This window comes from Excalfactoria chinensis, chromosome 3 (genome assembly GCF_039878825.1).
Source record: "Excalfactoria chinensis isolate bCotChi1 chromosome 3, bCotChi1.hap2, whole genome shotgun sequence".
Classification (NCBI taxonomy): Eukaryota; Metazoa; Chordata; class Aves; order Galliformes; family Phasianidae; genus Excalfactoria; species Excalfactoria chinensis.
Genome location: NC_092827.1, coordinates 42096850 through 42161262, shown reverse-complemented (window position 1 = coordinate 42161262; position 64413 = coordinate 42096850). Strand labels below are relative to the sequence as shown.

The window sequence follows — 64413 nt, the reverse complement described above, 5'->3', positions numbered from 1 at the left end:
GTGAGATCGGGGCTATCAGCGGGGCTCTCTGAAATCCATGTCTGCAGAAGCAGGTGGTTGTCTGGAGGCTGACTGCCTGAGTCTCTGATTTCGTATTCTTGCTATTTTTCAGTCTTGCCTCAAGCAGGCTGTCGTGCTGCCTCTCGGATGCAGATGAAGCATCACCATCTACTGGCGGCTGAAAGGATAACAGCAGAAAAATGCGGCAGGTAATGAAATGAACGGTCTGTGCTTTTGCTAGATACCGGCGTGAGCTACTGCAGGGGGAGGGGGGGATGAAAGGTGCTCAGAGCTCTGCTTTTGCACCACCTCACCATGCAGTTCCCCTCTCCTGAAGCCTTCTCGTCCACTCTGGATCAGCACGTGCCTGGCGGTGGCTGTCTGTCTGCCAGTGTCCCTCTTGCTGTACCTGCCCTTTGGTCTCATGTGCAGAAGCAAGTGACAGTCCACACACTGTTTGCCCAGGGTCTGTGTGCTGTGCTGGGTGATGCCCTTCCATCTCTGCAGTGTCTCCAGCCAGCTGGGATGCTTCCCTGCTGTTTCAGCCAGGTGTCAGTGCAGGAAATATGCTGTTTCTGCAAAGCCCTTTGCAGCAAGGCAACTAGTAGTTCCTCAGCGCAGGGGTGTGTGTGAACATAGAAAGATGCTCTATTCCCTGCCAGAGAAGCTGCAGGTGCCCCATCCCTGAGGCACTGAAGGCCAGGTTGGTAGGGGCTGTGGGCAGCCTGAGCTGGTGGGTGGCAGCCCTGCACAAAGCAGGGGGTTGGGACTGGGTGGGCTTTGAGCTCCTTTCCAAGCCATACCATTGTATGATTCAATTTGTTGCCCCCCATTCGCATGCATTGCTGGCTTGCTGCAGTCCAGTGGGGATGTGACAAGTCATAGTGACATGAAAGAGATGGGAATCCTCTCCTGATATTAAGGGGATGCTCCAAAGTCCACAACTTTGCTGCTGTCCTTACTTGAAAAGTGGAGCTGAGCATGGCTATGGCTTTTCCAGCTCTTTATAGAAGCTCCCCTGGAAGAAGTGTGGGGTCCCAAAACCCATGCACAAACCTCAATGTGGGAAGACATGACTGATAGTGAGGGAGGGAACTCACTTCCAACAGCGGCTCTTGCCCTGTTTCCCCATGATGCTTGTGGCATTTGGCCCTGCAGTAGAACTTTGCCTTTGGTTTATGTGCAGAGCTTACGGAGGTGTCACCCCTTCTTGCTGCATGTGTTCTGAAGCTTGTGCCAGTCTTCATATTGCTGCTACAAGGCTGTTGCCAGCAGTGCTCAGTGTGAGCAGGCACACTGCACGGCTGTTACTGTCAGGTGCACAGGAGAAGTATTTCTCCTTCCCAAGGTTCTGGACCTGTTGTACTGAACACTTCTAAGAGGAACTGATAGGAACATCAGTGCCCAACAGATGGGTCATGTTGTCTCATAGGATAGACCCCACCTTGGCTTTGCTTTTGACTGCCATTTGAAAGGATCTGTTCTAAACTCTCTCTTGATATTCTTCCAAGAGTCTGTAAAGAAGCTGCAAACACAGAGGGCAGAGGGACAAAGCCACCCATCCTTATGTTGTTTTTCTTACTGGGGACGTTATGACCACCGACCACCGTTTCCCTCTGCCAACTCTCAGCAGTTAGTTAGAGGAACAACAGTTGAGCCAGGAGGAAGCAGCTTATGCTGGGGGCTCCTCACATTACGCTTTAATGTTTGGGGTTTCAATGATCCACAAAGCAGTGTATCAACTCTTGTGTGAATGAAACATCCTCACACCCTTGGGAATGGCAGTGAGTCCTCGGCTTGGAACTGCAGACCTGTCAGTGAGTGCCGTGAGGTGCATATCTCCTTGTGGAGTAACCATGGAGCTGTGCTGTGTATCTGTGTAGGACACGTGGGCTCTGCTGGAGCCTCGTCAAAGCCACAACCTTCCCACAAAATATTTCAACATCACCAGATTGGAAAATTCTAACAAAGAAAATATTTCAGCTGATTTTTACCCCCACCCATCTTTTGTGGGTAGCACATGTCACAAAGAGAAGAGGATGTTAAAACTGCAAAGAAAAAAAATCCATTTTTAACTGTAAAAGGTGAATCACACACCCTGTGCATTATGATACGGCATTGAACTGTATGAGTCTCTGCTGCACAGCCATTTCCCAGCACAAATGTATAAAGGAGTGGAAGCAGGGATGCAGGGAAGGTTTTACTTCTTGTTTCTCGTAGTTTTCTGGCTCTCAGCTTTGCCAAAAAACATGTATCCCTTTTTAACATAGTGGTTTGACACACCCGTGTCCCATCTTAAAAGCAGAGTGGTTTGTGGGACGAAGCCAGCACAAGAGGACAGCAGCCCAGATACGAAGCAGTTGTCTGTGTTGGACAGCAGAAAAGCACCTTTTGGGAAATAGGGCCACCCCGTAGGCTGGAAAGTGCAGCGGTGCTTTTCCTACCCTGGAGCAAAAGCAGCTGCTCTGCCAGGAGCACAGGAGGGCAGAAGTGGGTTTTCTCACTGCTGCTGTAATCATTAAGATTTTTGCTGCTTTCACATTGTTTTGCTTTGACTCATTTTCATCACGAAGATGATGAAAACTGCCAATGTCTGATGTCTGATCTCAGGGCTACGGCTGAATTTCTTCACTATTTTTTCCCTGTTTCATTGTGGGATATAAGGAGACGTAGGTACAGCTTTGCTGTCCTTATGCACTGAACAAGTATCCCAAGGGCTGCACAGGGGATGCTTCTGGGACTTCTGCAATATGCCCACAGACCTGCTTTTTTTCTTTTTCCTGTTATTATTTCCAGTACAAGTACGGTTTGTGCTTTACTTTCACTGCTCCTTTAAAGAAAAAGAAGATACTCTTTCATGGGGGTATCAGCAAAACAGGCATCATTTTATGCATACGTGTTATCCCACTCTTCTCTAAGGAGTTCTACAATGTAAACGTCTAAGAACAGCATTGTGAAAATACCCAACAACTGGTAAAAAAAGATAAAAGTGTTTTTAACATTAAAGTTTGTACCTCAGCCGTTTTTCACTGTTTTCTTGGCAATAGCTGATGTTGGATCAGAGGGGAAATATGTTCCAAAATATATTTCACAGTGGCTATTTTGGATTCAATTGCCCATTTGCTTGTGCCAAGCAGGTCAACATTCAAAACATCTTATTAATAAAACTTTCTTCCACTCCTTTGCAGAAGCAAAATACAAGACCACAAGTGCAGAGAGAGACATGTATAAAAAAATACCCTATGCCTCAAGTCACATATCCTGAAAGCACAGCTATTCAGGTAAGATGTTGGCTCTTTCTATGCAGGCAACTCTACTTTTTTATTCCACATTATTTTCCAATATTGGCCTGCTGAAACCAGGTATGAACTTCTCTGGGTCTCCCCTGTTGTTTTTTTTGTCTCTTTCTCTTCTTGGGTCTGAGTCCCCTCTGACACAGGTTGGAAAGCTTAAGTTTTACTTGGCAAGGAATGCTGGGCTTACCAATGTGAGTTAAGATGCTCTTTTACAATTACCTGGGAGCAGGATGCACGTTCCTTGATGCCTCTTTTAACTCAGCAAAAATCTGCTGGGATCACCTGGCTGGAGAGAGAGCAGGTGTCTTCAGGCTTTGTTCCTGCTCTATTTTTCCCCCCTTCAGTCAGGATTCAACTTTGGGGGGATTTTCTCCAACGTGTTTTTATAGCACATCCCTCTTCTCACTGCAAAGCAGAGGTGCTGTGTTCAGTGAGGTTTGTGTCAGCACACAGGGGCTTTCTATTCCTGCCTCTTCCCAGGCAAAGAGCACCACTGTATTCATTCAGAGTGCACACACAGGGATAAGCTGCAGGATCAAGGCCTTGCTCTGGATGCTGATATATTTGGAGGCTGATAAAAAAAAAACAACAAAAACAAACAATATTCATTGTTGTCTTTGAAGAGAACAGTTAAAGAAAGTTGAAGTCTAGAAATCATTTGGAAACTAAGTTTTTCACATATATGCTTATGGGGGAAGTGCCAACCATGCTCTGCTGCCCAGGCTCTTGTTCTAAAGAGAGGATCTGACCAGTGCTGTAGAATCACAGAATTATATAATGGCTTGGGTTGGAATGTATCTTAAAGATCACCTAGCTCTAACCTCAACATAGGGCATGGCCACTTGATTAATGCTTACTTTGAAAATACGCTCCATGGCTTGTATGTAAGCCTTCTCATAATGCAGTAGTTAACGTTAAAACAGTTTCATATGCCACTTGAGATTTTTTTTATTCCTAATTTCATCTTCTTTATTTATTCAGTTGATCCAAAATGCAGAGAAGAAGTTTACTCTGAAGTCTGCTGTTGGGATGGATGTCTTTCTTTGGGAATGAGAACATGTTTCATGTGACATCCTAATGCTGAGCTTGTCCGCAATGAGTAACTTTCTGGCAATGAGCTCATCTATCCATCTAAGGTTGGTGTTACCGTGACTTGTTCCTTTTAACCAAATTATTGTTTTCACTGTGAATTAATGTCTCCACACGTGGCTTTACCCAGGTAGACAGTCATAGAACAAGGGAGAATGGTTTGAAATAAAGGAGGGAAGATTTAGATTGGATGCCAGAGATAAATTTTTCACTCATTGAATGTTGAGGTGCTGGAACGGGCTGCTCAGAGAGACTGTGGGTGCCCCATCCCCAGAGGTGTTTGAGACCAGTTTGGATAGGGCAGCGTGGTCTAGCACTTGATATGGCAGTTGGCAACCCCGCCTGTGGAAGGAGATTGGAACTTAACAGTCCTTGACGTCCCTCTCAACTCAAGCCATTCTATGAATCTGTGGCTGTTTGCAAGACCTGGGAAAGCTTTCAAGCCCCAAGAACATTTTGGATGTTTTGGAGATGTGGAGCCATCTCACTCTGTGCATGAAAGATCCAGGAAAAAAGCTGCTTTTTGGCAGCTCTAAAATGCCTTAGGAACCAGAGCCCCAGTTGTGATGAATGATGTCAGCATTCCAAGACAGAGAAGTTCCATTAAATGTTGATGCTTTTCAAAACACTGATAAGCTTCTGGAACCTGCCCTGGAGTGCATTTTTGCTGAGTCAGTGGTGAAATCAAGATGCAAATGGCGCTCTGACAGAAGTATTTCAGGATTTAAGGATTTCATCTGATATTTTAAAAAAATTACATCTGTTTCTAGACGTGACACAGTATTGTTACAATAATCCTTGAATAAATATTTAGCTACTTGAAATAGGCAAGATGTAACAGCTGCATAATTGTGAATACAAGTATGTTTGAAAAGATGGCTCACGTTAACAATAGCATCAGGCCCAGCTCCAACGTCACTGAACTAGTTATGAATGAGCCCAATAGAAATGAATCTCTGACTTGTTTTCAGGTGCAACGTTATAAATCATAGAATGGCTTAGGTTGGAAGGGACCTTAAAGCCTGCACTGTTCCATCTACCTGTTCTAGGCAGGGCTGCCACCCCCCAGCTCAGCTGCCCAGGCCCCCATCCAACTTGGTCTTGAGAGCCTTCAGGGATGGGGCACCCACTGCCCTCCGAGTAAAGAATTTCCTCCTACTATCTAAGCTAAATCACCCCTCCATTAATTTAAGATCATTCCCCTTATCCTATCACTATTAGACTGTGTGAAGTTGGTTTTCCTTCTGATTATAAGCTCCCCACAAGTGCTGGAAGGCTGCAGTGGGGTCTCCCCCAACCCTTCTCTTCTCCAAGCTGAACAAGCCCAGCTTCCTCAGCCTTTCTTTGCAGGAGGGGTGCTCCAGACAATTTCCCTGTCAGAGGAATTATTCCCTGTTAATGCCCTAGTAACATCTATATAAGTAGCAATGATATCATTATATCAAGTAACTAGGATTAACAGTGTGCCTCCTACGGTTTAGGTTATAATTATGGACTTTATTTCTGAAGTGACAACTAATTCCATACAGTGTAATTAGGAAGAATAAGAGGATCTGAGTTATCTTACCTATTGCTTCCTTGCAGAGTTTCAGACACTTGTTCTTCCCTTTAAATGACTTACAGGGATTTTCTCAAGAGCTTGGAGACAGTTGGAAAGGGCCGTTAACTTTCTTACATACAGAAAAATAACCTGTGTTATACAATTTTAGCAAGTAAATGGATTACTGAAAATTTTCAGCACCCGCTGGCTCTTTTTATCATCTTCTCTGCATCTGGGAAAACTGGTTAGCTCAGCCACCAGCTGTGTTTCCTATCAGATGCCCCCAGCATTCCCTATAAAACAACTGCATTTGAAAAGATAGCCAAGAACTGTGGATAAGCACATTAACCCTATCTTCCTATGAGGTAAATTTTGTCAGCAAAAGCAAACATCGCTTCTGTTATTTTGAGAGATCTTTCGTACATGTTAGTAAAGTCTGATGAGGATGTTGTTTCAAGCAACGTATGGGAATTCTGTTACTTAGTTGCCTACAAAACATTATAAAGCACTATAAAGATCAAGAAATTCATAACCCTAATAGTGATTAAAATGGACTAAATTTGCTTTCCAAACAGAGGAGATATTTTTTTCTGTCCAGATTATTTTCCATCACTCTAACATCTCGATATTACAAAAGTGAAGGAGTTCCCTTGCAGACATTTCTCCTTGTGTGGTCTGACAAGCCATGCTCTGCACCCTATGCTTAAACAATTTGCTTTAGTATTAATCCAGTACTTCCAAGCTCCTTAAATGATTTCTCTTTCCCACTTGAAGTGAAATAACCAATAGTTTCTCATCCTGCTTTAAACATTCAGACACTTGCCTTGAGCGCATCTATTTGTGGCACTGGAGGACATGGATTAGTGGACATGCTGGTGATGGGCTGATGGTTGGACTAGATAATCTTAACAGTCTTTTCCAACCTTAATGATTCTGTGTTCTATGAACTGAATGACACCATTCACCTATCCTGTAGTTTGAGAATCTGAGGCCTTAGAAACAATGCAGAGATTCACATGTTGGACTGCGAAGAAATGCTGTCAGGAAGGAGAGGCACCACCTCCCTCAAGTCTCAAGACTCATGTCCTTCATGCTCCAGTGCCTGCAGGGTCCCAGACTACACATGCTCAAGCTGGAAGGCTTTGTGGATTGCCACCAGAGTAGGAAGGCTTTTTAAATTCCAGAATCTAATTCCAAATGTATCACAAAAGTCTCTGACAAAGCGCTTTGGCTCAGCGCAGCAGCGTAGGAAGGAAAAGAAGAGGGAAGTGCTAAAAGGCATATTGGGAAGGAAGAGAGTATTTGGATGCTTTTTCTTAGCCATCTCTCCTAATGGTAACAGGTAGCCTAATTCTTTTAAAAAGCATGAAGTAGTTTGTAGCCTAACCTGGTATTTTAGAGTAAGAAAACCTGGTCAACCTTTGGGGAATCTCACAGAAGCACTAGGAGTCCAGCAAGAGCGTGTTGTGCCGTTAAAGTGTGTAGGAGAAAGTTGGAACTACCCCTGCTTCTGCTGCTCAAGCTTTTGCTCACCTTCATGCCCAGTTACTGGCCTTCAATTCAGACTGTCCTGATGCATTTACAGCCAGATGATACAAATCCTTCCATGCTAGCTCAGTCCTGCACTTTGTCTTGATTTTCATTTTCGTATGAATTGTTTTTGCTGTGCTCTTGCATATTCAGGAAATTATACGGACACACAAAAGGAAAGAGAAGAAGAGGGCACTTTGCCAGAGAAGGGGTAGTAGGCTGGAACAAGCACATTGGTAATGCACCAGAGCCAAAATGAGCGAGGTTTGTTCCCTTTTTTTATGTGCAATTGAAATTGATAGTTAATTTGATATTTCTAAAAACAACAACAACAAAAGAAGGGAGAAAGCAAATTTAGAACCTCATTATTTTACTTATTTCACAACAGTGCTGCCTATTTTCTCTATCTGAATTGAAGAAGCAATAGGGAGTAGGGAAGCTGATTTTCATTTTACCCAAATTTATGTCAGCAGTAAATGCCCCACGGTGATTTGTGTTTGCACTGGGAAATCTCAGAGAAGCCTGAGATGTGCAGTAAGTGCACAAAATCATTGTTCTTGTTTCCTGACTTGCTTGTGTTACGGATGTCAAAATACCAGGTGGTTTGGTTTAGTTCTGTAATCAAATGCTTCTGTTAAAACTTGTGTGTTTTGATGGTGTGCTTTGGAAAATTCAGTTGTGTACCTTCCATCATTTGTTCTCAATAGAAACAACATCGAGCACCTTCAAATAATTGTCTTGGGAGGACTGGAATTCCCTGAGCGTGGGCAGACCTACTTCAGTCCCTCTCCATCAGCCAAACAAATTCAGAAGTAACAGTGGCAGCATGCTAAGTAATTCCTGCTTTCTGCTTGAAATCTCACATAGGCCAGCATGACGGGCTGTAGGAGGAATACTAAATAAACTGTTAATCCTAAAGGCTTGGCAAGAGCTCTCTGAGCCTACCTGCCTCACTGTGGTCTTGCAGCTTATTACAGGCATCAGCACAGCCAATGAAAGACAAACTGGGTCAACTGGGAGAAAAGCAACTGCAAAAGAAATCAGTGTAAGCCAGGTCATTTCCACTGCGAGATTTAAGAGGCAGGCATATCAAAGGGAGAGTGAAATACTCTCATAGAGACAGAAGAAATGCTGAAAGGATACTAGCCTTGCTAGTGTGTTGTCAAAGTTCATGTAGTATTTTAACAGCATTTGTGCAAAGACCAACAGGACTCCACAGACATTGAAGAATCACACATACTCATCTCAAAAGAGAAAGGAGGGACAGCTTCAGCTGCTGCTGTGTTAAACCAGTGCTGGTTATTGATATCTTGCCCAAGTGAAAGCAGACACTGCAAACATGTACTTTTTTCAGCACAGGGTGTGTGCTCCAGAATGCAAAAAGCTCTCTGTTGTGAGATTCTCTGTGCAGACAGAGATTACCTTGTACAGGAAACTGAAGTGTTACAGTCGAGTGCACAGTACCCCAATTACTGGTGAACTGTGCCAGAATGTGTCAGTTTTCCTGCATCTGCTTCCCCTGAAAGTCCTCGTTGTGGTGCTGCATGGGTTTGGAATTGCCTTCACTTGCTCCTTCTTCCCTCGCACCACTTCTGTGTGGGAAACTCCTCCAGAGTATTGCTTGATGAGAGTGGCTGGACTCTGTATGACTTTGCAGGACTTCGTAAGAGGTTTTCTACAGGGCTGTAGAATTTAGAATTTGGTTTTGTTTTCTATCTGTTTGTGGATTTTACCTGGCTCAGTTTTGCAGCAGTCTTTAAAGATTTAAAGTGTTTACATGGGCAACACCAGCCTAAGGTTGGATTTTCAGGCATGAAGAATGCCTGGATGTGTCTTTTGACATCCACCTGAACAAGCGTCTTTTTCCTTTGGCTCTTCATAGCAATCTGAATGCAGTCAGTGCAATGAATACAAACTTGCCAGTGGCATTTTGTACCCTGAATTAGTGTGCAGTGTGGGAATGATTGCATAATTGCTAGAAACTACATCTTTTGAGCCTGCTGCTGAAGTTACCTAACATTTCTGCCTCTGCATGAGAATTCTTGATGAGAGCACCTAACGTTACCTGGATGCATATCTTATTTTTCTCAAACACAAACAAAATATGCTTCTCATTTTTTGTACATTTCTTCTAGGAAGGAAGGATTTTTCTCAAATTATTACACTTCACTGCTCTTCATGTTCGGATAATCTTACATTAGGATATAAATGGCTTTTACTGATACACGGCTTGTAGTTTCTGCTTGTATTAGGCTGGGTGCTGTTTCTCAGCATGCAGTACATACAGTATGTATGCCAGATCCTTGAGGTGCTTGTGCTTGGCGGCCTTCCTGCTCTGAAATGCATTCTGCCACATCCTCAGTGCTGCAGACCATCAACACACAGGATCTGAGAGTCCAAAATGCAGTCATTTAAGAAATTACTGGCACTCAGGTCCAACCCACCTTTCTGCCAGCATGGACAGGCCAGCTAATAGGAGCTCTGTACCTCAGCCAGCCTGTTTCACAGGCCATATATTCACTGAGGCATCAAGCAGGGGGCTGTGAAGCAGACAGCTGGCATTGGTGTCATCTTCAGTCACTTCGTCTAAATCTGTCAGATTGCTCCTGACCGAGTCCTTGGTTGTTCATACTAAATAGTTGAAGCTAACATGATATGCTGCCATGTCTGTTCTGCACCGTCAAGAAACCACAGTGCTTGCTTGTGAGGTCTCAGAGAAACTCCATGTTTCAGAGAAAGCTCCATATATTGACATTGCAGCAGCAGAAGCAGGAATTCCGTCATTGCCAACAAGGTTTAACTAATTAGCTACAACAAAGAATTTCTCTCATCAGTTTTCTCACTGCAGACGTTTTTAAGCTAGGAAGCTCTATTTGCACACCTGTGAAGGATACAGACTTTCAACTTGTTTTAGTATTAACTCCTTTCACAAATCTCTGTGTAAGAGAATATCCGTATGTAAGAGAAGATGTACGAATATGAGAATGACCGTCTCTATCTACCAAAATACCTCATTTGATGATGTTTGATAGATAATGTGAAGGGGTGGAGAATCCAAACATTACCTTGGTTCATGGCTCTAATAATTGCTTACACTTCCTGTCATGGACATGGGCCTTTTTTCTCTTTCAATTATCTGACTTTAGGTTTCAACATTTGGCTCATATTATCTCTGTCCTTGACATCACTTGATATCTGCATATATTTGTATGCTTTCCTTACTCAGGTTTAAAGCAGCATAAATTCTGCTCACTTCTTAACTGAACCTCTAACGAGATTACAGAATTAAGCTGTTAGTCCCCTTCCCCTCTTTGATTCATTATTCTCTCAGTATCATTTGTTTCTGTTCTTCTGCAGTACAGAAAACTGTGAGAACAAACCATCAAAATATAGCTAGTACAGAGAGCAAGGTACTGCATATTCTAAAGATGTCTTGTCTGTTCCCCAGTTAAATATGGATTGGCAGCGAGCAATGTTATAACCCTGCCAACAGTGCTGCTACAGTCTTATGTGCTGCCATCTCAGAAAGCTCACAAAGCAGAGCTGTCGCTCTCCCAGTCACTTCTAAGTCTGGGAAGTTCTGTTATAAACCTCAGAGCACACGGAGCTGGAGGAAATAGTGCCCAGAGCCAGCTAAGAGTCCTAGCTAGTATGTCATCACTTTTCTCAAGGAAAGAGAGGAAACATATTGCAGGAATTATAACTGAAACAAAATTCAAGACTTGGGATTTTGACTGTACCGTGTTATGTTTAATTAGAGCTCTCTTTAAATTCCGCTTTTGCTAAAAAATGTGTTCTTAAGATGCCTATCAAATTCCTCTGACTTTTATAAGACATCCATAAAGATATCTGTGTTAGCAGGGAGTTTAGCTTTTGCTTTCCATAAAAGTCAAAGTCTGCATGGACACCTGGTAGGCAAAGTCCCAAACTGAAACAGTATTCAGATAAATTCTCATTGCCTTTTGCTTCTGAAGGAATGGGTTTCTGACTCAAACTCTCACACAATTTTCCTGCCCATTCAACTTGCTTTTCTGAATCTCTAAATTATTTTTAGGTTATTCAAGGTTGTTAAGTCATGTTGAACTAGTGAAAATTCCACAGTGGAGTGTATTTTTCACATGCATTCGTCATCTGTACAGCTGGAGTAACTCCAGACAAAAAGGGACGGTGGAGGAAGAATCCTTGGAAATATGAAGCTGAAGCAGCACACACTGAAAGGTGTCACAGTTAAATGGATCCTTGCAGGCATCCACAATACAACTAGGAGTCTCTTGCTTGGCTTTCCTTGGAAGGGAACAGTGGCAGGTATCTTCCAAACAAGTGGTGAGTAAGTTATGTTCAAGCTATCTTACAGATTATTTTAGTGGGTTTGTTTGTTTGTTTGATTGATTGACTTTTCTTCATTAGTACAATAAAAACAGATATTGGAGACCACTCAGGGTTGGACTCCACTCATACACTTGAGTGCTGGTGGCTGTAGTCAGTTCACCTGTGTTTGCTGCTTGACACAGCTGCAGCTCCAGCACTCCCTTTAATAACTGCACCTGTGAGTTACAAGCCACGTAACAAGCCATGTATAAGGAGTGGAAAACAGATGGGTCAGAAATTAGGTAATCAGTTCTTAAATAGAGCCATGAAAAAGGGTTGATGATGCTATTGGCAATCTAGTTTTGTATTTAGGGTTCAGCTGTAATTCAAAGCTCAACCTGCGTGTATGTGTGCACCAGAAGATGGACAGAAATTCACATCAGAAGTATGTTCCTTGTACATCTCTCATACGTTGGTGACACTAATTAACTTGCAGAAGGGGAGGACAGAACAGTCTGCACCAGTTGACACTGGATTTTTCCTAGTGGGAATGTCAAACCAAAGGAGATTATTCTGTAAGCCATCTCTTCTCCCGTTACAAGTTGTTAAGATCACTTCTTCCTCAAGGACTGTGCAACACTGAATGCCACTGTTGAGCACCAACTTATCTGTGAATGCCAGAAATGAGGTTAAATCTGTAACTAAAGCTTTTCTGAGATGCGGCTCTGAATGTTTCCTTTAATCCCTCGTGGGATTAAAAGACCGACACTTGAAACCTATGGTATATCCTGGAAAGCATATTGAACACCCTCAATATTCTCACCTCAGTGGTTTCTAAAGATTTGGTAAGAAAGGAATCTCAGTGTCCCTTTAGTTGCTTCTGCTACAAAAAAACCTAAAATTCTAAACCGGGTAGAGCACGAATGTGGATGGTCTCATTTTGACACTTTGTAATTAGAGATATCTTCTACTTCTTTTTCAGATGCTGCTTGTATTTTCTGTAGCACAAGTTCATCACGTTCCAAGAAGCTAAAGAGAGCTGTGTACTGTCTGTGATCAGAGAAGGACCTCTATATTTTTAGGTCACCCTGGTGAGAAACAGCTCTGTGAAGAATAACTGTGACTAAAAGCATAGTTACTGCCTCATGTAGAATTGCTGTAACAGGATAGGAGGAAGGCAGGCTTAAAGCATGTTGTGCATCTTCCAAGGCTTGAAGGAAAGAAGGCGAATCTGTGATTGCTGCGTGTTTGAGAGAGCTGACATTGCAGACACTACATTAATAACTTTTGGAAACATAGGCACGGGAGTTTGGTATTAACTTCAGTAGAAAGGGGTGCAAATTTTCTATTTTTATTCTGATATGAGCAATAAATCATGTAATTATAGACTCGTAGAATCATAGAATCACAGAATGGCTTGGGATAGAAGGAGCTGAAAGCGCACCCAGTTTCACCCCCTTCTATAGGCAGGGCTGCCACCCCCCAGCTCAGCTGCCCAGGCCCCCATCCTAGCCTTGAGTGCCTCCACGGATGGGGCACCCACAGCTTCTATGGGCAGCTGTGCCAGTGCCTCACCGCCCTCTGAGTGAAAAATTTCCCCTAATATCTCACCTAAATCACTCCTCCTTTAACTTAAAACCATTCCCCTTGTCCTATCGCTATTAGATCATGTAAAAAGTCAGTCTCCCTCCATAAAAGCATATTATCAAAGATGCAGACATAGAGAGAGATGTGTGCAAGAATGTCTAGGAGAGATTCCGCAAAGCGACAACAGTGGATCATTTCAGGTTTAAAAAATGGTGCTGAAAGGGACCTAGCTATTTCCTGCTTGATGTTTACACCAAAAATAGATCTTTCTGATACCACTATGATGTAGAAACCTAATGAGTTTACTTGGTGTGGGAAGAAGACATTGAAAACAAGCAAAGAAGCATTATGTAGCCAGAGTATTTACTATTCATTGCTGTTTGTTTCTGTAAACAACTATTTAAACCAGAGCGGCTCTTGGGAGAAAGAAATGCTTTGTGAATGTTCCAGTGCTATCTTCAAGCACCACTTCAACTTGAAAAATGCACTCCAGAAAGACACAAAAACCCAAGGTTGATTTAAATGGATGCTGATATTTTAAGGGAAGAACCATGTGATATACATAAAAAGGGAAAAAAGGAAAAGAAAACAAATAAGTCCCTTAGACTTACTAGCTCACATACCCTGAGAAAGTAACAAAAACAAACCTCAGACTTGGTCTTAAAAAATTCCTATGCAGATGTGGAAAAATAGCTGTTGGCCTTTCTCAAACAGCAAAGCCTTCCAAAGGAGTATGAGATGAGGAATACAGCACTGCAGTAGCTGTGAGGAGGAATACTTTGCTGGACCCGATCTTCAGATTCCTCGCGGTGCAATGTGCTGTTTGCTCGTGACCAAGAAGTCTGACAAACATCTGCTTTTTCCAGGTCTGTGCTGGAACAGATTGTCACTGCACTGCATGGACATCTGCTCTGCATGGAGGTGCAGTTGTGTGCTTGGTTGGTGCCAGAGCCTCTTAAAGACACATCTCCCTGCAATAGCGGGCAGGCAGGGAAAGTGATGTTAGAAGCATTTGGGACACATTTGGGAAAAGAAAGATTTACTTCAGTGGATTAATAGGAAGTGTCCAAGGGTTATTTCATGCAGCCTGCTGGAAATGTGCCATGCATCACAGCACTGCGGCATGGTTCAGGGTGGACGAGGCTTTAGAGCGGATCTGGTCCATGTCCCATCTCTGGAGAAAGCTGATGGAAGCTTTTCAGTATCTAAAGGGGGGCTATAAGAAAGAAGGGATCAGACTCTCTAGCAAAGCCTGTTATGGTAGGACAGGGGGAAAATGGTTTCAAACTAAATGAAGGGAGATAAAGATTGGATATAAGCAAGAAGTTTTTTTACACTACAGGTGATGAGGCACTGAAACAGACTGCCCAGAGAGGTGGTGGATGCCTCATCCTTGGATCACTCATGGTCAGGCTGAATGGGGCTCTGAACATGTTGGTAGGTGTCCCTGTTCATTCCAGGGGAGCTAGACTAGGTGGCCTTTAAAGGGTCCCTTCCAACTCAAGTGATTCTATGGTTCTATGGTCTCCCCACACTGTGCAAGGAGAGCTCTGGAATTGGAGGAGGAGGAAGGAAACCTTTGCCCAGGGAGGTGGTGGAGTCACCGACCATGGGGGTGTTCAAGAAACGTTTGGATGTTGTGTTGAGGGATAAGATTTAGCTGGGAAGTATTGGTGATGGTTGGACTGGATGATCTTCTAGGTCTTTTCCAACCTTGGTAATTCTGTGATTTTGTGATTCTAAGACCTGAGGGTTGTACCCACCACAGCTCTTCTCCATACCTTTCCTAATCATCACACAGGAGTGACTGGGTGGCTGGAGCGTGTCTGTACAGCACTAAGGTTTCCTGCTGTAATCTGTCCTGATCATTCTCCATCAGGTTTAGATGAGTTATCTCACCCAAGCTGAGATGTACAGTTGGTACAACAGAAGGAAGGGATGCCATCCAGTGGGAGCTGGACAAATGTGAAAGGTGGGTCTGTGTAAACCTAAAGAGGTTCAACAAAGCCCAGTGCAAAGTGTTGTACTTGGATCAAGGCAATCCCAGATATCTATAAAGACTGGGAGAAGAAATCCCTCAGAGCAGTCCTGCAGAAGATTACTTATCAGGAGGAAATTTTTTACTCCATGGTGGTGAGGCACAGGCACAGGCTGCCCGGAGAAGCTGAGGGTACCGCATCCCTGAAGGTGCTCAAGGCCAGGTTGGATGGGCCCTGGGCAGCTGAGCTGGGAGGTGGCAGCCCTGCCTAGAGGAGGGGGTGGGGCTGGGTGGGCTTTCAGGTCCCTTCTAACCCAAACCATTCTGTGATTCTATGATTCTATAATTCTGTGATCTTTGCCTGCTCTGGACAAGGCAGAATATTAGGTCCAAATATAATTAAGGCTCAATTATAAGTTAGTGTACTAACGAGTGATGCTGATGGGATGTTACATATTTAACTACATACTTACTGAACAACAATACTATTTTACACGGTGTGCTAGAATGTAGGGGAAAAAGAAACATCATGTTACTCATTACAACATAATATATTCCAACAACAGAGCAGATCATAAGGCAACTAAAAGTAACTCTTGTTAACATTTAGATAATGTCCTGGGGGGGGAAAAGTTTATACCCTCTATTAATTGAAAATATCTGTACAAAGTACACTGGAGGCTGAAATAGCAGACCATTATTGATTGCCACAGGAGGCATGAAGCACATAATTGCCTTCTTTGACTTAATTTGGGGGATGGGGAGGGGAAAGCGGGGAAAAAAAACAACAAAGCAAAGCCGCCTGATGGGAAAGGCAGAGCTCAGCCCGAAGAGCTGCGTCTGAGGAACACGGTCTGTGTGAGGGATGTGAATGTTCTCAGGTCCGGTTGAGGGACGGAACCGTGCCCACCGCAGCAGTACCGACACCGAGACCACCCGCACAGAGCTGAACCGTCCGCCCTCAGAGCCGCTTCTCCTCTCCCCGGCCCTCAGTCCCGTACACCGGGCTGCCCTCGGGCACACCTCCCTGGGCCCAGAGGGACGACGTTCGGCCCCCCCCCTCGCCCAGCTGGGTGAGTCGGGACAGGCCCCGCCGGGAGCCCCGGGCCGCGGGATGGGGCGGGGCGGGGGGCCGGGCCGGCCGGTGGATCTTCCCCGCAGCGCCGGGACGGCGGCACTGAGGCTGCGGTCCCGCTATGGCTCCCAGCTCCGAGCAGCTCTTCGACTCCCTGGGTCACTTCGGCAGGTAGTGGGGCGGCTGCGTCCCGTCCGGACACACGCACACACAGAGAGCGACAGCGCACAGCGCCGTGCATCGCACGTTAGCACGGGCTTCTCAGGGGCACCGCTCACACCGCACTCGTAGTGTGAGAGCACAGCACGCGGTGACACCGGTGTGCCCGGCGGCTTTGCCGATCACTGCCGCGTATCGCGTGCAGTTCGCGGGTATGAGTGTATGCATGTGTGACGATGGCCAAGGGGGTTCCTGTGATCAACGGAGTGATGCACAGGACAGCCGTTCTGCTGTGTGGGCTGTGACTGAGAGCCTGCTTGCAGCCCTGGGTTGGTTAGATGGGGTGCCTGGCTGTGTGTGTGGGATGTGTATGGCTGCTGGGCTGGTGAGCCTCTGCTTACATGTAGAATGGAGTGGAGGTGGTGGGTGAGGAAATGGAGCTTTAGGACTTGTAAGATGGAAAGGTGCACATCCTCTTGGCGTGTTCTGCTGTGAGTTCTCTTGGTGTGCTAATCCATGTTGGAGGTGCATAATGCTAAGAGTAGGTGTCCAGGGCAGGCCCTCATGTCACAGTTTGGGTACAAGATTAAGTGTTGGATCACAGCTTTGTGCTTTCTAGCTCAGTCACTGGTGGGCTAACCACAGTGCTAAGCCGCAGTGTGGGCCTTCCCCTACTGGCACATTCTGAGCATATCCCTGGAGCTCCTTTTAATGGTAAAGGTACACACCTGCACCGTGCTGCTCTAGGCCAGCAAGGAAAGTATTTTGTTCTGTGTGTACCAGGAGGGAATTCCTAGCAAACAGGTTATTTTGCTGTTGCTGTCACTCTTCTGCCTTATGCTGTTTTGTGAAAATGAGCATTTGACACTGACTACTGAAATTAATGAAGTAGTTTTCCTAGCTGAGAACATCTATTAGCGCTTCAGTGAAAGTTTTCATCTGCTTTTTTGCAATTAAAGGGAGAATAGTCTGGAGGCCAGATGATATGAGATGCTGTTCATAGGGGTTGTGTCGGGTTTGGAGCCTTTTGGTGAGCTGCAGACTGCTGGAATGTACATGGTAAATGAACATATTACCTGTAAAAAGTTGTTTGTAACAACTGTTACTACTTGGGAACCGTTCCGATTATCTTACACTCTGACAGATGCAGGGAAGAATGGCCAGCTGTTTGTATGTATGTAAACATATTTATGGAGAGAGTATACACGCGTGATATATATGCTACATATAATACGCTATAAAATATATTACGTATACAATGATTCACACAGAATGTATAAAACTTTCACTCTAAGATAGCTTTGCAGAATTGGCACTCACATGCGTGCTGCCAATATTTTGTTTTCCATTGGACTCTCCTTTGGAAGTCTCACTGATGATGCCATAGTTCTCAATGGGCTCTTGAGACATGCGTGAACAGCCATAAAAATGCATCAGCTGTTGTTTCCTTTGCACCTAAAGACAGACTTTGTGCCTTCGTGGTGGGTTGACCTTGGCTGGCTGTGAGTTGCCCACCAACCTGCTTTCTTGTTCCCTCTGCACAGCAAGGCGCAGGGAGAAGATGAGGTGGAAAGCTGCTGGGCTGAGATAAAGGCCGGGAGATCGCTCACTGGTGGCTGCACAGGCAAAACAGATGCCACTTGGGGAAGATTAATTTAATTTGTTGCAATTAAAAACAGTGTGGCATAGGGAGAAACAAAGTTAAAAACACCTTCCTCCAGCACCCCCCCCCCCCCCCTTCTTCTCAGGCTCAGCTTTATGCCCAAATCTTCTGTCTTCTCCCCCTGATGGACACGGAGGAACAGGGAATGGGGGCAGTGATCGGTCTGTAATGCTTTGTCCCTGCTGCTCCTTTATGGTTGCCCTCTGCTCTCTTTGTGGCTACATGTGGAGATACACTTTGCATGGTGCCCATGGGCAGCAGGAGTGTGGTCTGCTTCTCCACAGGACTTTCCTGGGCTACTGGAACTTCTGCTCCACACCTAGAACACCTCCTGCCCTTCTTCTGCACTTACCTTGGTACCTTCAGGGCTGTTTCTCTCACGAGACATCTCACTCCTCTCTCCCAGCTGCTGTTGCACAGCAGTTTTCCCCTTTTCTCAGTCTGCTTTCCCAGAGCATCACTTTTCCCAGCATCACTCACAGCCCAGCTCTGGCGGCAGCAAGTTGCTTTTGGAGCAGCTGGAGCTGGCTCTGGTCTGATGTGGGGCAGCTCTGGGCTCTGCTCAGAGAGGCAACCCTTGTCTTTGAATTTGCGTGTGAGTAGCGTCTGCAGCCCATCAGTTCAAGAAGGCTGTTTTTAACATTGTTTTTAAGTCTGATGTATAAGATCACTGCTTGCTTTGTAAAGGTGAATGAAAAAAAAATCTACCTATATGCTTCAGAAGGCCTTATCTCTAATGAGCTGCCAGGCCTTAAAGCTCCCAGTTTACCTACACTGAACTTCATCCTTCTATAATGCAGCACTTCCTGACAGACAGTCTCTGTGGGCTCTCCCTTTCTGCCCAACCAGTCTGAGTGCAGTAACCCAAGTGCAGGGAAAGGGGAGAGGTGAATGACAGGCCCAAGGCTGGTGATACAGTTCCCTGTGCCCTGGCAGGTCTTTTGGAAAGCTTGGTGACTTTAGTCCACCGGCAGCACACAGACCTAGCTTACCTGGTTGTGTGTGACCAGCAGGCTGTGTGTTTTGCCTGTGCTGAATGGGGACAAGTGTAACAAGAGATAGGGGCCCTGGAGCGTGTCCAGAGAAGGACAGCAAGGCTGGTGAGGGGTCTGGAACATAAGTCCTATGAGGAGCAGCTGAGGGAACTGGGATTGTTTAGTCTGGAGGAAACTAAGGAGAGAGCTTACAACTCTCTACAACACTCTGACAGGAGGTTATGGCAATTGGGGTTGGCCTCTTCTCACCGGTAACAGCAATAGGCCAAGTTGCACCAAGGGAGGTTCAGGTTGGATATTAGGAAAAATTTCTTCTCTAAAAGAGTGGTGAGGTATTTTAACAGGCTGCCCAGGGGAAGTGGTTGAGGCACTGTCCCTGAAGGTGTTTGAGAAATGCTTAGATGTTGTATAAGGGACATGGTTTAGTGGGGAAATATTAGTGGCAGATGGATGTTTAGACAAGATGATCTTGGACATCTTTTCTAATTGTGGTGATTGTGTGGTTCTATGTCTCGAGAACAATGGAGTGCCTCCTTCTGTTAGTGTGGGTGAGAGTGAGCATTTGATTTCCCAGCTGGCACATCCAGGAGCTATGAGGTACAGTCTGTATGGTACATAGAGCTTTCTCCATGATCTACAGTTTCCAGATCTTGGCTTATACTTTATCTAAATGTGGGTGGTGGAAATTGTCAGGAGACAGGACAGCAGGGTGTCACTATTTCCAGGTTTTGTAATGAAATATTTCTAGCTTCTTGTAAGAGATTGTTCTTTTAAACTATCCTGGGTTTGGTTTGCATTTGCTTTTGTTCCCTAACCAAATGAAGATAGCCAGATTTTCAAATGTTAGTTTTATAAGTGAAGTATTGCACTAACTGTTGGACTGTTTAACAAATTGGCAATGACTGTTTTTTATCTTTATTGAAATGTTTGCATATTTGTTTGGCTTTGAACATCTTCACGTTATTGCCTTACACAATCTTGTCGCCTGGTGAATGGGGCTGCTACAGTTGGGACTTCAGAAACAGTCCTGACCGGGATTAGCAGTGGCCTATGGGAAGAAGAGAGAGACAGGACAGGGTGCCCACTGGGACAGCATACTCACCTCTTGCACCCAGTGCTGGGCTCCATGAGAGATTACCATGTTTTTCAGCAGTTTCAGTGTTTTCTGTTTCTAAATAAATAGATCAGAGACTATACTTAGCTTGTAAAAACAGACTTTGCGTTAGGAGAGGTTCTTTCTGTGGATGTTTGCAATGCAATCCCTGCCTTTCAGTGCCATAAAAACAGTATTTGAACACTCAGTGCTAAGAGCATTTCTCTTCTCCCTACGTTCTATGGCTCTTGTTTCATTTCTAAGGCCTGCACCAAACCATCTGTCTTCTTTTTATGTCTCAGAACTTTTCCAGGCTCTTGTTTTCACTCTGATGCCTTTATTACCTCTCTTGTTTCATAGCTTCCAGCTCCTCTTGAGATCTGATTACATCTTTTGCAGATTGTGGTGCATACATGATACTTACAGGAATTTTCATGGAATTTTTGGATATGTCTCAAATAACAAAGAGTCTCAAGTATCTCAAAGTACGTGCTCACCCATTTCTTTTCATTAAAGAGATAATAAGAATACTTTCAAGCAATGTTTTTTTCAAACTCATGTTTTACTGATGTCTTGAGTGATTCTTCCCCAACAGGAATGGACTTTTCAAGCAAGCATACTTGCTGGACATGGAAAAAGTTGTGTTTTTCTTTTCCATGCTAGTACAGAAAAGCAGGTAATCATGTTCAGCCTTTGCACATACAATTCGGTTTTACTTTTAGAACAGAAACATTCCAAGCGTTTTCTGAAACACTAATATGATTAGTGGTTAATACATCCTACACAGAATTAACGTTTGCAAACAAAGTAAAATGAATTCCTGTTTAAAATTTAACATTTCCCAAAGATGAGCAAAATGCTGTGGTTTTGAGATTGCTTTTAGAAAACCTTTGTTTTTCTTCTGCATGCTAGCTACTTTATACAATGGATACGTTTATAGCAGTGTATCTGCCATTCAGTTCTGAAACTGTGTCAGTGGACAGCTGTTTGCATTTGCTGGAATGTGCCAGAGGGAAGAATCTCAAATCTAAGTCCTCCTTTGGCTCCTAGTCAGGGGTGGTGTTTGGCAGAAATGCTTGAGAAATGTTCCTCAGCTTTATAATTGTACTATATTATAATGTCTGAATCAGCTGATGCTTTTCTCAGGTGCCTGTGGGCTAAAATAAGTGGACCTAGCTGCACTTGGTCCCACTGGTGGAACAGCATCATAATAGCCTTGGAGGAGTGAGACAAGCCATGTGTTTTCACAGAGCAGACTCTAGCAGCTTCAACAAAGCTCTTATTACCTATGCCTGACTAGGTAGGAGTAGAAATGTTTTCAGGGCTCAGAACCAAAGATGGACACTGGGAAGTGCTACTGGATAATGAGGTAGATGCACTAGCACTGCTGTCTGCAAGAGGTAGTCACTGTAGTTGCTGGAAGCAACCTAACACAGGATCTGCGCAGACAAAATTGCACTGCATCAGAATGTGCTGGCAACTCCTCCCCACCTGCTTCTGGAAGGAATAAATAGATTGTAACAGTAGGTTACAAAGTGTGTTCCCTGTAATTTGGTGCCTGGTGTATCGCTCCTGTGAAAACTCTATCACTCCTATGAAAGCTCTGTCAATAGCTTTCTAATAATGGCCGTGATTTTCTACAGTACAAAAGTTCTTCCAAGTTGAAAGGAAATGTTTTATAAAATAGACTTGTTCATGAGAAGCTTGACCACTATATTGCAGGAAGTGAAATGATTCAAGTACAGTGTAGTATTAAATTTAAGGGATTATTTGAAGGGCCCAGAAACCCTCAGCACATGCTATAAAGATTTCTGTGCTAACATGTTGCCTTATACAACAGGAGTGGAACAGAAATATGTACACAGCTGACATTATATTTCAGGTAGCTTGAGAAAAATTATCAATACATAAAAAAATTTCAACTGAGTTCCCCATTCCAAAGGCCAAGACCAGAAATGGTGTGACAACCAACTGTACAGGACAGGGACCTACAAGTGCTAATAAGGGTTGATCTGACGGTGTGTATATCTTGGGGAGAAATTCCATCTCTTTGAAAAATGCTGAAATTACCTAGAAAGCTAATATATGCTTTAGTATCATACACTGATAGCCAAAATGTAATGCTCAGCTCACTCAGACCAGAAGTTCTCTGACGTTCATGTGCAGTGATTTGAGGAATCTAGGTGAACCATCAGTTGGATCAGAGGCTGAGCTCTTTCCTCAAGAAAATGTTTTCAGTAAGAGTTGAAGCTGGGATTCCTCTTCCCATTATCTGAAGATATTACTGTTGTCTAGCAGCATCAGAGGTGCAGCCTCAGCAGTGCTGCTGAGATGGGAATAAAGGCCACAGCCTGGAGAGTAGATGGAAAGGGCTGATAAGGCAGGAAGAAGAAGAATACAAATACCAGAGAGATGGTTCAGAAAACTGGTCTGTAAAAATACTTGTCTATATTGCTTTCTGAAAAGTAGTCAGCGCCACACTTGGATGAAGCACAGTACTACCTCAGTGTGTTGTATTTATGATGGCCTGGTCTTTTCCACCCATGTAGCAACATATTCCCTTGGCCAGGCTGTGAAAAAGATTTGGAAGGCTGTGGTTACCCATTTGATCCATCCATGTAAGTCTGTGTTAGCTCTGTGGACGAGTTAGCTGTCCAAATCAAGGCTCAATTGAGTAAATAAAATAAAGATGAGCTCACCAACATTAGAGGCATATAGTACAAACTTCAGACATCGTCTTTAGTCACCTTGTCAGAGAAGATAATGAGACTCTTTAAAGGCACAATTCATCTGCCTTGTTTTCAAAGAGTGCTTCAGAACAGGATGAATGAGGCACTTATATTTGTCTGTTCTTCTGCATTGAGTGAAAAGGGAGTCTAGGGAAGTATAAATGTATATGGATGAATACTGTGTACAGTATATTGCCTCCAAATGTACAGTATACATCCAGAGTCTTTACTTTTAACTTACTTAACTGGTTAAGACTTAGCTAGGAGGTTGGGATGTGGGAGATACACTACTGTTGCGATGCTTGATGCCTTGGTGGCTGTCCATCAGCAATACTTGCTGTCAGTTCCTTGCATACAGGCAATTCTAGCACACATGATGGATTTTGGCCAGCTCTTGTAATGAGAGAATTAAGGTCAGAGAGAAGGAATCAAAGCTGTTCTGGAAACACAGAAATCCCAAAGGTATGGATAGGAAGTAAACAAAACTGCAACTGACATTCTGGGAAGGAAGACAGGAAGATTATGTAGTCATTTAGCACTTACAAAGTAGGCAAAAGTGTGTGGGTTTTTTAGCCTCTAAATTGCAGGTGTAGATCTTTTTGTTCTTGGTGAAAAATCAGAAAGTGGTACTATTCATCTACTGTTCAGATAGCCTTTGCTCTATAAATAAATATTACCATATCTGTAACATAATATTTCATCTGAATGTCTGTCTAGTACGAGAAAGTCAAATATGAGAGGTGAAAAATAAGCAGTAATAAATAAGCAATATTCAAAAGCATATTCTGCCATAAAGCTACTAAATTTACAGTGAAATTTTACTGATGAGAGACCACATTTCACCTAAATAGCTTCTATTCATGTCTCAGGCTCCAAAATAAATTGCTGTTTGGATATTTTCTGGTGTTTGGATCTTTGGATCTGGTTTATATCAGGAGAGCTAGAAAATGGCAAGAAACTTCTTTCAACTCCACCCTTATGAGAGAGAGTTCTTGTTTGGTCCAGGGTTAGAGCATTTGGACCCTCCCATCACTGACACTTGCTTTTTAATCTCTTTGCAAAGCTGTAGTCCTTAGCAGTTCATGGTAGCTGATCTTTATTCTGTCTCTTATCCATTGAGAAAGGGTGAAGACAGTACAAAAAATAGATCTACGAAGAAGAAACCTGGCAGATCAGAGCAAAATCCAGTTTCTTTCTTGGATTCTTGTGGAGAATGGAACACTCTGTATTTCTTGCAAACAAGTAAGGTTAGAAAACAGCTATGTTCCAGTTCATTCCTTTGTACCATAAGAGAAAGACTCGAGGAATGCACCTGACACTGCTGTGGAAGAATAACAAGGTAAAAGAACATTACAGAACATGCTAGTAAGGTGTTAAGGTGTACCTTGGGAACAGTGAAATGTATGGTCTGTATTTCTTTGTTTTTAATTTAAATTACTTTCAATGTTAACTGTAGTGGAATCATTTTCCTTGAATGAGAAGACATCGAAAAGTGTCTGCTTTTCACTAGGAAATCAAGAACAATATAAAATAACTCTTGTTTGTTGGTGCTGGAACAGATAAATGACCAAGTTGTAAATAAGCTCTTTGTCTAATTAAAATGAAAAGCAGTATTTTAAATATCCAAGATCAATTAAATTGATTCTCAGTATTTCCATCTAATGTATGTACTCAACAATGTGTAATGTTCTTTCTGATGGCCTTCTATGATGGAGTGATGGCATTGGTGGACAAAGGAAGGGCAACTGATGTTACCTACCTGGACTTGTGCAAGGCCATTTGCATGGACTCATGCCTTCATCTGTATCTCTAACTTGGAGATATGTGAATTTGAAAAGGAAAACTGTTTTGTGGAAAAAGAATTGATTGCTGGTTGCAGCCAGAGGGTTGTTGTCAATAGTTCAGTGTCTGTGTGGAGAACAGTCATGAATGGTTTATCCCAAAGTTCAGTCTTGTGTCCAGTGCTCTTCATCTTTGTCAGTGGCATAGATAGGGGGTTTGAGTGTGTTCTCAGCAAGATTGCTAATGAAACTAAGCTGAGTGGTGCAGTTGATAAAATGGAAGGGATGCCATCCAAAGGGACCTGGACAAGCTTGAGAAATGGGCCCACATGAACCTAACAAGATGAATAACGCCAAGTGCAAAGTGTCACACTTGGGTTGGGGCAATCCCAGGTAGGGGAGAATTCATTGGAGACAGACAATTGGGGATACTAAACTGGCTAAGGAGACAGAATATTGGCGGGACAGACCATCTGGCCTTGGAAGAGCCAAGAGAGTAGTTAAATAAGAGGCGATACATAAGCTGTACTACACTGCATTTCATCAAATCTCCATGAATATGCATGGGGAATTGTAATTTGTTTGACAGCAAAGAATCTCTGGCTGGAATTGAGTTGCTTTTCCATGATGTATATGTTGACCTTGTCTGAGATTTTAGAAGACGCAGTATTAAAGTGTCATCTATCTATCTATCTATCTATCTATCTATCTATCTATCTATCTATCTATCTATCTATCTATCTATCTATCTACCCCAGCATTATTATTACTGTTTTTTTAACCATAACTTTACTCATTTCCCAGGATATATGAAATTGAATTAATTTAATTACACCAGAATTTACAGACAAAACTTTTGTTATTTGCTTTAAGGAGAGTTTTCTTCCTGTCCTTGTGCTCATGTCAAAAGTCATTTACACAGGCACTGTAATACGAAGGACCTGCCGTAGGTGCAGCGAAAGGTAAACATTTCCAAAAGATAATATAAAAATTAATGCATTCTTCTTGTGTTACTGGAGATGTATCTCATATGCTACTCATATGAGATGTATCTTATATGCTACTCATATGTACCTCACTGCTCTCTATAACTTGCTGAAGGGAGGTTGTAGTGAGCTGGGGGTCAGCCTCTTCTCTCGTGTCATTAGTGATAGGACCAGAGGGAATGGTTTCAAGCCATGGCAGGGGAGATTCAGGCTGGACATTAGGAAGTATTACTTCTCAGAAAGGGTGGTCAGGCACTGGAATGGGCTGCCCAGGGAGGTGGTGGAGTCACCGACCCTGGAGGTGTTCAAGGAACAACTGGATGTTGTGTTGAGGGACATGGTTTAGTGGGAGCTATTGGTAATAGGTGAATGGTTGGACTGGATGATCTTTTCCAAAGTAAAGCTATGTCTGTTGTATGTTTAAGACTGATTCTAAATCTGCATCTCTGTACCATAGAGAAAATACTTCTCCTGTGTCTCACTGAGCTCCAATCAAAAAGTATGTGTGTAAATGTAAGTAATCATTTACAGAAAGGGTGGTTAGGTACTGGAATGGGCTCCCCAAGGAGGTGGTTGAATCGCCATCCCTGGATGTGTTTAAGAGCCGTTTGGATGTGGTACTCAGGGATATTATTTAGCAGAGGTTTGTTGTTGTGGTGTTGTTTCATGGTTGTTTTTTAAGAGATAGGCTACTGGTTAGGCTGCGGTTGGACTTGATGATCTTCAAGGTCTTTTCCAACCTGAGTAATTCTATGATTCTATGAATCACAGCTTGTTGGTTTAGAGTGGAAAGAATGCTGAATGGCTTTTCTCACATTAAAAAAAGACACAAACGAAAAACCAAGGAGTGGAATACGGAACTGTAAATAGTCACTAAATACAAACTCTTTTAGAAACAGTAAATACCTGGAAGTTTCATTTCACTGAAGCCATGCTGTTGAGTGTATGAGTGTATTTAGTGTATTTCTGACTAAGTGGTTTGCTAACAGGGTGGTTGAAAAGGCAGACAGTAAAAACAGTTTTTGTAAAACCTGTGGAATAGTGCAAGTCTTTTGCTAGTCATAGATCAGCCACGTGACTATCCTGAACTGGAAGGTTTTTTAAAGTATTATGCTAGCTGTTGAGGAGTATCTAGTAGATTTGCCATCAATTCAACCTCTTCTCTCTTTGATGGATGAACAAGAAAACAAAGATTATCTGGAAAATATTTTGTTTTACATAGAATTGTTGTCTAAAAAGACATTTTGAATTATTGTCTAACAACACATTTTGTCCCAGGTGTGCACTGCAATAACTGGCAATAGTATAAGTTCTCTGAGCTAAGGATTTGCCCTCTAATGTACATGTGGCAGTGTCTGCTTCAGATGTTGACTCCGAGATGAACGGCCTTGCAATTACACTGCTACTGACTGCTTGCATGGATGCAATGGAGATTAGATCAAACAACTGATCTGGATTGTTTGTTTTTTAAAATTATCTGTTTTGACATCTTTTTTTGTTTCCAAGTGAGATCAGTTTCCCAGATAAAATTCACAGCTGGTCCACATAAAAAGTACCACCACAACTGAGGAGATTCTCAGGGGATCGCTATGTCTGAGGGAATAAATAAACTGTGGGAAAGGAGAAGGGAAGAAATAACTTATAAGGACAGTGCCACAGGGTACGTTGTGTTGTGAGACAACAGCCACAGTGACAGTGGTCTGGGATCTATTTCATTATCCTTACAGCGTTTCTTCAATTCAGGTACTGGAATTATGACATAAAAATTTGCTTTTCTTAAGTCATAAAACTTACGCAGAAGGATCAGAAGATATGAAGGTGTTCTATTTTTACTGTAAGCTGTAAACTGAAAAAAGAATAACTGGGGAGAAATTTCACAAAACACTTTAGGAAGGACTGGCACATTTTCATGCTGTGTCTTGCTCAAGCTTTTATGAAGACACTTTTATGCTCATTTGACTTCTGGCATTCATTAAGTGCCTCTGCACTGGAGCAGTAACCTACAAAGTCTTCTTGATTTCTATATTTGACACTCCTGGCAAGAGTGACAAAACGTACTTGCCAAATAATTATCTCCTGTGGCAAGTCACTGAAGAGATGGAAAAATACTGTGAAGAGCTGGGGATTATTGTAGTTTTTAGGACAGTCTTCATGTTCACAGACCTTAAAAATAAAAAGTAGTTTTTAAAAATAAAGTAAAAAACCACATATCAGATGTTATTGAAAACTACTCCTTGCAACAATATACTTTACCTAATCTGATACATGTATATGAAGGTAACTGGCATATAAAATATCCTTTCCCAGAGATTGCCTTTTTTGAGTTGAGCAGAGGAAAACAGATGATAGACTTTGGTGAGAGAAGCCTTGCCTTCTTTTGGTGAATGCTGGTTGCATTTATTGCTGCTGCAGTGCAATTTTCTTAACATTTCAGTGTGTGGGCAGCAGTATTTCTTAACTCAGGGAAATTTAACATTCAAAATGGAGTTTGGTGAGGTTGCTAAAAGGATAGCATTGCATGGTTGCCTGCAGTTGGGAGATTTAAGCTTACTAATAGAGGAGTTTCTTATCTGTCCAGTGTTCTTAACTCAAGAATTAGGGAAAGAGTTAATCATTTACAGCAGATAGCAAAGACAGCATAGACTTTAACCAGGGTCAGCAAAGTGCGGGGGTTCTGCTGTCACCTCCTGACCCAGCACAGTCTGCTGCAAGGAGTGTCCCAGGGCCCCCAGGCTGCAGGCTGTCCTCCCTCAAAGAGGAGATGCTGTCTGAGTATGGGCCAGGATACAGACCTGGGATTTTAAGGCTGGAAAGAGCAGTGATGTGTCCTGGGACACCCATTTGTCCAGAGGGAGGGGGCCTGACTAGCAGTGTAGCAGGGAGCATCTCTGTGTGCCCCGTTGCTCAGCACTGACTGCTGTTCTAGCAAACCTGTCTCTACCATGTGGCTGGGCCCATAGCTTTCGCTGTCTTTTGTCAGTCTGCAGCTGCCCTGGCAAGAGAAATTCAGTGTGTCTATAGTACTTTTCCATCCCACGTATCATCTGCCTTACATACTTTTCATGCTTTCTATATGTTGTCACTGATGGCCTAATTAACTCCTTTTTAGTAACTATGCAAGTTGTCCGATTTCCTGTGTATTCAGGTTTCGCTAGAAACAAAGCTCTTGGTATCTGCAGGAGAAACTCAGCAGTTCACAGGGTTGAGTGTTTCAATCTGGTATTGGCAAAGATGCTATCAAAACGCTGCTGTAGTCAGCTGTGAATTTTGCCTTCACAGCAAAGGTGAACTTTAGGTTTGGGGCTGTATATATTTGGGGGCCCTATCCAGCCTGTTGTGGAATTTTACTGGAGAGAACAGTAGGGAGCTTTTACAGACAGAAAAGCAGCCACTCAGTGCGGAGGCAGGGCAGTGGGTTGCCTTCAGCCACTGGTGCTGCCAGACACGTCTGTAGCTTCACATCCAGCTGTATTCTCTCCTATTCCTGCATCCACTGCCTGCTCCTTGGCTTTTTTATCGAGCTGTGAGAGGTTAAAGACCGCAGTGCAGTCCATCCTTCGGGATTCAGCAACAGCATGACTATTCTATTGTAAAAACACACATTTTCACACACTAGTTAGAAATGGCATAAATTATGTCTGTTACCACCTCTCTGGAATTCTATTTCAGTTTTAGTGTTTGCTCAGCATAGGTGCTACAAATGAGGTGAGAAAAATAATTACATTGTAGAGCAGGTTTCTTTGTTGGAGCTGAATAAGATTTTTGTAACACTGAAAACTGAAGAGCATTTTTACAAGAACCAGTTACATCTAGTTGGAAGTTAAGCCCTTGGAAGATGGGAGAAATGTAGCATGACACAGATATATCTGTAAAATAAATCCTTTATTGCTTTTTGTAAAGGTGGACACTGTTCAATAGGACACAAAGGAAAAATGAGGAAGGGGTAAGGGATTGTAACTTACGTAGTTTTACAAAGCAGCTACAGGAGAAATCTGATAATTCTCTAAGAAGAAATGATAAAAGACAAGGTAGATTTATTCAAGGATGTTTTATAAGCAGCTAGTAGTCTCACATGAAAAAAGGGGACGCGGAGATTAGATTTAATGAGAAATTTTCCAACAGGATGCTTTGACCATGGAGCAGTCTGTCAAGATGGTTATTGAAGCACGGTCATAAGAGGTGTTCAGGAAGATATGCAGTGAAACTCTCAAGGGAGAAGTTAGTGCAGAGATTAGCTGGAACTGGTCAATATTATAGCTCTGGTTATGCTCTTAGGAGTTAGGTTTTACAAAAATAATACAGTGCATTTGTTCTTGCCACCTTCTCAGCCTATATCCTTACAGGTTGTTATCTTCCTTCAAACCTCTCCAAAAAGAAAGAGCATAAATGTATTTTTCTTGCTTATTTTTACTGGGCTCTAGAATAGAGGTGATGAACTTGACGTTTCTTGTGCTGGAAGAGCTAATTAGGAAGCTCAAGATGAACGTATGAGAGTCTGAATTTATTTTGTTTTACCCATGTCTGAGAAATAACCACTGGGTTGTCTGGCACTACAATTTCTTGATGTGTAATGACAGATATTGCAAATACTGGGCATCCTGGCTCCAGGTATGCCACTCTTTATTAGCTAGTAGAAGTTGTAGTCGCACCATTTCTAGGGCTTTAACTTGCTAATCTGCTAGAGGGCATCTGCTTTTGAAAAACCTGCTCATGGTGTCCCTCCTGGAGCAGGGGTTGTTCTGGATGGGTCCAGAGGTCCCTGTCAATCTTGTGCTTCTCTGAGATGGGGACGGTGAGAGGAGTTAGTCAGACTATACAGCAGAACTTCTCCATTGAAAAGATTAATTGGACACTGTACTCAGGAAAATGTATTTAAATACTTTGGCTGTGAATTGTTTAGGAATTCATTAGAAATAGTGATGATAGATGATTAAAAGTCCTAGGCTAGGTTGTGTTGTAAACTTTATCAGAAGAATTCAAGGCTAGATTGCATTCATGTTAGTAGGGGGTGATCTGGAATTCATGTTTGTTACAGGCACACGACATTTCAAGGCAGTTGTTTTTTATGCATAACTTCAGCAGAGATGGCCTCTGATCATGTTTCAAAACCCTCTTTTTTGTTTCCTGATATCCAGGCCCAGCATATGCTGCATTAAGGATGTATGTGTAGAAACTGAGCCAACGCTTCTTCAAGTTTGTACAACTGGTTGATTTCCACTAAATAAAAAATGAAAGGAAAAACCAAAGCTATAGTGTGTTTTGTTTTGTTTTGTTTTGTTTTGTTTTGTTTTCCCTGAGCAAATGTTTTACTAATTCTGTGCATAATTTTAATAGTTAATTGAGGAAGAGATTCCTTATGTTTAGACTGTGAGAATCGCCCAGAATTTGCAGTGAGTGATACTAGAGTTTACTGCAAGTCTTTTGACATTCAGAATATGTGTGCATTTTATACACAAAGACTTGCTCGCATCTCAAGCATATTTTAGAAGCTGTTAAAATGCCAAACTTCAGGCTATGCATAAAACATTCTTTTACCGTGTTTGTTTTATGATACCATCTCTAATACATAACTGCATACTCTGCTTAAGCCAGAACCCTCCCAGATTTACAGCTATGTTTTGTTACAAAGCATTTCACCCTTCAGATTCTATCTTCCTCTACACATGTCTACATGTATTATCTCTTTGTCTTTCTGAGGCAACAAAGTGAGGTGGAAGATAGATGGAGTAGAGGTTCTTAGATACGATGCGGTGAAATGAAGGGCATAATGTGTTTGCTTTGTTTTATTTGATGTGCGTATCTCTATCCCTGAGAAGCCGAGGTTGCAACATCCTGGTTTCTCTGACCATTCTTGTAACCTCAGGCCTTCTTTTGAGAGATTTTAATGGGATGGGGTTGGAGGTGGGGGTTTACTTCCAATTTCACACTTAAGCTCAGAAGTGATTCTTTTTAAATGGTCTTCTCTGCGCAGCCATACCCATAGCTAAGAGCAATACTGATCTTTTTGACAAAAGAGAAATCTGATATTTCCCGAGGACAGATTGTTTCTGCTGTGCATCTTTTCTTATCATTGGTTTCTTGCAAGGCTTAACTTATTTTGAAGCCATGCTACATAACAAACCACTAGACAATAAATAACGCTTTGCCACAATCACCAGGCTGATCCTAGCAAAATAACTGTGGTGATGGTTTTGTATTTATAAAAGGTTTTCTTCAGTAAACCTTTTTTATTTCCCTTTGCAGATTTCAAGCATGTGTGTATTTTGCATCTGTCTTTCAAGCTATGTCATGTGGCATCCATTACTTAGCATCTGTGTTCATGGCTGTTACTCCTAACTTTGTATGTGGGATCCCTGGAAATGTGAGTAGCATTCTCTTCTACAACTCCTCTAAAGCAAATCTAGAGGACATCTGGACAACGTGGACACCAACAGAAAATTACATTGTAGCCCAGCTGGAAAATGGAGAAGTCTGGGAACTTAATCAATGCAGCAAGTCCAAACGAGAAGCCAGTTTTGATCTAGCATATGAATATAAAGGCAACAAGTCCGTATTTTCATGTTCTGATGGATTTCTCTATGATGATACAAAATGGAAGAGCACTGTTGTTACGCAGTGGGATCTGGTCTGTGACCGAGAATGGCTGGCAAAATTAATCCAGCCTACGTTCATGCTTGGAGTCTTGATTGGAGCAGTGATTTTTGGTGACATTGCTGACAGGTAAAGTGCCATCCTCTGGGCGTTGTACATTAAGACTGCAGTAACTCCGTGCTTATTTATCTGTTTTGTTGTTTTCATTTATTGTGTACAAATTCAGGGTCATCACTGTGCTTTGCTGGGATTCCATCATACCAGCACTATCAGAGTTCTGCCTGAGCCAAAGGAGCGTCAGCCAGCTCAGGGTCCCCACCAGAGCCTTCCTGTGATCACTGTGCCAAAACTGTCCTTCAGTTTGCCCCTGTGGTTCTGCCTTCCCTTCTGTTTTCTGAGTTCATGCACTGAGAGCCAGCTTCACAGGCAGGCTTAGAAGAGCCAGTGAGATCCAGGATGCCTAGCTGAGCCTGTCTGTCCATATGACATTCAGTTTCCTAAGCTACACCGTACTTTCCCAGGCAGTTTATTACTTGTATTTTGATTTGAAGACTCCATTAGTGTTATGCATCCCTTTCTCTAGACAAGCTTGTTCATTAGCAGCTCTGTTAGGCGGAGGGTGAAGATAAGCACGTTGAAGGTGAAGGAAGCCAAGCACATTGTTCTTTTGTTTTCCTTCATTATGGTTTGACAACATGCAAATGCAAAAGCAAAGATGATCTGCCTTTAATTTGTCTTCTGGAACACACGGAATCAATCCTTCCTCACAATTCAAGGCTTTGCAAAACCTTATTTAATACAAAACCAGAATATAATGTCAACGTTTGTTCCGTGTCCCTTAAATAATTGATTACTTTATTAATTTTAATACCCGGACGTGATTTAAGAAGTTAGGTTCATCTTGTTCTCATTTCAATTAATTTAAGGCATGAACAGTCATTTGAGACAATACACACATCCTGAGTTGCAGATTTACAACCATGAATTTTACAACTGAAAGTTATTATTTTCTGACACATTCTGGCTGGTGAGAAACAAGTTTGTGGGTTCCTCCCATTCCCAATTAACAGATTTCCTAACAGAAGAGCCAGCTGGGGCTCACTTGGATCTCTTCTGGCAGGGGTCAAAAAACAGATGTGTGTAATGACTCCTTCCTTGTACATCTTCCAGGTCAGGGCTGGTGAAAGATGGGAGGGTGCTGGAAAGAGCTGTGAGGTGGTGTTCTTTGCAAATGAATCTCTGAAAAATGCAAATGTTACGTACTGACTTCATAAATAAGACAGAGTAAATCTGCAGTTTAGTTATGTGGAAGTTAATCTTGACGCTGTTATGCAAGCAATATAATGTCACTTGTAAAGTTTACTTCTGGGAAGGATTCTGGAGGAATTCCAGAAAAGAGCCTCCTTCCATAAGAGTTTCCATTTTCCTTGAGTTTAGTTGGAATTATGGGGAAAAAAATAGAATTTTTCTTTCTCATGTGGCAAGGAAAATAGAGGAAAGTAACACAGAGTTTCTTTGGTGGATGAGAACCTTGGGTACAGTATTTTCAGCCTCATTTCCAGACAGGCTTTCTGAAGTAGAAGTTTTATTTTGACAGAGTGTTTATGTTTGCTCATCATTTTATTGCTGCCGTGCTTTACAGACTGGGAAGACAACGTGTCATGTGGTTCACAAGTGCTGGTCAGTTTGTATTTGGCATCACAGTGGCATTCACATTTGACTACTACAGCTTTGTGATTGTCCGCTTTCTCCTTGCTATGGTAAGAAAGGGGCTCACTGGCTCTTTTATGTGTCTTTTCCTTCCCCTTCTCAGGAAAACCCCTTTCTTTCTTATTTCCTCTTCTACTTCATTATTCTAAAGCCCCGTCTGTTGCACTTATTTCAGCAGAGCAGGGGGAGTCTGAATGTTCTTGGACCACAGCACTTTTCCTCTTTGAATTAATAGAAAGCATCTGTATGAAGCATTGTTTGGTACCTCCTCCATCCCAACCTCTGCTGGACTGGTAATTAAATACCAAGTGTGAGCAGTAAACTCTGGTTTTTACATTGCAACTGGCATTGCATTTCTCCTTGTTGTCACAAATGGAGTATATATTTCTTAAAATAACAAATCTATAATAAGTATGATTTTTATCTCTGCCACTTGCATTGATGGAGGAGAGACGCACATTTTCTCTTCTACGCATCTCTTTGGTCTTTTAAACTACAAAATAAATAGATAGACATGTTTATCACTTAGGTGTTTATATTATACTTAAGAGTGTTCCAGTATATGTGTCTAAGTATATCTATACATACATAGATATCTATATATCTAGTATTTATATGAGATATATATGGTAAACAATTTTTACATTCAAAAGTATATGTATAGTCTTTCACTATATATTGCGTCAAGACATTAGAAAGCTGCCACAAGAAAAGTGATGTAAGTTGGTTGGAAATGTGAAATTAATCACATAACTTAATGTATTCCTGTGGGCAGTCAAGAGAGAACATTGCAGCTGGACCTGCCTTTGCCAGATTAGAGCTCAGAAGGATTGCCCAGAAAGAAAACTGCATGGGGATTTCAGCATTGAACAGTGAGATTGCCGGGATTCCCTTCATGGGCTCCCTGGCTGTTGATGCTAGGGGCTGTGGTAGTTTGCAAAAGCAAAGAGCTCTGACTGAACAGGTGCCGAAGGCTTTAATTGCCCACTGGGATCTGATTTGAGAGAAGGAGATGTGAGACTGTAATCCTTAACCACAGAGATCAGCTTCCCTGTCAACATCAGTGGATTCATAGACGGGGTTTATTAACTGAAAGATTTGTGACCAGAAAATTATTTTTTATTTATTTATTTAATTATTTTTTATTTGATTAATCAAAAAAATATACTGGTATATTTTTTAGCCTAGAACTTCTGGCTATGTTCTGAAATGTTTTGAGTTAATAAGGGTTTCGAGTGTTACTAGCAAAACTGAAATATATGTAAAATAAATATAAAGATATATATTCAAAGCGAAAATCCTTAAGTGAAGAGTATGTCAGTAATTCCATTATGATAGTGTGGCTAGATCTTTATAAGAACCTCTAACACCTGTAACTCTGTAGCTGTGTTTCTTTTCCAACACTGTAAAAATCTGATTTGATGACTCTTTATGGGAGCACAAAAGGTAATTCTCAGTGAATGTGCTGTTCTGTGACATGCAGATTAGTAATAGCCTACTTAAAAGCCAAGGTTGAGATTTTCCAAAGTGGCTATTACTTCGGGGGGACTTCATTTTCCTAAGTGTCCAATTGGTGATGTCATTCAGGACTTGGTTTTTGGAGGTGAAGTGACAACGGCTAGTTAGGCTCTTTTTCGGGTGTCTCTTGCTGGCTCTGCACACTAAAGGGAAACATCCGAAAGCACTTTGTGTCTTTAAACACATTTCTCAGGTATCCTGAAAGTCTGAGTGAGCTTTTTGTCCAACTGATTTGTTTTCAGGTTTGCCTTTTTTCTATTGCTGAGTAACAGATCAGGGCAGTGCCAGTTAAATGTACTCAAATGAGGAATGCTGTTACCTGTTGCACAAGGAAAAAAGATACAAACCTCACACTGTGTTTTTTGTTTTGTTTCTCTTTCTCCATTCCCCAGGTTTCAAGTGGCTATCTGGTTGTGGCTTTTGTTTATGTGACTGAATTTGTTGGCATTAAAGCACGAACCTGGGCTTCTATGCATGTCCATGCTTTTTTTGCTTTGGGAATTATGGTTGTGGCACTCGTGGGATTTTTGGTTCGGACCTGGTGGGTGTATCAGATATTTCTCTCCATAGCAACTCTTCCCTTTGTCTTGTGCTGCTGGATGCTCCCAGAAACACCTCTGTGGCTCCTGTCAGAGAAAAGATATGAAGACGCACAAAAAGTAATCAATATAATGGCAAGGTGGAACAACGTAAGCACTCCCTGCAAAGTGTCTGAACTGTGCTCAGTCCAACAAGATGACCCAGGCACTGACAGAACAAGCGGCAGTGGCGCATCCTCAACCAAGAAGCACAACATCTTAGATCTGTTTTGTAACTGGTACATTGCGAGAAGGACCATCACAATCTGGCTGGTCTGGTTCACTGGGAGCCTGGGGTACTACGTCTTCTCCTTGAGTTCTGTCAATCTAGGAGGCAATGAATATTTAAATCTGTTTCTCATAGGTAAATAGTTTTTGTACTTTATTCTTTTTCTGACAGAACTAGAACATTACATTCAGAAATGTCTGGAGATTAGACAGCCTGGTTTTTAACTTTACTCATCCAACTACGAACCTTGTTCCAAGATTTTCTTGTTAACTTGTCATAAAGCTGATTAATACAGGAAGAAATCTCACTATTTCTCAAAAGAAAAGAAGTGAAAAATTGTTGTTGTACAAAATTCTTCTCTCTTCGTCTTTGTGATTGTAAAACCATATTCTAATTTTCTCCTCTTTGTCCTGCAAGCATCTGGCAGATCCACACAAAACTTAATGGCAGCAGACCAGCAACACAAAATGCATCTATCTTTCTGTTAAAAGCACAAACTAGGAGAACATAGAATTAGTTAAAGCTATAGTCGTGTGCAGTCATAATATGCTAAGTTGGTCTGTACAGAAAATAGATTCGCTATTCTCAGAAGCAGGAATAATTTTGTTTTTTCCCAAAAATGTATTTTTGGTCACGCTGTTCTTTTATTGATCTGACTGTAATATTCCTGTGGTATGGCAGTTGTTTATGAAGCGCATTTGAGGCCTGGCCTGAAGTTTGTTTGTAAAGATCAGTGGAAATATTCCATTGACTTCAGAAGACTCCATGCTGGGCACACAGCTCTGAGACAGCAGGGGAATAAATAATCTGCTTTGTTTTATGTGACCGGTGCTCTCAGTGAAGTGTGTGCCTGTCCATGTACATCAGCACACAGAAGGACTGTAACTCGAGTCTGAATTGTCGCATACTGTAGTGTGTTGGTAGGTTGGCGTGGTGAAGAGTGGGTGCTAATGATGGAGAGCAGCAAGTAACTCACTGTAGCCACCTCTCCCAAAAATATTCAAGCAGACTGACATAGTGTGACTGGCTGCAACCTGCTTTTATCAATACAAACTCCAACATTTGTTTTCTAGTATTATAGGTGCATCAGTGTAGTACATGTACTCAGTAGAGAAATGCAGCATATTTATTCTTATGTTTCTCCCTGACATTATGCTGGACATAGCAAGATTCTTCATGGGCAAGTTGGCTTAATGCATGTCCAGGAAGGCTTAGGATCAGTATGATTTATCTGAGGGCAAACCATGCTTAAACAGGGTTTGTGAACAGTTCTTGCCAAATACTGGTCCTATATGGCTGCATTAAGTTTTTCTTTGGAAAGAGACGTTAGGAAGAGAACATCTACCCAAGTGGGTTATTGTAAGCAGCTGCTCTCTCTTTAAAGCAAGCCTTGCTGTTTTCTGTAATTTTCCACCCCGAAGAGACTTGGAGCTGCTCTGTGCTGTAAAACCTGTTCTGCTTGTACTCCTCCATCCCCCACTTAGGCTGTTTTCCATCATCTGTTGCCATTTGGGTGACCAAATGAATGAGCCTCACACAACAGTTGTCTCTAGATTTCACATATTCGTGACATGTACAATCAAGCTAACTTCCTAGATTAAATGAATCTCCCTAAAGAGGAAGCTAGAGTTATAAGATGAATATGTGTAATCATGACTTAAAACGAAATAATTTCATACTGACAGGTGCTGTGGAGTTGCCTTGCTATATCATTGCTTGCATTGGGATGGACAAACTGGGAAGGAGAAACACACTCATTCCGTTCCTTATTTTAAGTGCACTGATCTGTGTTTTAATTATGTTCATACCTCAGGTTAGTCATATATTGTTGAAAGTGTTCCTACAGTAGACATTGATTTTATCGATCCTGAAGTCTGTAGATGCAGCTGATCTTCCCAACTCATATGCTTTTAAAATGCAGCTGCCAGTCAAGGATAGATTTCTGTATTTTGAGTACAGACTTCACAGTACTGTTGCTGGAGTCAGATTTAAAATGCTCCCAGGGCTTCAGAGAACCAGGACTGGTAAAAGTTGTGTGGACACTTTACTTGCTTTAAAGAAAAAATGAGTAAATACTGCTTTGTGTTTAAAGAAGAGTCATGGATTTAATTTAAGTTTGGAACAGTGATGTTTCCTGTTAATTTATTTATTTGTGATCTTTTTCCATAGGATTTTAATGTGTTAATTATATTGGCAAATATGGCTGGAAAATTTTCAATAGGTGTGGCATTTGGCCTTATATACCTCTACACAGCAGAACTGTACCCAACAATTGTAAGGTAAGGATTTTTGCCAGAGGGTAATTCTCATTGTTTGTTGTGATTTCTGTTTCTTTTTTATGCTGTTTGGCCAGAGCCAGCAGCTCTTCACATTAGCAACATTGGTCTAAAAGACAGGATAGGATGAGTACCCCTGCTGCTCGGAGTTGTCTAGTATTTGGCTGCTCATTTCTTTGGCCATTGATTGGTTTCACTGAGGAACTAAAAGAATATTCAGTACTTTCCTGCATGTTACATACGCCTTTCTTAAAAGCCCCAGTCCTTCACGCTGTGGTGCATGCTGAACACTGATCTTATTTTTAGACTTCATTTTAGAAGTAGCAGAATTACACTAAAACATAAATTTACATTGTTGAGGCAGTACCTTTCTAGTGTAATTTCAACTCATCCTATGGGTGTTACAATTTCTAATGACTTTATTTGCTAGAATTCTTATCAGAATATTTGTTTTATTTGTAGATCACTTGCTGTTGGAAGTGGGAGCATGATGTGCCGTGTAGGCAGTGTGGTTGCTCCTTTCTGTGTGTACCTGAGAAGTGTTTGGTTATTCTTGCCACTTGTAAGTATTTACTTCAATGGTAAATATTTCAGTTTCTGAAAAGATGTGTGTGTGTGTCACTTGTCTTTTCAGGAACTGAAAGTTGAACTTTTCTTTTGAAAAGAATTGAACGAACCATTCTTGTTCTAAATTTTAAGACTCAAAAGTTTAGCAACTTTCTATTGATAAGAATATGCAGCTAAAGCAGAAGGGAGACTTTTGAGTCACTGAAGTCTGAGAAATTGTGCTGTGCAGAAATTTGTGTGCATTGGATCCTTGTATAAATTGGATAAAAATATTTCCCACAAGATTATACTTCATCATCCATGTAACATCATTTGCAAAGTGTCTCTAGTCCATAGTTCTTTACTCTGCAGACCATGATAATAACTTACTCTTCACCTTTTCCAAAGACGGTTTTTTCTATTTAGGAAATTGACCATGGTGGCTGTTTTATAATATATATATATATGTATATATATATATAATATTACTCAATTTTTCTATTACTTATACTATTCTTCTATTTTTTTAATGATCATAGAATCATAGGGATTGCTCAGGTTGGAAAAGACCTTAAAGATGATCAAGTCCAACCGCATAATATTCTTCCTTAACCTTTTCCCTGGCTTCCCTGAGACACTGTACCTTTGGAATAGCAGTCCAAAAGATCAGGACTGTCTTAGACATACTGTGCTTGGTCATCGCATCTGTCCCAGAGCTCCTGTTTGGTGTTTTTCCTTTACATGAACCAAACAAAAAATGAATTCATGAAATGGGAAATAATAAATAAATAAATAAAAGAGAAGCAAATGATATATTGATGATGTTCATGGTCACTTTGACGAGAAACAGGACCTTGGATTCATTAAGCACACTCTAATGTAGATGATTTCCAGGTCATGCTACTCGTGAATCCTTATCTCTAATTGCCCCAGGAGAAGAGAGACACAGACCATTCCATCATAGATCTTGGGAATTTCTTCTGCACTGTGTAGCTTCAAACCCATTTTGGAGAAAATATTTTGTTACTTTCCTGCTCACAATGAAGTGTATTTCTTGATTATTTTCCTCTTCAGTATTTGCTGCTTAGAAATTAAGGATATAAGTGGACAACTGCTTATTAACAATTTAAAAAGAGTTTCAAAACCCCTTAGAATTTTTTGTTTCTAGCACAGCAATGTTATATGTAATCTATATATGTCAGAAGGTAAAAATATAATGGGATGTGCCTTTGACCTAGATTCTTACTCTGATTTTCTCTACCACACTGGAATTTCTTGCAAAAATGCCATTGTGTCCTTTTGATTTTGCAACAGCAACAACAAAATACCCTTAAATTCCAGATACTAGAGATGGGTCTGAGAGAATTCTTGGGAATTTGTTTCATGATTTTAATTAATTACATTCAATTGTTTTGGATGAAAACAAAGAGGAGGAAGCAGACCACAAAATAAATTATTCCCCCATGCTCCTAAAAACTGTTTTCTTTCTTAATAATAACCCCATATTAACCAATAGAGCATCTCAGAAAAGACACGGAAAACAACATTTGCGCAACAGAGTGGCCATGAAGAAACATTCTCTGGTCAATGTTTTGCCTTTACTAGCTGAGATAAGCTTTATCAGTACAGAAGTGCTGCAGTCAAACCACAAATGATAGTACAGCTCAGGTACTCTGGAGAACTGCAAATAGCAATGCAAACAGAGGAATTATTTCAGCTTTGAGCAACTCTCAGTGTGCAGAATTCCCTGCAGTATTTGTGGAGCTGTGTAGTAGTTAACTGTGAATGTGTTTTGATTATTAGCTCCTGATATAAAGCAACTGTCAGTTTATTAAATAGGCTTGTCTTAGCGTGGAGCATAGCTTGCCAAGACTTAGGTAAAGTAAGTGTTTTGGAATGAAAGTGAAATTAAATGGATTACATTTCTGAGTAAACTGATGTATATCACGTTGACCTATTGTATACACACACGCTGTCAAGCAGTTAATACTGCTATTTGTTTGACAGTCTGCCTCACGTACAGTTATGCCACCTGTGAGCAATGCAAACAGCTCATTTGAACGCCTATAAATTTTGAAAAACTTGCTGAACGTGGTTTGTATGTGACAGCTTTCAGTAAGAGTAGTAGTAAAGGTGCTGCTCCATGTATATCCTATTTGTGTTTCTCAGTGGTTCAGAATTATGTTCCATTAGCCCTTTATCAGGACCTTGATTTTTCTGTCAAGTATATCACAGAGTACAAACAAAAATAACAACTCCACTGAGGTCAGTGAAGTTAAATGAATGAAAATCCTGTGTTTTAAACATTTTTCATTGTCGTTGAATTAGGGATTTTGCAAATAAGATTACATTTTTAGATTGGTTCCAAGCAATCAGTTATAAACGTATTTGATCGACAGACTAGAAGAATGATTCTCAAAAGTAAAGGTGTTATTTTGTAGGGTTACTCAATGCAAATACTTTTTCTAGTACAAGTCTACTACCTCCCAGCCTTATACCAGTGTGAAATTCAATTTGTTGCTTCAGGTAGCGAGGAAGACTTAAAAACAAATCAAATGGTGGCACATCTTTTTTGAAGTTATTCATGGTAGCAGTTAGAAACTGCTGGATGCACTGAAGTGCTGGGAATAGTTTGGGAGTTTGACTAAGCTGAAAGTCAGATATCAAATGAGGAGCCTGAAAAAGCAGTGACTTAAACATACACAACTGCCATATTAATTTTGGTGGAGCTTAAACATACTTAAATATTTTGCACAACAGTGCACTTCAATCCATAAACACTGAACTCATTGGTTGTATCAGGAAAACATTTTCTGATGCTGAGTTACATATGGACAATGTTACACACAGGCATAATATACACACACTGTATGTGTTTGGAACGCACAAAGGGCTTGATCCTGTCAGATCCACATCCACATGAGGAAGGATGTCAAGTTTGCTAAAGACTTGTTTTGAATGAATGCAGCTTCACTGATAAGTTTGGATACTGTCCCTGGGGGAGGGGGGAGAAGATGTTTGAAAAGTCACTTCATAAATATGCTGTGATTTAATTGTTTCATATTCTGTCTTTCATAGGAAGCACTGGAAAATGCCTTGTAGAGTGAGGTAGAAGGGAAAAATGGGGAATTAGCCTGGGGTGCAGCAGCTTTCACACTGAAAAAAAAAAAAAAGATACAGTGATGGGATAGAGTAAAAAGCTGAGATTAAGGGCAGGAAAGGTGGTGTTGTGCAGTTAGCCAGGATAGTGGGAGTTCACAGGGCATAAGAGGTAGGTTCATGAGGAAGGGAAACACTGGAAGAAAGTGTCTGAAAGACCATAAGAGAACATGTACATCTTCAAAGCACAGTGTCGCTTTAACCTTGCTGTCAGACATCAGTGGTGACCCTGTTCTCATGAACTCTGAATGTATGGATATCCAAAGAAATTAATTGTCTTTAAGCTACAGTGTCCTCAGTATCCTCAGTTATAAATGTATGACAGCCTAAGAAAACGCATAAGAAAGGTCAGTATGGAATAGCTGCCATTTTGCAATTCATCCTGTCTTGCCATGACAGAAAATAACTTCTAATAGCAGAGTTTTGCACTCAGAAGTGAGTTTGTTCTCTGCTTCAGTTGACTTTTCAGATGCTTTGTATTCTTCTCACGCAGTACCATTTCCTCTGGCCTTATTACTGCTAGGATTTATTTATTTATTTTTGTGTAATTTCTCATGGTGAGGGAATGAGTATTTCATTTTTGCTGTCGCTTGTCCTATTAAACAGTATTTTGAAGAAAGAAGAGTGTGTGCAACCGTATGAATTTTGCTTCTCAAAAGGTTGCTTGAGACTAGGGGAAGGAAAAGTGGCAGAGTGCATTTGCATAAAAACAGCTCTGTTCAAGGTCACAGTGGAGAACTCCAGTTTTAAAGCTTCTTTCTGACTTGAGGAGAAAGTCTCACTTAGATGCAGATGGTAGCGGGCCAATTCTTGTCTCCAGCTCTGTGTGAGGAACAAAGGTGTTGTAGTTCCAAGCGTCCCTTCTCACTCTTGTAGGGCAAGTATTAAACAAACTGGACAAACCTGAGAATCAACACGGGGCCAGATAAAGATAATACAGTATCAAAGAACACAGTCGTGAAATGGAAAAACACTGAGGCCAGGCATGATGTACTGTGCAGAAGCATTTAAATCAAGAGAGATTTGGATTATTTATAACCTAACATTGGAAGAATGTCAAGGTTTTAATGCCTGTTCTGTACTTCAAAGGAGGAAAGTGGAAACTGTTCACACTGAGCAAAGCACAGAAATAAAGGGAAAGAAGAGATGCTCACGGAGCGTGTGTGTGCCTCTGCATCTATCCAGCATGGTCCTGGTCCTTGCTCCTTGGCACTGAAGCATGCTGTTATGGTAGCATGTATGCCACAGACAAAACCAAGATATGACCGTGGCGCACATGTCAGTAAATGCCTGCACCCCTACTGGATCTATAATGGAAGTTATCAAAGTATTCCTGTTGAGAGCTATGTTTTCTGCTGAAGTTCTCTGTTGACCCCACACGCACACTTCTGTGGCTCCAGGCCAACAGTCTGTACCTAGAAATTCTGGATGAGCAGGGTTGCAGGTACAGGGGGAGAGGTTCAGGAGACAGAGTGTGCATTGAGGTTATAGGTGTTGGGAAGTTCCAGCTCTGTGAACGTGCATGTGAAATAAATGAATGCAATCCTATAATCTGTTCTAAAATACATGCATGGTAGTAGAAATACCAAATGAAGATATATCTATTCTTGTTTCTCAAACATAATTATTCCTGCTTGCACTGTATTGATCCATTAAGGAACAAATACTGCATTTGTTCTTCGTTAATTCTAAACTTGCTATTCATTAATTCTGCTGTATAAGATTTCATTTACACAATAGAAAAGCAGATCTTTTATACAGTCAGCATTTGAGACATGTTACTTGCCTTACATCACAGTTCCTTGAATTTTATTTCAAGTGTACTCTCAAGCAAACGTACTCTCTTTGCATACCTTGAAAAACATTTTTACCCTTACAGCTGCTTTTTATTTCTTCTAGTTGCTTGTTGGAATCATGGCTCTTCTGAGTGGAATATTAACACTAATGCTTCCAGAGACACTTGGAAAACCTTTGACTAATACTTTGGAGGAAGCTACGGAAATGGGAAGAAAGAAGGAAAACTGCTCAGGAAAGACTCCTCCAGCAGACAGTGGTGGAACATTAGAAAAGATAGAGATGTTTGGTCAAGGAGCAGTTCGCACTGAGAAATAAAGCAAGAGCAAAATGGCTGCTCCCAGTTTTAGCAATTATATAATTTATAGGTCATTTTATTCAAGAAAAAACTATAACATCTGTGCCTTTTAATTTGTAACACATCTTGCCTTTTTGACAGAGCAAGTGCATGGAACCTTATTGACTTGACTGGGGTACTGCAGAAAATTTGATGAGATTTCTAGATCCCTTCTCACACTTATTTTGCCTTTAGAAAACCTGTCTGACTTGCTGTGACGAGCTGGAGTGATTAACTTCAATTTTGTAACCTACCCGATTACATATGTGTAAAAAAGTGCCAATTCTTACTAAGGGTTTTCTGTGGTTAGACTTGTAAACCCACCACAACGTGCCTTGTCTTTTGCAGCTGTCAGTTACAGACACAAGAATTCGATATGTAATGAAGTCAAACGCACAGTCATAATTCAAGAGAGAAGCCTTAACGTTTCATCAGGTCATACTAATAAATTCTTAAACTACTACTTAAACTACTATTTCTATTTTTCAAAACCGCTTCCAGAAAGGCTGTCATTTCTAACAAAAGGATTCTGTGGGATGGCTTCTGACTGAAAAAATAATATTAATTTTGCAAAATGTGCAAAGAGTTTGTGTACTATTCATTCTGATGAATGGTAAATGCATTTTTATTAGTAGCTTAGGAAAAAAAAAATGCTCACTGGATCTGCCGCTGTCTTAGTAAGCTCTTTTTTACAGAAAACTGCCTGATGCCTTTGAAAGTATTTTTCATTCCAGACCATTATTTCAGTGCACCCCTCCTCATTTGATTAAGTCTCAGATTTGCCTAACGCTTCAGAGCAACACCAGCAGCTTTGCCAAACACTTCTGTGGAAGCTGAGCCCTTTTTAGTCCTCAGAGGAACAAAACAAGTGGTACCTGGGCCTTATTCAGGCTCTCTGCAGCAGTGGTCTTAGTTATTAAGGAAAGATTTGTAGGCATGGTATCTACACACCATTCATATCAGATTCCATAGGCTCATGTAGGCTCTGTAGCTCCATTTTTTCCTAACAGTACAAAAATTCAGTTTCAAAAGTATGAATCAAAATATGATATCTAGAGGACAGTGAGTTACCAGCTATTCTGGTATTTTTAGTCAAAGTCTTTATCAGTGTCTTTTAGATCTTGCGTGAGCATCATCAACACCCATTTACTGGTGCAGTGAGTGTGCCTTATGACTGTGGACCATAGAAAACTTGTAGATGGGAAAACATAATTCTAGCTGCTCGTTTGTGGCTTTCTGTCCCAGCTCTCTTTTTCTGCATTCTACTTCCAGTCCCAGAGGTTTCTTCCTTGCCTGTGAGTCTGTATCCTTTCAGCCACCCTTGTTTGAGTGGGCTGGTGTGGGAAGCTTCTGCACATCTTTTGCCTGGGTTGTGTGAGCCCTGCCACCCATAGTGTGAAATCACAGTTCTCCTCACCTGAGGCACCTACTCACGGGCTGACACAATCTCATCAAAACAAGTCTTTCCATGTTTACTTCTTTGATACGTATCCCAAAACCAGACATCTAAATTATTGTAGATAAATATTCAATATGCTGTATAGTTTATTTGTCACATTTTTTTCTGTTATATCTGCATGACCGTATTACAGAATCACAGAATCACAGAATCACAGAATGACCCGGGTTGGAAGGGACCTCAAGGATCATGTAGTTCCAACCCCCCTGCCTAGCAGGGCCACCAAACATACGCCTTTACTAGATCAGGTTGCCCAGAGCCCCGTCCAACCTGGTCTTGAACACCTCCAAGGATGGGGCATCCACAACCTCCCTGGGCAGCCTGTTCCAGGACCTAACCACTCTCCTAGTAAAGAACTTCCCCCTAACATCCAACCTAAATCTTCCCTCTTTTAACTTAAAACCATTTCCCCTAGTTCTGCTATTATCAGCCCTTTCGAAGAGTTTGCTCCCCTCCTGGGAGTAAGTTCCCTTCAGGTATTGAAAGGCTGCAATGAGGTCACCCCGCAACCTTCTCTTCTCCAGGCTGAACAAACCCAACTCCAATCCACTGATTAGTATCAGTGGATTCTGAAAACAGAGTAATCGTTTATATCCCCCTATGAAATATTCTTTCTTCCTCACTGCACTGTCCTGGAGTGCCAAGTAGCACTTTGGTTCTGGACATAGGATTTAGTCATGTCTTATGTGACAACTAATGTGCTTTGAAGGCAAGCAAAAATCAGTAAGTTTAAGTTTAGGGTGTTTCTGTGCAGTAATTAAAGAGGTCTTTGTTCTCCCTTCAGTTATGTGGGTGTCCCAGTATTTGCAGAGAAAACCTCTGGAGAGAACTGCATGGCTTACTATGGCTTCTATCAAGATATAATTTGCTCTGCAAAAGTATGTGCTTTTAACCTTACCCATGTGAGTAATCCCATCATCATTCAGAGGAGCACTTGAATACATATTTTGATGACTAAAGATAGGATTACTCATATGCTGTGGCTTTCTGTTTTGCTCAGGAACAGACCCAGTATTCTTCCACTGCTTTCAGATCCCCCTGTCCCAGTTTCCAGGCAGAACAGCTGCCCTTATCTGCAGGATCTGTTGCCAAACGCCGAGTGCCCCACCTTAACCATACTAAGGAAGAAAATGGCACACAACAGTTCTATAGGGCAGTTAAACTGATTCAATCTGACTTTACAGCCACTCTCCCCTTCACAGAGCTCTGAATAATTGGGTTATTTTGGGGTTCTTTCACATGATACTCTCTCATTTTTTCATATATAGTCCTGTCTTAAATACTTACACTTTCTTTGCATGGGACAGTACAGTATGTTTTAGCGAGGTACTGAAGAACAATTTTAAACTAAATTTTTTTGCTTCCTTATCTGCAGAATAACTGATGTGGATATTACTCTGCTTTTAAACAGTGACTGCATGTTATGTTTTCCATTGACTTGAGGGATTCAGGACCAGGTCATCTGTAATTGGCATATGTAAGGTAGGGGAAATAAGAAAGAAAGAAAAGACTTAAATGCACGATGATAGTGAGCAACCCTTGAAGGCTACAGTTGTAACCTGTATTCTGAAACACAATGTTAATTGATCAACAGGCACACCGTTTGGGATTTTATGCATAAGTAGCTCTGAGGATGCCCTGGGATTTCCTTTTGTATAGTAACGCGCTTCCTTTTAGCTGAAGAAGCTCATTACTGTAAAAAAAAAAGAAAAAGAAAAAAGGAAATAGCATTTCTGAATTTCTGTATGTAGAATTTCTGTTTGTTTGCTTTCCCATGTGGAGAAAAATATGTTTAGCACTAGTTCTATGTTATAAATGTAGCACAGATGGGATGAGTCGATTTCTTTCTTTTCAATATTCATAGATTATCTAAATCCTCTTGAAAGGGAGGACTGAGTTTGAGAACAAGGGGTTCTAAGTTCCTTTGGGGCACGTTTTCTTCTCATTGCTAATAAAGACAATCCCTTTTCATAGTTCTTACCTGAGCCCTTCAGTTCTTTTAAGTTTATATTTGTCATATCCATCTTAGTGCAAATTTCTCATGGAGATATGTGATGGCTTTGTGAGGTATTGGATTAGAATTCTTATGTCTTAATTGTGTGCTTTTCACAATGATAATTTCTTCTGTCCTAAAATTGATACCGTATTTTATTGAACAGTCACACAGTTGGTTAGGGATGTGCCTTCTCGGTTCACTGAAGAAATTTTCAGTAGTTCAAAGATAACTAAAGAAGATCAGTAAGTAAATGTGTTTGATATTTTCAATCCTTATTTTCAAACATATGTGAAGAGATGCATTTTCTACTTTCATAGCTGTCTTCAATTTATGAAAGTTTCTGTCACTTGGGAGACACTGTAGACAAAAAAATCTCTGTGTCAAATGCTTTGGGCTGTGCCATGAGTGAGTGAGGGAGAGAATCTCGCCTTCAGGATACCGGCAGAGGAGTTCTGTATGGGCAGCTCTGTGGAAACAGAAGATGGTGTGACACCTCAGCTCTGGGTGAAAAGGGGGATGGAGGGTTCACTGGCATTCTCCTGTGTCTTTCACAGTTTATTTTTACCAGCTCCTTACGTGCAGTCGCTTAGGAAGCCTCCGTAGCATGGAGCTCAGCAACATGCAAGTTCTTTGTGTGTGCCTTTCACAAGAGCTCACAAAATGCAAAGGTCATTTGAACTGTGGGGGCATGGTGCCAGAAAGGCATCTGTGACTGCTAAAAGGAGAGTGTGGATCCATCTTGTACCCTTGTCTGGGTATCTGAAAGATGCTTGCCTGAATCCCACAACAGAATTGCAGGGAACAAATGAAACTCCAAGATTAAAATGGTGAGTAAAGACAAAAGAACAAGTTTATGAAGTCAAACAAACAAACAAACACCACAACAAAACAAACCCCACCAACTCAGTGACTTCAGTCAAGCCATATCTGCACTGCTCTCATCTCTCACGAAGAAAAGTTAGAGCACAGCTGTGTGTTGGCAACCTAACCATTCTGTATATGATTATGAGCCAGGTGCGTTTTGGGAACATGGGGAAAGTACGTGTTCTTGGGAGTTTATTTAGCCAGAATATTTGGCTGTAATACAATATATGTGAATAATGATTTTTTTAACATGCATGTAGCTGCACATAATAAATACAAGAATAAAGCTAATCCCATTATTTAATCTCTACACCTTTATGTAATGTAATGAACTCCTAACACTCAGCAGCTGTGTTTGGTTCATGCTTCTTGCAGGAGCTGGGCTGCTGCTCTGGCATTTCCTGCAGATCCCTCCTGCAGTAAAACATGTGATATCTCTTTCCTGTTTTAATATGCAGATGTAAACTGGTATTTGTATAACAACTCATTATGTGGTTACCTGTTTTGCATTTCGGTTGCAGGAAGAATATGGTTCTTTTCTGCCAATATTTGTATAAGTTGCCTAGAGCAGTAGTCCCCAGGACAAACTTACTAGTGACAAAAATAGCTGTGGATATTGAAAATTGGGTAGGAATTGATCAAAAAAGGAGAGTAGATGACTATGGGGATAACAAAATACAACTCATATCCATTTGGTGTTGTGTGGATGTGAGAACTAAGTGTAACTTCTTGCAGGAATTGAAGTTCACAGACAGCATAAGGAGAATGAGAATTGCTGCTGTTTATAGCCCTATTCTTTTTTATTTGTCCTTTAGTCCTTCTCAGGAATCTACTTATTTTCCACTTCTCTTAACTCTCAAATTAGTGCAAGTTGTGCCATGCATACTTTGTTAATCTTGTTTATTCTGATCAAGTTACACCTGACGCTTGGCTTCATCATTCATGTCTTTAATGGCTTTATATATCTTTGATAGGTAGTTTAGGTTCTTCCCTGAAGGTAACTGGAGTGAGTAGTTTTGTTAAGAGAAATGTTAGGCAGGAGATGATGAAAAACAAAGAATTCAATGAAAGCCTGTTAAAATGCTATTTTATTATTATTATTATTATTTTTGCTAATGGTAAGAAATCTGAATCATCTCTGATACTGTTATCGAGAGCACCGAGTTCAGTGAAGCTGAGAAAAATCAAGCCTAGAAAGCTGACACCTTGAATGGGAAAGTATTGCTTTCTTAAGCTGTCTGACGTATTAATATGACTGCAAAGAGATCTGGACACAAAAACAGCTCTTCCAAAGAAATGACTAGCCTAGGTTTATGCACAATCAGAAGTAATGGTGAATTGCTTCCCCGTTTAGTGACAGATTAACTCCTCTCCTCCTGCATCCCTGTCTGACATAGGCTTGGATAGCACTCAAGTGCTTGTTGCGGGGAAGAAAGGACCCAGCCATGAGCCTGGATCATGGCCCTCTAGTTACTCATGTTGCCTTCTAATGTTTCACTTGGGAGAAAGATGACTTGTGCTGGATGGAAAAAAAGAGCACCACAAGGCAGTTCTTACAAAGGTTCTCTCGGTGGTTTCATTGCTACTGATGAGAAAGAAAAGCAGTTTTCACTGAGGTAGTTGTGAATGTAGCAAAAGAACCAAGAATAAATAAACATTCTCTGATGAGTACCTTCAACGAGGCTTTTTGATATGGAAATCAGTATTGCCAGTACCTTTCTAAGAGATTTCTTCCCTGTCTTATACAATTCTCTGTTCTTCTCAAAACTTGGAGAGAAAATCAAGCTGTGCTATCATTTTGGCAAAATTATTCCTTGTTTTTTTCATCACTGAAGGAAAAAGGTCAGTGATCGTGTCTGCACTAGATCATGTCTTTACTTGCATGGTTTCAGAGCAGTTCCACAGGGAGGTGAGGCAGGTGCTGTGCACAGTCTGTGCTATGTTTGCTCTCCTGCTGTGCTCCCAGGTCCCCTGGGGGCTTCCTGCTCTGTGTTGAAGCAGCTGTAGGAAAAAGGCTGCTGCAGGAGGATTCGTGGCAAATGCTGCTCTAGGAGGATGGAGGGGAGCTGTGTTGGTGAGCCTCTGAGTTCAGGCTGACAGGAGTCAGCTGAAACACCACAGAAACACCATGTGCCCTGCAGTAAGACACCGTGCTGTACAGTGTTATCAGCACCCTCGGGATCCTGCAGGCAGGTGTTCTTCTGGCTAAGTTGCGTTTTCCTGATGACAGTGTAAATGCTTGCAGGCTTGGCTGGCTGGCCTGTTCTTATTGACCATGCTGACTGAGGTGCCATGTGCATTATCAGCACTCTGACTGCCTGCTGGAATCTTACAGCGAGCTTGGGGCAACTTCAGAAACATCCAGTGTGCAGCTAATTGCTAATAAGGGAGGTAAAGTGGGATCGAGGAGCCTGGGAGCCTCCTATCTGCACAGCAAGCCAAGTTCTGGCAGCCAGAGAGTGGGGCTCAGCTGTGCCTGGGCTCAGAGCCAGCGCTGGGCCGTACACACACAGCCTGCAGCAGCAGTGGGGCTGGGACAGCTCTCAGGGCCTACTCAACCTCTCTTCTCCAGGTATTTCCCTCTCCCTCTCTTGCTCACTTCTGTTTTGGTTTGCTTTTTGTCAGCCAACATGGTGCTCAGTGGGGAGGGGAGGGAAGCAGCGGCCTGCTCAGGCAGCAGCAGGGCCGCAGGGCTGCACTGCAGGCCTCAGGGGCTCTCAGAGGTGGGACTGCACTTGGGTATGTCAGGAGATGGGTCAAACAGAATCTGCCTGTGCTGCAGGGAAACAAAACCGATGGCTTTCCTCCGGCCTGGCCATTTGTTCTGGCCACAGAGGAGCTGGAGGGTAGCAGGGGCACTGTGTCTGCTGGCTGGCCATGCTGGGTAAAAATAGCCTGTCCTCATGAGCCCTCCCAGGTGCATGCAGGCAGGAGTGTGAGTAATCCATTTGCTCGTTGCATCAGCAGCTTTGCTGAAGCCAGGCTGTGCTTGCTGCTGGGAGTAGAATGGCCTTTAACCTCTGCTTTGCACTCAGTTATTTTTTGGCACATTAGCACATTAAGGCCTGATGTGCTCCTGTCTCGCAGCAGTCAGTGCTGGAACAACAGCGTGACAACTGTCCATTGTGGCTGGGCTCCTGTGGGCTCCAGAAGCACCGGCAGCCCCTTCCTGCTCGCACTCCTGACAGCTTTTGCAGTGCTGGGATCAGCCGACATCAAACCAGCTCGCCTGTGAAAATCCCATCTGAACCAGGGAGGACTGCATTGAAACCCAAACTGCTACTGAGCTGCAGTTCCCCCTTCTTCCCCAGCCGCAGAGAGGTCAGTCGGGAAATTCAATTCCCATCTTAGTCCTGGCCTTAGGGTGCTGGAAGGGCCGAGGGGTGTGGCTTGTATTCAGAACAGAGTTTCTTTAGACTGGGTTTATGGTGACAGCAAAGTGGGTTGTCAGTGCTGGTTCAGGGTTCACCTTTACTCCTGCACTGTGTTCTCTTTCCTTGCTGTGTGGGTATTTTCGTGGTTGCCTTGTGAAATAAGTTGTAATAATTGACAGGAAAAGAGTTAAGCATCATCCCAGAACAAGAGGGGAGGTTGCAACAACCCTGGGCCATGGTGCAGAAAGAATGCAATGATAAGCAGCAGTGCTTATCCCCCCCTCCCTTATCACACAGCAGGGACGTGGCTTAATGGGCATGATGGTGACAAGTCGGCGGTTGGACTAGATGATTTTAGTGGTCTCTTCCAACCTTAATGATTCTACAATTCTATGACATCAGACTTCATGTAGTTCTGCTGGTAAAGTGAGCAGCTACAGAGTGTTGTGAGAAAAGACCTTGTAAATATATGTAGACTCACAGTTTGTCTTATCCAGACTTTCATCAAATATGCCAAGGAAAGATGGAAGGGAAATCAGCATTACCCTTACAACTGCAGGTGCTGTTTTCCAGAAAAGGTTCTCAAAGAGCAATTGGTGAGGCTGGATTCTGCAGTAAAGGATGAGTGAGTCCCCTAGGACACATGAGCAGAACAAAAGTAGGACTGTAGCAAGCAAGACCAAAGGCTCTCTAACACCACCTTGTCCAAGAATCAGTATTGGCAATGCTTCAGGAAGGTATGAGAGCTGTAGGCAAAAGAAACTTTTCCCCATGTTGCGCCCTCAGCTTTTGGCAGGAATCCCCAAAGGAATTCAGGTGAACCTCAATTCTTGTTTTTAATAAAAGCTTAATAATAATGTAATGCATTAAAGATAAATCTGAAGGATTTATCACGTCTGCCTCTATCCAGTCTGCTCTGGGCCTATTTATTCCCTGGCTTTAGGGAGTTTGCAGGTGCTGACGTCCAAACAACATTGTTCCTCTTTGGTGGCTGAGGGGCCAGTTTTCCCAGAACTCCAAGGGGCACTTCTGTACTCCTGACCCCACAGGAAGATTGATGGGTACCTCACTCCCTGGGAGTCACTGAATAAGCCTTACCTCAGATTGCTACACCAGTGCCCTATGCACTGACTTCTCTCTTGCTCTGTGCTGTGGATGAGGCAGGGACTGTCTGAGTTGGGACATTTCTCAAACATGGATTGTCGTGCTGGGGGGTGATGCTCACCCTCACCTTTGTGCAGTGGCTTCATTTAGCTGCCAGGGGTCATGTTGTGTCCTGTGCAGGTGTTTAAGAGCTGAGGATGCTGTCCAGCAGGATGCTGTGCACACTGCAGCTGAGACATGTTACCTATATACTATCTCAAATGCCCATAGGTGCCTGTCTCCACCAGTCGCCACCCCACAGATGGCAGCCCCCAGGGTGGCAGTGGTGGGTGCAGGGCTCATCGGACTGTCCACAGCGTTACGTATTGCTGAGGTGAACCTGAACTGCTGCTCCATCACCCTCCTTTCAGAGCAGTTCAGCCCCAACACGACGAGCGACGTGGCAGCTGGCATGCTCATCCCTCACACCTACCCAGGTGCGTGTGAGCTGGTGTGCCAGCATTTTGAGAAATGTACTTTTTCTTTCACTCCCACCTGTCCCGTCTCCTTGCTGCTGACTTGTGTACTTCTCCTATTTGTGTTTTCACCCTCCTGTGTGTTTGGTTGTATTTGTGTGCAGACACACCAATCCACGTGCAGAAGCAGTGGTTCAAAGAGACCTTCACCTACCTTTTTGCTATCAGCAACTCAGCCGAGGCGTCAGAGGCTGGCATTCACCTGGTATCTGGGTAAGAGCAGCCAAAGGGCAGCATTTGGCAGACATCTACTGTGTGCTGCAGCAGGCAGAGGTTTTTCTTTCTGAAGCTCAGGTGCATGACCATATTCCCAAGAAACTGCACTGCAGCTGCTCCAATAGGATATATTTTCAAGCAAAGTTCATGCATTGGTATGCCTAGAGAAACCATGTGATATTGGCCTGCCCCAAACTATTTTTTATAATGGATATTCTCTGCGCTGTCACCAACCGGCTGCTTGCAGCAGAGGTGATCTCTGGAGGGGTGGGACTGCAGGATGCTCCAGCTCCGGCAAGTTGGCGTGGGAGTGCAATGGGTGTGTGCATGGCCACTTCATGCTGCCTGTGGTGTACACTGAAATCTGCCTGTTGGGAGTGCTGGAGCTGGGCTTTATGGGTACATAAAAACGTGACCATGTGTCCAAGTGGCCCCGTGAATAGGTCCAGCTGGGGTGGCCAGAGCCGTGGTGGGGACACTGTATGAGGAGACTTCTTAGTATTTTCACAGTTACTGCAGAACTGCTGTATGAGCTGTCCACAAAGCAGAGCCCTCCGCTCTCAGGAGGCCTGGACCACAGCTCCCAACCTCCTGGGCACAAGCAGCAACGTTTTGCAGCTTATTTTGCTTGTGTTCTTTCAGCTGGCAGATCTTTAAAAACCCTTCCGAAGCTGAGGTGCCTTTCTGGTCTGACGTTGTCCTGGGGTTCCGACCAATGTCCACAGCAGAAATGCAGAAGTTCCCACAGCACAGCCATGGCCAGGCCTTTACAACACTGAAGTGTGACTGTCCCCGCTACCTGCTGTGGCTGGAGAAAAGGTTGGTTTAGGGCAAGATGGGTCTGCAGAAAAAAAGCCCAGTTGGGGAGGCTGGTGGGGGCTCATTGTGCGTGGATGAAACTGGAGAAGGGAAAATGTAGCAAGCTGGCGTGTACATGTAGCCCATGTAAGTACTCCTAAAATGAGCAAATGATAGTCTCCTCTTGAGAGAAAGTGATAGGCTGCAGGCTGATCTCAGGTTAAGTGAAAAGACGTGTACCCATGCTGTGGTACAAATTGCCAGCTGAGCTGATGTCTTGGATGCCTTTCATCTCACTGCAACATGGGACAGAATACTTTGCATTCCATCAGCCAGCCTGGGAGGGAGTGCTGCAGAGCTGCGGGAGTTCTGTGCTGCCCGCTCTGTGCATACACTCTGTCATGTTCCATTGCTAACCAAGTTGGAGGTTGCTGCTGAAGCGCAAGCAAGTTGTTAAACTCACTAAGTGTCTGCCACATGGTATCTGGTCTTACCTTAATCCCTAGTATAGACCTCTTATTCACCAAAGAATGTAGTCTAATGAGATGATTAAGCTTTTATTCTTTCTCTTCTCCCTGGTGATGAGAAACAAGGACATACTAAACATGTAGCTAATTCTCAAAACCCTGGTGATGTGAACAGTGTTTATAGACTCTTTTCTTGGCAAGCTACAAGGAAGAATGGTTTTGTGCTCACCTTGCTGGTCCAGCAGTGGACTTCAGGATTTTATCCCTGCCCATTTTCCCTAACTCAGGAGTTTCAGCAGCTTTTTATTGGTGTATTATTCCGGGTTCGAATTACCCCTGTGGCGCAAGTGGTACAAGTGCCGTGCTGTTACACAGAGGGCTCGAATCCCGGGGGTTGGACTTGATGATCTCTAAGGTCCCTTCCAACTCGCACGATACTATGATACTATGATACTATTTCTTATAGTGCAATGGCAGCATCCCAGTGACAAAGCTTAGGTTAGGGTAGTATGGTTAGGTTGCAGTTGGACTTGATGATCTTTAAGATCTTTTCCAACCTGGCCAAATAAGCCAGATCACAAACAGGAGCCCCATGGTGCTTTCTTTACTTTTTGTCCCTTCTGCTGTCCCACTTTGGTTTTGATCTGTATTTTAAAGACAATCTCATATACTTAAAGTGCCTAATAATTACATGTGGGTCTAAGTGGGTTCTTTTCTGTCTCAGTTCTGAGGGTTTTGTTTGTTTCTTTGCTTACAGGTTGAAAGCAAATGGTGTCCAGATACACACCAGAAAAGTTGCAGACTTATGGGAGCTGCACAGCGAGTATGACATTGTTGTCAACTGCACAGGCATCGGAGCCCGCCGGCTTGTGGGGGATGAGCAGCTGTTCCCCATCAGGGGACAAGTGCTCAAGGTTCATGCTCCTTGGGTGAAAAACTTCATCCGGGATGGGGATGGCTTAACTTACATCTACCCAGGGATAGACAGTGTAACTCTTGGGGGAACCAGGGAAAAGGAGAACTGGTGTCTTTCCCCTGACCCTGGCACTACCAAAGACATCTTTGACAGATGTTGCTCCCTTGAGCCCTCGCTGCAACGAGCTCAGGATATCAGGGTGAAGGTGGGCCTGAGGCCATCCAGATCATGTGTGAGATTGCAGAGAGAGGTTCTGAGCCAGGGAGGAGCAAAGCTGCTGGTGGTCCACAATTATGGGCATGGGGCAGGTGGCTTTTCAGTGCACAGAGGCACAGCCGAGGAGGCCGCTCACCTAGTGGGAGAATGCATTGCTGCTCTGCAGGGTTCCTCATCCAGGGCCAAGCTTTGAATCCCTGAACCTCCTTTTTATGACAGGATAATGCAGCATCTCTTTGTAGAACCTTTGGACTTTTATTTCATTGCTGGAGAGAAGGAAGCTAAAACAACTTGTGCCATTGCAGGCACTTGGTGGTATCTCACCTGGCTTCCAACAGCCACCTTGAAAAGGTACAGTGGGTACATCCCAGCATTAGCCCAGCTCTCCTTCTCCTCCATCTGGTATCATTCCTGCCCTGGTGATTTCTTCTAGCTTTGTGCTTGGGAGGATACAAGATACATGAGTATCCTTCACATAGCAAAATTCACTGCTTCGTTATAATACAAATAATGTAAATTAAGCATTTATTCATCTACACATTTGATGTACTAGATTCAGTAAAAACTAATTCTCTGCTGTTTTATTAGATCTACTCTAGTATTGCCCTTACTCTGCCACCTTGCTAACAAACTTTACAATTGCCTTTATGAGTTACAATAATAGTAAAACCCTGCCCAGTGCTTCATGACAGTGCTTTGGGACGACTCTTGCAGAGTGGTAGGGACAGGGACCCTGTCTCTCACAGGGAACAGATAAGTATGATTCATGTATGGGCTACAGGTTTGTACCTCATGCTTTATTGTAAACATCTTCTGTTCTGAGTCTCTCTGATTTTGCTCTCAGACATAAGCTGACTTTTTCCCAAATAACGGTATTAAAATGGCCAGCCTGCCTGTATCATATGAAAGAGTTTATCAGGGTGGGCTTGGGAGTGCAAAAATTTCTACTTCTCTTCAGCACTCACAGCTTTTCTTGCAACAAGTGATGTAAATAAACCAGCCACACACCAAGAAATAGCACCAACTGCAGTTGTGTAAGGGAGAAACAAGCCATGTAAGTCTAGATAAACACTGGAAAGAGACATTTGAGCTTGCTGTCAAAGTACAAGATTAATATCTGACTCTTAGTGATTAAACTGCTCATTAGACTGGAAATGGCTTAAGTGTTAGCATCCACTTTTGACTCGTTCTTTGTCCTCAAGATTACAAACCAAACCAAAATTCTTCAAGAAATAACATAATTAAATTTGCTAATAAAGTTCTAATAGTAGAGCAAAGGTCATCTATGTGGTGTTTTCTTTAATAAATGAGGGATTTTCTCTCATTCAAATAGGCCTGGTGGAGCCAAGAAGGGCCCTTGTGTAACCACCACATTCATAAGCGTCTGCCAACTTCTGCTACTGGCACGGAGAATGAGGACAGTTATCCTTTGCAAGGGACAGCTGTCGAAAAGGGAATCATCTAAATTAAACTGCAGGTCAGTTAGTACTTGGGACCAACCTAAGACAGCCCTGTCTTCAGCCATTTTGCCTTCTTCTTCTCAGCTCTGGCTGCCAATTTTATGCTTCCTCCCCCAATAATTTGTCTTTTTGAAAGGGCAGAGCTGCTGCTTTTGGCAGCAGTGTTGATATTGTGCTTGTCAAAGCACAGCTTTGTCCTCAGATAACACAGAACAAAGAAATGCATGGCTGAAACCTGTGAGAATGGGTTGTTTTTTCCTACTCTCGATTTTAATCTTAAAAAGTAACAAAGTTCGGCTTAAGCCTGAGCTACAAAAACTAATAACACTCATAGCATGAATACATAGCACCACATTTTGCACTTCTGTAATTCCTAACGTCATGTGACGACATGGGTTTTGTAAAGGGAGTTATTTCACCCAGTTCATGTGCCACAGCATTGCTTGGCTCATTAGGTGGTTTTGCAGCTCCTTGCACTTTACTACCTTGTATAAGATGGTCCCATCAGCAGTCTGAGCCACTCCACCACTTATCGGTATGTGGATTAGCACAGGCCCTGCTTTCCCTGTAGGATGCTATTGGTGACTTTCCCCCTGTGTGAAAATGGCTGAGTAATCCTTTCATCACCTCTCTGTCCTGTGTCCAGGAACTAACTCACAAGAGGATCTTCCCTCCTAGCCCATGTTAGATCAGCCTCTAGCAAGTCCTGGGTGGCAGTTTATAAAGACTTCCCAGAACACAAACGGATTGTCTTGACTAGGAATGTTCTTGTCTGCAACCTTATTGATCTGTTCAAGGCTGTAAAGTGATGGTGAAGCTTTGTTGCTCCTCACTGCAATGTTCTTCTGCACACAGGCCTCAGAACTATTCTATTACTATGGTTTTTACCACTTGCTTTCTATGAGTATCAGACTTACTGTATTTCTCCAAGTCCCTCACAGCACCTAAAGGCAACCAGCGTCACATGCCATTGTCTTTTCTTTGGCTGTTTTAAGTAAAAGGTTATACACCATCCCTTAACAGCACAGCAACCTCTCATTAGTGTTCTCCCCACCCCGAGCGAGTAACATCTGCTTCCCATGAATTTGTTACTATCTGTTTCAGCTGTTTAGTCTAAGACCTCATCTAATGTCTCTTCAATCTAAGGCAGATGCTCCGCATTAACCCCTTAACAAATGGCTCTGCGGTGGGAATTTCACTAAGCTTTTGTGTGCTGAGTGCAGATACAGTAATCTATTTAGCTGTTCTCTTAGGGTTTGTGTTTCCCCAAACCCAACTGATACCCTGACCACATGCTAGCTGCATACCTGGTCACCAGAAGTCCCTCTGGTGCAGCCCCTGCCGCTAGTAAGTGAGAGAAAGCTTTTGGTCCATTAGCAAACTATTTCTTCAAAATACTTTTAAATCTCCCTGTCTGTTTCTGTTTTTAACCAGACAGATTTCATGTTCTTTTCCATTTCCTCATCTAAACAGGATTTATTTTGGTTCTTTCCCACTTAATTTTTAACAGGGTATTACAGTGAGCCAGTAGTTAGTTGTATTTCTTCTGGAAAGCCTCCGATGTTTCTGTTGGGTCAATATTCATATAAAAACCAAGCATTTTAGTCTTACATCTTATTTTTAGTCTTGAGGCAAACAGAATCACACATGCATCCAGCCCAATTGCTTCAATTTCTGTGCCCTTTTAAAAGGGGCTTTATTTGCTTGGGTTGTACCTTGCCATTTCCTGCTTAATTGTGGTTATAAAGATGTTAAAATGGCACCTGCAAGGTGCCATCAACCCCTGCTCCTGTCTGTTCACTCACTTTCTCCCACTCTGTAGTTTGAAACCCTTTTTGTCTTACTCCTTCTCACAGAGGCTTTCTTCTCTGCTAAGGTCTTATCACATACAAGGCTGAGCATCTGAAGATCATTGGGATGAGTTCTTCCTTGCTTGTTCAGTCCTTGGGGTCAGTCTCTGGTGATATCTCATCAGTCACCCCTGTGCATCCGCTCCTCAGCCAAGGTCCTTGCCAGAAGCAGAAGCAAAGATGTGGCCTGTGTGAACCCTTCAGCTCCAGCTGAGGATGAGCTGTCATCCCAGTGATGTACAAAACTCCATTTTGATTCTAAGTCTGTGCTGCTGAATCAGCTCTATCATATCTATCTGGAAATGCCGTGTTAAGGAAACACCCACACGTGGGAATGTGTGGTGATGGAGGAAGGTCATTAAGCCTCCTGAACTTTCCATGGTGATGAAGAGACATGTAACTTAGCTGTCACCTGTGGAAAAGCGTGAACTTCTTTCCTTACATCAGCCCCAGGGCTCACTCAATGTGTGGTACAATGTCTTCTGCCTTTTCCTCATAACATCCTCCCCTCCGAGGGAAGGATCCTTTCCTCACCCATCTGAAAGTCCTGGGAGTGATAATTAGGTTTCAGCCTGGCTCCAGGAGCCATCCTTGTGCTGCTCCCAAGCCCCCATTGTCCACACATAAGCTAAATGGACCATACTTGAGTATTGCCTTCCAACCCACACTTTCTAATTGACATTGAGTAGCACTTCTGGCAGATGGCAACCAATCTGCCATGCTCATGATGAATTTCAAGGATGTAATTATGGCATAGGAAAGGAATAATTCTATTTCGAGACATTTTCTATCAGTCCTTATGATGGCAGACAGCAGATGGGCCGTGTGTGATGGATTGCAGAAATTGAGCACGAAATAATAGTTTTCTGCAAGAGGGAGTTCTGTTGGTTTTCTTTGCAAAAACAAAGCCATAAAGACGTGGTGTCTCGATAAAGGCCTTTGCCTACATTTGAAACAAATTTGCCACATTTCTGAAAAATACAGGAAAATTGGGGTGCATCATTCATTCTAATTCTTTTTTAGGTCGAATGCAGCTGGAAATAAACTTCGATGTGATACATTCAGTATTATTTGGACTTAATGTAGTAATTAAAAGGAAAATCATGGCCTTGAGCGAGATTCATATTGTTTTCACAGCCGTTGTAAACAGCCAATGCTGCGCAGTGGTTTATTCCATCCTGCTCTATTCCCTGTTTTCCACCAGAGGGTGATGTTGCATCGAGCAGTTCGTGAGGCGAAACCACTAGCTTGTCAACGACGACTGAATGGAATGAAGCGGTGTTGAACTCAGGTAGTGGAAGTAGTGGTGGCCTGAAGAACCTGTTTGCTGCGGAGCATAATAATCAATTCTGTATCTTACAGGAGAGCTTAAAATCCTTTCCTCACCATGCAGTGCAGGACTGGCTTCAAGGGGACTGGGCCTCTCCTCCCTGTGTGGCCTGCAGCCTGATGAGCGGAGCAGTGGGACAACTAGTCTCCTTGGGCGTGCAAAGAGTGGTGTTTGGGTTTCTTGTGCACAAGAAAAAGAGCTGTATCTCTGAAATGAATAATCTGGATAAGAAAATATAAAAAGTAATTCCCACTTTGAGGTGTGATGTGAATGAAAAAGCCCTCTTGACTTCTGAAGGAAAGGGTCTTAAGCATCTGAGGTCTTGGAAGTGACGGAGAGCTGGGATACCTTGCAGCACAGAGCTCTCAGTCACTCTGCCTCCTCTTTCTCATCAGTGCTGCAATGAGCCAAGCTTTGGGAATGTGCTGGAGGCCTCAGGCTCCCGGGAGCAATGCATGTCTTCACAGAGGTGAGGTGCTGGGGAGATGCACTGATGATTGTTGCTGAGAACCCCCTCAAGGCCCTTTATGTCTCTTGGCTGTGTTGTGAGTGTGCCTGAAAAACGTCAGAATTCCAGCAATAATCACAGAAAAAAAGCCCTGCTTTTGAGATTTGCAGTGGGGTAATTGCCTCAAACAGAAGGATAAATACCTTTTTTTCTGGCATTTAATGGGCTTCTTAAGTGAATGGCAATAAACTCTATGCGAACAGATGTTTTCCCTCTTTTTTTCGTTCCCTTGCAACTCATACATAATTATGCACTAAAATGTTCTTGTCTGGCTTCCTGAGAGCAATCTTACTGCTGTTTGTCATAGTGCTATGTGGCTGGGCAGTCCAGTGCAAGGACTGAGCAAGAAGCCCTTGATTTCATGGGAGGCGACAGGCAAAAAGTGAAACACGGGAAGCTCTCTCTGAGCACCAGGCAGCGCTGCTGTGCCGTGCAGGTGACAGTACTGGTGCAGGCTGCCCAGAGGCTGTGGGGTCTTCTCCTTGGGGATCTTCAGAAGCTGCCTGGATGTGGGCCTGGGCACCCTGCAGTGAGTGTCCCTGCTTAGGTAGATGTTGGATCTGATGGACTCAGAGGTTCCTTCCCACCTCAGCTGCAGGAAAATTTGTCTCTCCAGGTGCTGCACTGCAGGTTTCAGTGCTGGGTTTGCTCCTGCTTGCTGCGATGCCCTGGGCTGCAGCCAGGAGGTTTCTACCCATTAACCCAGTGATGCTTGAGGTGGCTAGTCTTCCTCAGCCTTATGGGGCAGGTAGGAGCCCTGCTAAGTGTTTCTCCCTGTGCAGTGCCAGCTGGATCACCCTTCAGAGGTACTAAATCTTCATAAACTTACCTCATCCTTCCCAGCATCCCTTCAAAGCACCTGGCTGACCTCTGCTTTCTGTGTCCATGACAAAGGATGGAGATGAATGTGCCGTGGGCAAACACCTGCCAAAAGTACATCCCCTGCGGTACCACCTAACCTAGATACAAACCATCAGCTAAGGAGGCTATTCCTCTTCAAACCAGCATTGATAACCCTGCGCACACAACTGCTCCACATAGCACTGAGGGCAGTGCTGCCTGCTTTTCCAGCCTGCAGGAAGAGTGCAAGCTTTCATCCTCCCCTCCTGGTTAAACTGTGCTGGCAACATGCTGTCCAGCCCATTTATCTCCTCATCACTAGGATTTTAATAAACCATTTAAAACACAGCCAACAGAAGGGGAGGTCTGGCTGACCACATGGTCATATTTCAGAAGAGCAAGCTTTTTGTTACGCATAAAGGCAGTGGTATGGAATTATTGTCCTGGATACATGCAACACATTCCAGATGTGGGTGAGACCTTTATGAAAGGTGGATGCATATTTTTAAGCTGGCCTGCTGCTGCTCATGGACATTTTTGCATGCCTCCTCTCTGCAGAACCTCACTGCTTTTTACCCAACATATCCATCAGAGATGCTGCCAGCCTCTCCCAGCTTCTATTTTATCCTATTGCCTTTAATGAGGCGTGAATGGTAGCAACACATGCCAGTGTATCAAACAACATCGCCAGACAGAAAAAGCACACAGCGCATCAGTCATGGCTCTTAATTTGTTTGTGGAACTGCTGCCTGGCTCTCTGCTGCTGAGCAGCCCCAGGGCTGCAATCCTGCTCTTCCCTGGGTGTGCAGATGGGAGTCCCTTCACCATCAGGCTGTGATGTCCAACACTGTCACCAGTGTATAACATATACTGTCACCCGGTATAAACACTCTGGCACTTGCACATAGTGTAAGCCCATTAAAAAACATGTCCTAAAAAGGCTGACATCGCTTCTCAAAGCCATAATTTCTACTCCGGCTCTGATGCGTTGCAGAATTCTGACCATTATGGATTTAATCCCTTTTCCAAATTACATTTTTTGTAATGAGATATATTCATCCTCGAGCTCAGAAAGTGCAGAAATGCCTGTAAAATTGATTGTATCCAAATAAATAAACGAACAAATAAAAGGAGAGAGAAAGCTGCACCCAGAGTATCACCACTGTAATTCTTACAGCATACTGAAGAGTTTGTAATAGGAATTTGGGGTAATTTTTAAGCAAAGCCAGACATCTGACTGTCATTGCAGCATGGATACAGGGGGAATGCAGACAACAAGCTAATATCACAAAAAATATTTCTGCAATAGCATGTGAACTGCATATGAGATATCCCGACGTGATTCCTCTGAGCTGAAATGTCTTTAAAAGAAAACAGCAATACCTGCTTTCACTGTGTAGACTGGCATCTGTTTGATGAGACTGTCAGACTTTGCTGCTGCTGCTGCTGCAAAGCAGTTTTGCTCTCTCCGAATGATTACGAATGATTACATGATTTTGTAACGGGCAGAAGGTAAAATCCCTGTTGTTCCTTTCTGGGAGTGAACTACTGATTGCTGGAGGCAATGGCCTCATTATGGATAGCACAAGGCAGAGACTTGAGTAAACAAAGGTAAAGGCTGGGGACAGCAGAGCTGCAGGAGATCTCTGAAGAGCCTCTCAGTTGCCTTCAGCATGAACATGGGCACACACACAGGTACTGATACCTGCAGGCAGGGATGCCCCAGAGCGTTACCCAGAGGTAAGCCTTGATCTCAAATCCCCTTTTTGAACCATTAGTTATCAAATATCCTTTTCATCATGTTTGAAATTCACAGCCATGTTGTTTGGCTCTCTGTTGTGAAGGGGGAGAAAGTGCTTCTGCCTGTGTCCCTGGCACAGAAATGCTTTCGCTGAGCTGTAAGTGGGATTTGGAGCACAGGGCTCTAAGTAAAGCTCCTGCAAAGGTCTGTCA

The 64413-nt window shown here is 42.6% G+C and overlaps 2 protein-coding genes across 2 annotated transcripts; both read left to right on the top strand.

The window, feature by feature from the left end:
- Positions 1 to 16463: 16463 nt before the first annotated feature.
- Positions 16464 to 47990, top strand: SLC22A16 (solute carrier family 22 member 16). Its single transcript, XM_072333244.1, has 8 exons — positions 16464 to 16574; positions 32053 to 32529; positions 34043 to 34160; positions 36021 to 36570; positions 38121 to 38248; positions 38605 to 38714; positions 39174 to 39273; positions 44316 to 47990. The coding sequence occupies exons 1-8, from the start codon at positions 16525 to 16527 to the stop codon at positions 44526 to 44528; spliced, it is 1746 nt and encodes a 581-aa protein (XP_072189345.1). The 5' UTR covers positions 16464 to 16524; the 3' UTR covers positions 44529 to 47990.
- A 3313-nt stretch (positions 47991 to 51303) lies between these two features.
- DDO (D-aspartate oxidase) lies at positions 51304 to 57751 on the top strand. The gene is made up of 6 exons (XM_072333243.1): positions 51304 to 51438; positions 51954 to 52187; positions 53615 to 53820; positions 53964 to 54072; positions 54718 to 54894; positions 56098 to 57751. Exons 3-6 carry the CDS (start codon positions 53646 to 53648, stop codon positions 56663 to 56665), a joined length of 1029 nt encoding a protein of 342 aa, XP_072189344.1. The 5' UTR covers positions 51304 to 51438; positions 51954 to 52187; positions 53615 to 53645; the 3' UTR covers positions 56666 to 57751.
- Positions 57752 to 64413: the final 6662 nt, after the last annotated feature.

Coding starts and splice junctions, on each gene's coding strand:
- SLC22A16 (XM_072333244.1), top strand. CDS start 16,525: ATGGCTCCCAGCTCCGAGCAGCTCTTCGACTCCCTGGGTCACTTCGGC. Junction 36,571..38,120: donor TTTAAATCTGTTTCTCATAG/GTAAATAGTTTT, acceptor TCATACTGACAG/GTGCTGTGGAGTTGCCTTGC. Junction 38,715..39,173: donor CTGTACCCAACAATTGTAAG/GTAAGGATTTTT, acceptor TTTTATTTGTAG/ATCACTTGCTGTTGGAAGTG.
- DDO (XM_072333243.1), top strand. CDS start 53,646: ATGGCAGCCCCCAGGGTGGCAGTGGTGGGTGCAGGGCTCATCGGACTG. Junction 54,073..54,717: donor GGCATTCACCTGGTATCTGG/GTAAGAGCAGCC, acceptor GTGTTCTTTCAG/CTGGCAGATCTTTAAAAACC. Junction 54,895..56,097: donor CTGCTGTGGCTGGAGAAAAG/GTTGGTTTAGGG, acceptor CTTTGCTTACAG/GTTGAAAGCAAATGGTGTCC.